Genomic DNA, 72,089 nt, shown 5'->3' on the forward strand with positions numbered 1-72,089 from the left:
TAATGGATTGAATCATCAATGTGCATAAACTAAAAGCATAGCAAAAAGCCATTAATTTGGCCTCAAGCATAGCTTAATCTTGGATTAAGGAAAAGCTTTATGAAAAGCTTCATTTGGATTGAGAATGGGTCATGAGTATGACCATTTCTTGAGTGAGAGAGAGAAATTATAAAAACCATTAGAATTTAATTATAAGGGAAAATTAACTTCTATAGCATTTATTAAATTATGTAACTCTTCACTACTATTCACCAATTAACTTCAATAGCATTTAAAAAAAAACCATACCAATTAAACTTCTCAAGCTTGAGAGGGGTTGCGAAGAGAGAATTATTGAGAAATCATAGAAAAGATCAAAATTCAATATACTTACCTTATGATTTGCTTGATTCTTTATTCACGGTAGAGGCCCCCAACCAATCAATTGGTTTAGTATGTTGATGGAGCCACCAATGGGGATTGAAGAAAGAGAGAAGTGTCAAAAACTAGTGAATTATTAAAGAATTCACAGTTCTTGGCTTTGGTGGAGTAACATAGCATAAGACACTATATATTTTGGCTTAAATGGAGTAGAGTGACAAAGCATAAGACACTATCTAATTTGGCTTAGGTGGAGTAGAGTGACAAAGCATAAGACACTATCTAATTTGGCTTAGGTGGAGTAGAGTGACAAAGCATAAGACACTATCTAATTTGGCTTAGGTGGAGTAGAGTGACAAAGCATAAGACACTATATTTTTTTCAACAAGGGGAGGCTTCTATTTATAGGAAAATTTGAGCTCCTAACCAAACAAACTGATTCTAGAATTTTCCAAGTCAGTTTGGTTGAATTTGGACTAGATTTGGACCTAGTTTGGTTACTTTTTGATTCGGTTTGGTTCCATTTTGATTTGGTTTGGTTCAAGAGAGATGAGAGATAAAAATATCACATTATTTTTGAGTTTAAAACTCATTCAAGCATGTGAAATATGCACCTCCTTTAAAGAATTCCCTTTCCTTACATATGTGTCAAAATTTTATTGCTCATAGTTTTTTACTAATAAACCTTGTACATTTTCAACTCTTCATCTTATGTGAAATATGCACCTCCTTTAAAGAACTCCTCTTCCTTACATATGTGTCATAGTTTTTTTACTAATAAGCCTTGTACATTTTCAACTCTTCATCTTATGTGAAATATGCACCTCCTTTAAAGAACTCCCCTTCCTTACATATGTGTTTATTTACTAATAAACCTTGTACATTTTCAACTCTTCATCTTATGTGAAATATGCACCTCCTTTAAAGAACTCCCCTTCCTTACATATGTGTTTATTTACTAATAAACCTTGTACATTTTCAACTCTTCATCTTATGTGAGCATTTACTCATTTTTGGGTATCTTCTTTTACAAATTGGATTTATCTCCTCCCTACACATGGATTGATGCTATTGGCCCATAGGAACCTTAATTGGACCATAATCTAAAAATTTCTGAAAATCTAGACCCTTAGACTAAGGTTCTTTATACTTATTTCCATTTAATTCCAATTGCACATTGGAAAATTCTTTTTGAATTTCTATTTCAGGGAAACTTATTTTAATAAGATGAGTTAATTTTCTATCCAAAAATATTCATAATCTGAATATTCTCTCTCTAGCATATTTTCTCTCTCTAGGTTAAAACAGCCACAAACAAGATCTCTTATATTTCAGAAAAGGAATTGATTACAGGGGAATATACTAGACATCAAAAAGGGGTTGGGGGAGGAATCTTACATTCTACCCCACTTAAAAAACGCGAGATGTCCTCATCTCGCAACTTGGGATAATTTCGCAAGGTGAACGAATATGAGACTTAGAGGAAAATTTTAATCAAGATTAACCACCAAGAAAAGTCTTAAAGAGAGCAAGATTCAAAATAAGAACAAGATTTAAACTTTATTCATTCTCGGAACTTATACAGTAAAAATAGAAGAACTCTTTACACTTCCATAAGCCCGTCCATCATATGGTCACAAAAGCAGTCCTCACAAGCTGCACAAGTATAGGGTAACTCATCTATGGGAATGATTCTGCTGGTTATTGCCGCACCTATCTCAGTGGTATGAGGTGATCTGACAAAAGGACCTCTGAGAGGCAAGCCAAAAACGGGATAAAGGCATATCTTCTCATGAGGAAGAAAACACGCCAATAAGAAGACCCGCTCAGAAAACCCAAGATGCCTTGATCTCATGACGCAGTAGTATCGAGGACCCAAACCCAAAGCTTCAATAACCATGGCCAAGCGGACATTGTTACGAAAGTGCTGCTGACCCCAGGGTGTTACCCTAGTTATGTTTTGATAGGTCCGCCATTTGGTCTGCGCTACAGAAGTTCCTAGGTGAGGAAAAAGTGAGCGCTCATACTGTTCTATAAAGTCTTTCTTCACAGACTCTCTTGCGTCTTGAAGGTGAGAAATCATCAGGGATAAAACTAATTCCTGTTGCCAAGCCATGAAGGAGATTAAGAAAGAAAGGAGATTGATGGGAGTAAGATTACTGTGAGCGGCAAGTAAAAATTACGACTTATATAAAGGAAGGAGCTAGCGTAACCTAGAAGCCAACGGTAACTTGCCACTGAAGTTTTACCGTCTTTCCATGATTTGAGTTTGACACATTTTTCTATAGAAGGCATTAAGAATTTTGAGATGAGGGAATAAAAGAAACTTGTAGGCTAAGTCACCTACTTTCATTGAATTCAGATATAAGGGTCACAATATCTGGGGGATAACTTCTTATACTCCCCAAGAGATAAAGAACTTCTTTTGGGCCGTACTCGAATGAAAACCAAAACCTTGGTATCCAAAACACCGATTCTCACTTCTGGACTCATTGTTCTAAAGCCTTAAAACAGGTGGGACTCCTGAGAAGTATTCTAGGGAAAGGGTCTTCCTTTTTTAAACAGAAACTTTCTTTTATTTTAGAGAGGGAATAATTATAAGATCAGAAAGGAAGATTCTTACCCCTGTATGCTTCGAATGTTGGGGAGGAATCTTACATTCTACCCCACTTAAAAAGTGCGAGATGTCCTCATCTCGCAAGGTAGGGGATAGCTCTTTTTCTTAAGATCCAATTTTATTCTGGGGTTCCTTATATTCTGGTCAACCCAACAGAACACTGGGATAAATATCCCTTATATAGAACTCATCATTAAATAACAATTCATTCAGATCATGTCATTCATATCTTTAACATGATAATGGTCCATTAGACCCAAAAGTTTCCTTCGGAACATTCCTCCACGGAAATTTCAGTCAAGCAAGTTCTCAATTTGACATCCCTTAACTCGATCTACCGGTCAAGTATTAACAGTAGCAATCTGACAGCACAACCCACTAATCTCATAGTGATTTGCTGAATTCGTTATCATCATTCTAGTTATGAATATTCATCACAGGGACTCGTCCCATTCCCCCTCATTGTAGTTTCATTATATTTCAACTAATTTTTAAAAATCAACATTTTTCAATCAGCATTTTCAATCAGAATCCAAATCAATTCATCCATTCTCAAACAGAATTAAAAATCATATCAATCACATTCGAAATCATCATCTAGATAGCATTAACGCTTATAATTTCAAGTCTTAGATTTACCCGTATATACTGTCAGTAAAGAGCTGCAGTATACTCTCGGTATATACAAGTAGTCACGGCCCTTGGAATTATAAGGTAAATACTATCATGTCTAGGCCTCAAGCAAGTCAGGGATTCTATATAATTGCGGTACTTCCATCTGAAGACCCAATTACCAAATTACGAGTTTCAGTTTGAATATCAAATTGTATGAATTATATCACACAATTATAACCTTTTTGTGTTTCTTGATAAATTTTTGATATATTTGTCTTCTCAGTTGATCTTTATTAACCAAATGCTCTGATACCAACTGTAAGATCCCTGTTCCCACCGAGCAACGGATTGAGGGTACTGGCAGCGGAAGTAGCGCTTCTCGCGCGGGACAGGGGTCCCACACTCGGGGCCTCGCCCACGGATATCCGGATAAGAGACTAATCCGTCGGTTGTTCCAAAACCGAACCCGGAAAAACTTCCTCTACCGGAAAGCACGGGCGATTCCACCAGGATAACTTTTTACTCTAACGTAGTCAAGATCATTTCTGATCGAGATGATCCGATTACATCTATAAGATACTTAGTCAGTTCAAGGAAGAAACTTGCACTTGGATCATTGGGATCAACGCTTTTTTCCCCATTCAAGAGGCACAGCCGTTGATTCCTATCCATAGAACAGTTTCTGTCCGGGATTTTTTTTTTTCTATCGTAAAAACAAAAGTTTGGGTCTCGATTTACGGATCCATCAGTCCAGCCTAACCCCATCCAATCCCATGGGTTAGCCAACCGCCCAACCACTGTAGTGATGGGATCCAATTAAAAATTTGGTTAGGTTTTGTCCCGGGTACCAAGGAAAAGAGTTCCAAGGCCCCCTAGCCGGATGTTCATGCAAAATAAAACTAGTCACACCACTCACACACCCAATATGAAATTGCCTTTTTCAACCAGATTCAACCAGTTTAAAACAATCCTTTAATAAAACCATAGTATCATTGATCACCATCTTCCAATTTATCCAATTGATTCTTAATTTCCCATCATTCCTTCCTCAGAGTATCTATGGCATCATTGGCAACTAGAACGCTCAGGAGCCGTTTCGATAGTTCCTAGCCCATAATACTTGGCAATATAATCACTTAACAAGATGGACTCTCGTTGAAGATCAGCAAGATCAACCAACAGATCCATATAAGGAGCCATGGACTCATCCATTGAAGACCAGCAAGGTCAATCAACCAGATCCATGCTCGATTTCAGAAAACAACTCCAACTCTGTTCCAATATCTTCCTCGACGCACGCGTGGGTATCCTAGGCAACCCAGAGCCCGAGCACCGTATGGTCAGCACCCTCTAGGATCCTTCGCAGGTAACCTAGCGCTTCACGCATAGGCCGCTTCCTTGGCCCCTCATCCACCGTACCGGAAGCTCACCATTTTAATCGCACCGAGGCTGGTCAAGACCTCGGCCGACCTTGCTACGCGAGACGTCCTTCATTGACTCCCCGTCAGCAGTTGCAACTTTACCATCACGACTTTAATCACAAGACGGTCAAAATGCTCCCCCCAGCATTCTTGACATAAAACAATCATTTACAAACAGCATTTACAAACAGTATTTACAAACAGTTTACAACACAATTTCTATTTTAACTTTCATTTTTCCACATTATCCTTCATCAATCTACATTACTTATTCCATATTCCATTTATATGTATACTCATCCCATCACATCATTTCTATCTCATCACTTCAGGTTCCCTCACATCGCATATCGTATATTCACATCCATACATCCACATCTATATGCGTACATTCACATCTACATGCATACATCTACATCTCTATGCATACATCCACATCCACATTCACATTCACCTCCATACATCTACATCTACATGCATACATCCACATCTCCATTCACATCTACATCTATACATCTACATCTACATGCATCCATCCACCTCCACATCCACATCTACATCTATACATCTACATCTAGATGCATACATCCATATCTCCATTCCCATCTACATCTATACATCTACATCTACATGCATCCATCTACCTCCACATCCACATCTACATCTATACATCTACATCTACATGTATACATCCACCTCCACATCCACATCCGTATCTATACATCTACATCTACATGTATACATCCACATCCACATCTATACATCTACATCTACATGCATACATCCACATCTCCATTCACATCTACATCTATACATCTACATCTACATGCATCCATCCACCTCCACATCCACATCTACATCTATACATCTACATCTACATGCAAACATCCACATCTCCATGCATAATAAAATTCTATTAATTAATCTAGGATGATAGTTCCTAGAATATGGTAGGAAGTCCTCTTTTTATGCTTTGAATGAATTTATTTTATGCGTAATTTCTATAAAAATTTTGCCATAGCTCCGCTACTATGACTGATAAATCTCAATTTTTTTTCTAAGGGATAAAGCTCATTATTAAAGAATTAATTAGAATGGTCTCTAATTGGATCATCAATCCATAATGGTCTCTAATTGGATCATTAAGAAAACAATTAGAATGGTCTCTAATTGGGTCATCAATCCATAATGGATTGAATCATCAATGTGCATAAACTAAAAGCATAGCAAAAAGCCATTAATTTGGCCTCAAGCATAGCTTAATCTTGGATTAAGGAAAAGCTTTATGAAAAGCTTCATTTGGATTGAGAATGGGTCATGAGTATGACCATTTCTTGAGTGAGAGAGAGAAATTATAAAAACCATTAGAATTTAATTATAAGGGAAAATTAACTTCTATAGCATTTATTAAATTATGTAACTCTTCACTACTATTCACCAATTAACTTCAATAGCATTTAAAAAAAAACCATACCAATTAAACTTCTCAAGCTTGAGAGGGGTTGCGAAGAGAGAATTATTGAGAAATCATAGAAAAGATCAAAATTCAATATACTTACCTTATGATTTGCTTGATTCTTTATTCACGGTAGAGGCCCCCAACCAATCAATTGGTTTAGTATGTTGATGGAGCCACCAATGGGGATTGAAGAAAGAGAGAAGTGTCAAAAACTAGTGAATTATTAAAGAATTCACAGTTCTTGGCTTTGGTGGAGTAACATAGCATAAGACACTATATATTTTGGCTTAAATGGAGTAGAGTGACAAAGCATAAGACACTATCTAATTTGGCTTAGGTGGAGTAGAGTGACAAAGCATAAGACACTATCTAATTTGGCTTAGGTGGAGTAGAGTGACAAAGCATAAGACACTATCTAATTTGGCTTAGGTGGAGTAGAGTGACAAAGCATAAGACACTATCTAATTTGGCTTAGGTGGAGTAGAGTGACAAAGCATAAGACACTATATTTTTTTCAACAAGGGGAGGCTTCTATTTATAGGAAAATTTGAGCTCCTAACCAAACAAACTGATTCTAGAATTTTCCAAGTCAGTTTGGTTGAATTTGGACCTAGTTTGGTTACTTTTTGATTCGGTTTGGTTCCATTTTGATTTGGTTTGGTTCAAGAGAGATGAGAGATAAAAATATCACATTATTTTTGAGTTTAAAACTCATTCAAGCATGTGAAATATGCACCTCCTTTAAAGAATTCCCTTTCCTTACATATGTGTCAAAATTTTATTGCTCATAGTTTTTTACTAATAAACCTTGTACATTTTCAACTCTTCATCTTATGTGAAATATGCACCTCCTTTAAAGAACTCCTCTTCCTTACATATGTGTCATAGTTTTTTTACTAATAAGCCTTGTACATTTTCAACTCTTCATCTTATGTGAAATATGCACCTCCTTTAAAGAACTCCCCTTCCTTACATATGTGTTTATTTACTAATAAACCTTGTACATTTTCAACTCTTCATCTTATGTGAAATATGCACCTCCTTTAAAGAACTCCCCTTCCTTACATATGTGTTTATTTACTAATAAACCTTGTACATTTTCAACTCTTCATCTTATGTGAGCATTTACTCATTTTTGGGTATCTTCTTTTACAAATTGGATTTATCTCCTCCCTACACATGGATTGATGCTATTGGCCCATAGGAACCTTAATTGGACCATAATCTAAAAATTTCTGAAAATCTAGACCCTTAGACTAAGGTTCTTTATACTTATTTCCATTTAATTCCAATTGCACATTGGAAAATTCTTTTTGAATTTCTATTTCAGGGAAACTTATTTTAATAAGATGAGTTAATTTTCTATCCAAAAATATTCATAATCTGAATATTCTCTCTCTAGCATATTTTCTCTCTCTAGGTTAAAACAGCCACAAACAAGATCTCTTATATTTCAGAAAAGGAATTGATTACAGGGGAATATACTAGACATCAAAAAGGGGTTGGGGGAGGAATCTTACAATTACAATCACTTCTCCATGTGCGTCAAAATTGGGTCCCGATGAAGATAGTGCAAAATCGCCATAACAGAGTTCCGGGTCCGAAATGAGTCCGAATCGCATCTGAACACAACAAGAAAGATCCAGGTTGCTTGTTGCAACACATTTCTCCATGCATGATTGGAATTTCATGCCTCTTCGGTGCCGTTTCCACCATTTACCATGCTCTTGTACTTTTTTCGAGAACCCAGATTCGAAAAGTTAGAAGTTGAGGATCCGGGACCCCATCAGGAACGGACCACACAGACTTGTGCTAGGGAAGTTCCTCTATGTCCACATCACTTCGTGCATGGATTTGGGCATCACAAACAGTTATCCCAGCGCGTCAAAGTTGGGTCCCGAGACGAAGATAGTGGAAAATCACCATAACAGAGTTTCGGATCCAAAATGAGTCCGAAACCCATCTGAACACGGGCACGGTGGAAATTTTTGCCATTTGCCCCCACGCTCGTGCGCATCTTTTTTGAACCCGAATTCGAACAGTTAGAAGTCGAGGATTCGGGACCCCATCAGAGAACGGACCACACGAACTTGTGCTAGGGAAGTTGCTCTATATTCACATAACTCCGTGCATGGATTTGGGCATCGCAATCACTTCTCCTAGCGCGTCAAAGTTAGGTCCCGGCGAAGATAGTGCAAAATTGCCATAACAGATTTTCGGGTCCGAAATGAGTTTGAATCGCATCTGAACACAACTTGAAAGATTCGGGTTGCTTGCCACACATTTGTCCAAGCATGATTCAAATTTCATGCCTCTTCGGTGACATTTGTGCCACTGTCGAAAATTTCTGCCATTTACCACCACGCTCGTGCATCTTTTTCGAGAACCTGGATTCGAACACTCCGTGCATGGATTTGGGCATCGCAATCGCTTCTCAGCAAACATAGTGCAAAATTGCTATAACAGGATTTTGGATCCGAAATGAGTCCGAATCGCATCTGAACACAACAAGAAAGATTCGGGTTGCTTTGCCACACATTTGTCCATGCATGATTCAAATTTCATGCCTCTTCGGTGCCATTTGGGCCATGGTTGGAAATTCCGGCATTTGGCACGCTCGTGCATTTTTTTCGAGAACCCGGATGGCACACTCGTGCATCTTTTTTGAGAACCCGGATTCAGACAGTTAGAAGTTGAGAATCTGGGACCCCATCAGAGAACGGACCACACGGACTTGTGTTAGGGAAGTTGCTCTATGTCCACATCACTCCGTGCATGTATTTGGGCATCGCAATCACTTCTCCGAGCGCGTCAAAGTTGGGTCCCGGCGAAGATAGTGCAAATTCGCCATAACAGAGTTTCGGGTCCGAAATGAGTCCGAATCGCATCTGAACACAAGAAGAAAGTTTCGAGTTGCTTGCCACACATTTTTCCATGCATGATTCGATTTGCATGCCTCTTCGGCTCCATTTGGGCCACTGTTGGAAATTTCGGCCATTTACCACGCTCGTGCATCTTTTTGAAGAACCCGGATTCGGACAGTTAGAAGTTGAGGATCTGGGACCCCATTAGAGAACGGACCACACGGACTTGTGCTAGGGAAGTTGCTCTATGTCCACATCACTCCGTGCATGGATTTGGGCATCGCAATCACTTCTCCTAGCGCGTCAAAATTGGGTCCCGACGTTGATAGTGCAAAATCACCATAACAGAGTTTCGGATCCAAAATGAGTCCGAATCGCATCTCAACACAACAAGAAAGATCCGGGTTGCTCGCCACACATTTGTCCATGCTTGCATGATTTAATTTTCATGCCTCTTCGGCGCCGTTTGGGCCATGGTTGGAAATTTCAGCCATTTACCACGCTCGTGCATCTTTTTTAAGAACCCGGATTCGGACAGTTAGAAGTTGAGGATCCGTGACCCCATCAGAGAACAGACCACTCGGACTTGTGCTAGGGAAGTTTTTCTATGTCCACATCACTCCATGCATGGGTTTGGGCGTTGCAATCACTTCTCCGAGCGTATCAAAGTTGGGTCCCGGCGAAGATAGTGCAAAATCGCCATAACAGAGTTTCGGGTCCGAAATGAGTCCGAATCGCATCTGAACACAACAAGAAAGATACGGGTTGCTTGCCACACATTTCTCCATGCATGATTAGAATTTCATGCCTCTTCAGCGCCGTTTGGGTCACTGTTAGAAATTTCTGCCATTTACCACGCTCGTGCATCTTTTTCGAGAACCCGGATTCGGACAGTTAGAAGTTGAGGATCCGGCACCCCATCAAAGAACGGAGCACAAGCACTTGTGCTAGGGAAGTTTCTCTATATCCACATCATTCCGTGCATGGATTTGGGCATTGCAAACAGTTCTCCCAATGCGTCAAAGTTGGGTCCCGGGGGCGAAGATAGTGCAAAATCACCATAACAGAGTTTCGGATCCGAAATGGAATCGCATCTGAACACAACAAGAAAGATCCTGGTTTCTTGGCACATATTTGTCCATGCATGATTCAGATTTTATGCCTCTTCGGCGTCGTTTGGGCCACTGTTGGAAATTTCTGCCATTTACCATGCTCGTGCATTTTTTTCGAGAACTCGGATTCGGACAGTTAGAAGTTGAGGATTCGGGACCCCATCGGAGAACGGACCACACGGACTTGTGCTAGGGAAGTTGCTCTATGTCCACATCAATTCGTGCATGGATTTCGGCATGACAATCACTTCTCCTAGCGCGTCAAAGTTGGGTCCCGACGAAGATAGTGCAAATTCGCCATAACAGAGTTTCGGGTCGGAAATATATCCGAATCGCATCTGGACACAACAAGAAAGATCCGGGTTGCTTGCCACACATTTTTCCATGCATGATTTGATTTTCATGCCTCTTCAACGCCATTTGGGCCATTGTTCGAAAATTTTCACCATTTACCACGCTCGTGCATCTTTTTAAAGAACCCGGATTCGGACAGTTAGAAGTTCAAGATCCGGGACCCCATCGGAGAACGGACCACACAGACTTGTGCTAGGGAAATTTATTTATGTCCACATCACTCCGTGCATTGATTTGGGCATCGCAATCACTTCTCCCAACGCGTCAAAATTGGGTCCCGACGTTGATAGTGCAAAATCACCATAATAGAGTTTCGGATCCAAAATGAGTTCGAATCGCATCTGAACACAACAAGAAAGATCCGGGTTGCTTGCCACACATTTTTCCATGCATGATTCCATTTTCATGCCTCTTCGACACCGTTCGGGCCACGATTGGAAAGTTCTGCCATTTAGCACGCTCGTGCATCTTTTTCGCGAGAACCCGGATTCGGACAGTTAGAAGTTGAGTATCCGTGACCCCATCAGAGAACGGACCACTCAGACTTGTGCGAGGGAAGCTGCTCTTTGTCCACATCACTCCGTGCATGGATTTGGGCATCGCAATCACTTCTCCCAGCGCGTCAAAGTTGCGTCCTGGGGCGAAGATAGTGCAAAATCGCCATAACAGAGTTTCAGGTCCGAAATGAGTCCAAATCGCATCTGAACACAACAAGAAAGATCCGGGTTGCTTGCCACACATTTGTCTAAGCATGATTCAATTTTCATGCCTCTTCGGTGCCGTTTGGGCCACCGTTGGAAATTTCTCCCATTTAGCATGCTCGTGCATCTTTTTCTAGAACCCGGATTCGGAGAGTTAGAAGTTGAGGATCCGTGACCCCATCAGAGAACGGACCACTCGGACTTGTGCTAGGGAAGCTGCTCTATGTCCACATCACTCCGTGCATGGATTTGGGCATCACAATCACTTCTCCTAGCGTGTCAAAGTTTGGTTTTGGCGAAGATAGTGCAAAATTGCCATAACAGAGTTTCGGATCCGAAATGAGTCCGAAACCCATCTGAACACGGCCACGGTTGGAAATTTCCGCCATTTGCCACGCTCGTGCATCTTTTTTGAGAACCCGGATTCGGACAGTTAGAAGTTGAGGATTCGGGACCCCATCAGAGAACGGTCCACACGGACTTGTGCTAGGGAAGTTGCTCTATGTTCACATAACTCCGTGCATGGATTTGGGCATCGCAATCACTTCTCCTAGATCGTCAAAGTTGGGTCCCGACGAAGATTCCCGGCGAAGATAGTGCAAAATTACCATAACAGAGTTTCGGGTCCGAAATGAGTCCGAATTGCATCTAAACACAAAAAGAAAGATCCGGGTTGCTTTGCCACACAATTTTCATGCCTCTTCGGTGACATTTGTGCCACTGTTGAAAATTTTTGCCATTTACCACCACGCTCGTGCATCTTTTTCGAGAACTCGGATTCGGACAGTTAGAAGTTGAGGATCCGGGACCCCATTAGAGAACGGACCACATGGACTTGTGCTAGGGAAGTTTCTCTATGTCCACATCACTCCGTGCATGGATTTGGGCATCGCAATCTCTTCTCAAAGTGCGAAATCGCCATAACAGGGTTTCGGATCCGAAATGAGTCCGAATCGCATCTGAACACAACAAGAAAGATTCGGGTTGCTTGCCACACATTTGTCCATGCATGATTCGAATTTCATGCCTCTTCGGTGCCATTTGGGGCATGGTTGGAAATTATGCCATTTGGCACGCTCGTGCATCTTTTTCGAGAACCCGGATGGCAGGCTCGTGCATCTTGTTTGAGAACCCCGATTCGGATGGTTAGAAGTTGAGGATCTGGGACCCCATTAGAGAACGGACCACAGGGATTTGTATTAGGGAAGTTGCTCTATGTCCACATCACTCGGTGCATAGATTTGGGCATCGCAATCACTTCTCCGAGCACGTCAAATTTGGGTCCCGGCGTTGATAGTGCAAAATCGCCATAACAGAGTTTCGGGTTCGAAATGAGTCCGAATCGCATCTGAACACAACAAGAAAGATCCGGGTTGCTTGCCGCACATTTGTCCATGCATGATTCGAATTTCATGCCTCTTCGGTGCCGTTTGGGCCATGGTTGGAAATTCCACCATTTGGCACGCTCGTGCATCTTTTTCGAGAACCCGGATGGCAGGCTCGTGCATCTTTTTTCAGAACCCGGATTCGGACAGTTAGAAGTTTAGGATCTGGGACCCCATCAGAGAACGGACCACACGGACTTGTGCTAGGGAAGTTGCTCTATGTCCACATCACTTCGTGCATGGATTTGGGCATCGCAATCACTTCTCCGAGCGCGTCAAGGTTGGGTCTCGGCGAAGATAGTGCAAATTCGCCATAACAGAGTTTCGGGTCTGAAATGAGTCCGAATCGCATCTGAACACAACAAGAACGTTTCGGGTTGCAGCTACACATTTTTCCATGCATGATTCGATTTTCTGCCTCTTCGGCGCCATTTGGGCCACTGTTGGAAATTTCCGCCGTTTACCACGCTCATGCATATTTTTGAAGAACCCGGATTCGGACAGTTAGAAGTTGAGGATCCGGAACCCCATCAGAGAACGGACCACACAGACGTGCTAGGGAAGTTGCTCTATGTCCACATCACTCCGTGCATGGATTTGGGCATCACAAAATCACTTCTCCCAGCACGTCAAAATTGGTTCCCGACGTTGATAGTGCAAAATCACCATAACAGAGTTTCGGATCCAAAATGAGTCCGAATCGCATCTGAACACAACAAGAAAGATCCAGGTTGCTTGCACATTTGTCCATGCATGATTTGATTTTCATGCCTCTTCGGCGCCGTTTGGGCCACGGTTGGAAATTTCTGCTATTTAGCACGCTCGTGCACCTTTTTCGTCGAGAATTCGGATTCGCACAGTTAGAAGTTGAGGATTCGTGACCCCATCACAGAACGGACCACTCGGACTTGTGCTAGGGAAGCTGCTCTATGTCCACATCACTCCGTGCATGGATTTGGGCATCCCAATCAGTTCTCTCAGTGCCTCAAAGTTGGGTCCCGGCGAAGATAGTGCAAAATCGCCATAACAGAGTTTCGGGTCCAAAATGAGTCGGAATCGCATCTGAACATAACAAGAAAGATCCGGGTTGCTTGCCACACATTTCTCCATGCATGATTTGAATTTCATGCCTCTTCGGCGGCATTTGGGCCACTGTTAGAAATTTCTGCCATTTACCACGCTCGTGCATCTTTTTCAAGAACCTAGATTCGGACAGTTAGAAGTTGAGGATCCGGCACCCCATCAGAGAACGGACCACAAGCACTTGAGCTAGGGAAGTTGCTCTATGTCCACATCACTCCGTGCATGGATTTTGGCATTGCAAACAGTTCTCCCAGCACGTCAAAGTTGGGTCCCAGTGAAGATAGTGCAAAATCGCCATAACAGAGTTTCGGACCCGAAATAAGTCGGAATCGCATCTGAACACAACAAGAAAGATCCTCGTTTCTTGGCACATATTTGTTCATGCATGATTCGAATTTCATGCCTCTTCAGCGTCGTTTGGGTCACTGTTGGAAATTTCTACCATTTACCACGCTCGCTCGTGCATCTTTTTTGAGAACCCGGATTCGGATAGTTAGAAGTTGAGGATCCGGGAACCTATCAGAGAACGGACCACACGGACTTGTGCTAGGGAAGTTTCTCTATGTGCACATCACTCTGTGCATGGATTTGGGTATCACAATCGATTCTCCCACCGCATCAAAGTTGGGTCCCGACGTTGATAGTGCAAAATCGCCATAAAAGAGGTTCGGATCCGAAATGAGTCCGAATCGCATCTGAACTCAACAAGAAAGATCCGGGTTGCTTTCCACACATTTGTCCATGCATGATTCGATTTTCATGCCTCTTCGTGCCGTTTGGACCACGGTTGGAAATTTCTGCCATTTGCCACGCTCGTGCATCCTTTTCGAGAACCCGGATTTGGACAGTTAGAAGTTGAGGATCCGGGACCCCATCAGAGAACGGACCACACGGACTTGTGCTAGGGAAGTTGCTCTATGTCCACATAACTCCGTAAATGGATCTGGGCATCGCAATCACTTCTCCTAGCGCATCAAAGTTGGATCTCGGCGAAGATAGTGCAAAATCGCCATAACAGAGTTTCGAGTCCGAAATGAGTCCGAATCGTATCTGAACACAACAAGAAAGATCCGGGTTGCTTGCCACACATTTTCCCATGCATGATTCGATTTTCATGCCTCTTCGGCACCATTTGTGCCACTGTTGGAAATTTCCGCCATTTACCACGCTCGTGCATCTTTTTCGAGGACTGGGATCCGGACAATTAGAAGTTGAGGATCCGGGATCCCATCAGAGAACGGACCACATGGACTTGTGCTAGGGAAGTTGCTCTATGTCCACATCACTCCGGGCATGGGTTTGGGCATTGCAATCACTTCTCAGCAAAGATAGTGCAAAATCGCCATATCAGGGTTTCGAATCCAAAATGAGTCCGAATCGCATCTGAACACAACAAGAAAGATCCGGGTTGCTTGCCACACATTTGTCCATGCATGATTCGAATTTCATGCCTCTTCGGTGCCGTTTGGGCCATGGTTGGAAATTTCGCCATTTGGCACGCTCGTGCATCTTTTTGGAGAACCCGGATGGCAGGCTCGTGCATCTTTTTTGAGAACTCGGATTCGAACAGTTTGAGGATCTGGGACCCCATCAGAGAACGGACCACACGGACTTGTGCTAGGGAAGTTGCTCTATGTCCACATCACTCCGTGCATGGATTTGGGCATCGCAGCGCGTCAAAGTTGGGTCCCTACGAAGATAGTGCAAATTCACCATAACAGAGTTTCGGGTCCGAAATGAGTCCGAATCGCATCTGAACACAACAAGAATGTTTCGGGTTGCTTGCTACACATTTTTCCATGCATGATTCGATTTCCATGCCTCTTCGGCGCCATTTGGGTCACTGTTGGAAATTTTTGCCATTTACCACGCTCGTGCATCTTTTTGAAGAACCCGGATTCGGACAGTTAGAAGTTGAGGATCCGGAACCCATCAGAGAACGGACCACACGGACTTGTGCTAGGGAAGTTGCTCTATGTCCACATCACTCCGTGCATGGATTTGGGCATCACAGTTACTTCTTCCTGCGCGTCAAAATTGGTTCCTTGCGTTGATAGTGCAAAATCACCATAACAGAGTTTCGGATCCAAAATGAGTCCGAATCGCATCCGAATACAACAAGAAAGATCCGGGTTGCTTGCACATTTGTCCATGCATGATTCGATTTTCATGCCTCTTTGGCGCCGTTTGGGCCACGGTTGAAAATTTTTGCTATTTAGCACGCTCGTGCATCTTTTTCGTCGAGAATCCGGATTCGGACAGTTAGAAGTTGAGGATTCGTGACCCCATCAGAGAACGGACCACTCGGACTTGTGCTAGAAAAGCTTCTCTATGTCCACATCACTCCGTGCATGGATTTGGGCATCCCAATCAGTTCTGCCAGTGCGTCAAAGTTGGGTCTCGGCGAAGATAGTGCAAAATCGCCATAATAGAGTTTCGGGTCCAAAATGAGTCCGAATCGCATCTGAACACAACAAGAAAGATCCGGGTTGCTTGCCACACATTTCTCCATGCATGATTCGAATTTCATGCCTCTTCGGCGCCGTTTGGGCCACTGTTAGAAATTTTTGCCATTTACCACGCTCGTGCATCTTTTTCGAGAACCCGGATTCGGACACTTAAAAGTTGAGGATCTAGCACCCCATCAGAGAACGGACCACAAGCACTTGAGCTAGGAAAGTTGCTCTATGTCCACATCACTCCGTGCATGGATTTTGGCATTGCAAAGAGTTCTCCCAGCATGTCAAAGTTGGGTCCCGACGAAGGTAGTGCAAAATCGCCATAACAGAGTTTCGGATCCGAAATAAGTCCGAATCGCATCTGAACACAACAAGAAAGATCCTCGTATCTTGGCACATATTTTTCCATGCATGATTCGAATTTCATGCCTCTTCGGCGCCGTTTGGGTCACTGTTGGAAATTTCTGCCATTTACCACGCTCGCTCGTGCATCTTTTTCGAGAACTCGGATTCGGATAGTTAGAAGTTGAGGATCCGAGAACCCATCAGAGAACGGACCACACGGACTTGTGCTAGGGAAGTTTCTCTATGTGCACATCACTCTGTGCATGGATTTGGGCATCACAATCAATTCTCCCACCGCATCAAAGTTCGGTCGCGACGTTGATAGTGCAAAGTCGCCATAAAAGAGTTTCGGATCCGAAATGAGTTCGAATCGCGTCTGAACACAACAAGAAAGATTCGGGTTGCTTGCCACACATTTGTCCATGCATGATTCGATTTTCATGCCTCTTCCGTGCCGTTTGGACGACGGTTGGAAATTTTTGCCATTTGCCACGCTCGTGCATCTTTTCGAGAACCCGGATTCGGACAGTTAGAAGTTGAGGATCCGGGACCCCATCAGAGAACGGACCACATGGACTTGTGCTAGGGAAGTTGCTCTATGTCCACATAACTTCGTGCATGGATTTGGGCATCGCTATCAATTCTCCTAGCGCATCAAAGTTGGGTCTCGGCGAAGATAGTGCAAAATCGCCATTACAGAGTTTCGAGTCCGAAATGAGTCCGAATCATATCTGAACACAACAAGAAAGTTCCGGGTTGCTTGCCACACATTTTTCCATGCATGATTTGATTTTCATGCCTCTTCGGCACCATTTGTGCCACTGTTGGAAATTTACACCATTTACCACGCTCGTGCATCTTTTTCGAGGACCGGGATTCGGACAGTTAGAAGTTGAGGATCCGGGACCCCATCAGAGAACGGACCACACGGACTTGTGCTAGGGAAGTTGCTCTATGTCCACATCACTCCGTGCATGGATTTGGGCATCGCAATCACTTCTCAGTGCAAAATCGCCATAACAGGGTTTCGGATCCGAAATGAGTCCGAATCGCATCTGAACACAACAAGAAAGATCCAGGTTGCTTGCCATACATTTGTCCATGCATGATTTGAATTTCATGCCTCTTCGGTGCCGTTTAGGCCATGGTTGGAAATTCTGCCATTTGGCACGCTTGTGCATCTTTTTCGAGAACCCGGATGGCACGCTCGTGCATCTTTTTCGAGAACCCGGATTCGGACAGTTAGAAGTTGAGGATCTAGGACCCCATCAGAGAACGGACCACACGGACTTGTGCTAGGGAAGTTGCTCTATGACCACATCACTCTCTGCATAGATTTGGGCATCGCAATCACTTCTCCCTGCGCGTCAAAGTTGGGTCCCGGCGAAGATAGTGCAAATTCGCCATAACAGATTTTTGGGTCCGAAAGGAGTCCGAATTGCATCTGAACACAACAAGAAAGATCCAGGTTGCTTGCCACATATTTGTGGATGCATGATTCAAATTTCATGCCTCTTCGGCACCGTTTAGGCCATTGTTGAAAATTTCTGCCATTTACCACGCTCGTGCATCTTTTTCGAGAACCCGGATTCGGACAGTTAGAAGTTGGGGATCCGAGATCCCATCAAAGAACGGACCACATGGACTTGTACTAGGGAAGTTGCTCTATGTCCACATCACTCGGTGCATAGATTTGGGCATCGCAATCACTTCTCCCAGTGCGTGAAAATTGGGTCCCGGCGTTGATAGTGCAAACTCGCCATAACAGAGTTTCGGGTCCGAAATGAGTGCGAATCGCATCTGAACACAACAAGAAAGTTCCGAGTTGCTTTCCACACATTTTTCCATGCATGATTCGATTTTCATGCCTCTTCGGCGCCATTTGGGCCACTGTTGAAAATTTATGCCATTTACCATGCTCGTGCATCTTTTTGAAGAACCCGGATTTCGGATAGTTAGAAGTTGAGGATCCGGGACCCCATCAGAGAACGGACCATGCAGTCTTATGCTAGGGAAGTTGCTCTATGTCCACATCACTCCGTGCATGGATTTGGGCATCGCAATCACTTCTCCCTGCGCATCAAAATTGGGTCCGGGCGAAGATAGTGCAAAATGACCATAACAGAGTTTTGGATCCAAAATGAGTTCGAATCGCATTTGAACACAACAAGAAAGATCCGGGTTGCTTGCCACACATTTGTCCATGCATGATTCGATTTTCATGCCTGTTCGGCACCGTTTGGGCCAGTGTTGAAAATTTTCACCATTTAGCACGCTCGTGCATCTTTTTGTCTAGAACCCAGATCCAGACAGTTAGAAGTTGAGGATCCATGACCCCAGCAAGCCGCGGTTGGAAATTTTTGCCATTTAGCAGGCTCGTGCATCTTTTTCGAGAACCGAGATTCGGACAGTTAGAAGTTGAGGATCCGGGACCCCCCATCAGAGCGGACCACTCGGACTTGTGCTAGGAAAGTTGCTCTATGTCCACATCACTCCGTGCATGGATTTGGGCATCGCAATCAGTTCTCCGAGCGCATCAATGTTGGGTCCCGGCGAAGATAGTGCTAAATCGCCATAAGGGAGTTTTGGCTCCGAAATGAGTCCGGATCGCATCTGAAGAGAACAAGAAAGATCCGGGTTGCTTGCCACACATTTCTCCATGCATGATTGGATATTCATGCCTCTTCGGTGCCGTTTGGGCCATTGTTGGAAATTTTTGCCAATTACCACGCTCGTGCATTTTCGAGAGCCCGGATTCGGACAGTTGAAGTTGAGAATCCGGGACCCCATCAGAGAACGGACCACACGGACTTGTGCTAGGGAAGTTGCTCTCTTTCCACATCACTTCGTGAATGGATTTGGGCATGCATCTGAACACAACAAGAAAGATCAAGATTGCTTGCCACACATTTGTCCATGCATGATTCGAATTTCATGCCTCTTCGGCGCCGTGGGCTAGTGTTAGAAATTTCTCCCATTTACCATGCTCGTGCATCTTTTTCGAGAACTCGGATTCGGACAGTTAGAAGTTGAGGATCCGGGACCCCATCAGAGAACGGACCACGCACTTGTGCTAGGGAAGTTGCTCTATGTCCACATCACTCCGTGCATGGATTTGGGCATGGCAAACAGTTCTCCCAGCACGTCAAAGATGGGTCCCAGCAAAGATAGTGCAAAATCTCCATAACAGAGTTTCGGGTCCGAAATGAGTCCGAATCACATCTGAACACAACAAGAAAGATACGGGTTGCTTGCCACATATTTCTCCATGCATGATTGGAATTTCATGCCTCTTCGGAGCCGTTTGGGCCACTGTTGGAAATATCCACCATTTACCACGCTTATGCATCTTTTTTGAGGACCCGGATTCAGAGAGTTAGAAGTTGAGGATCCGGGATCCCAACAGAGAACGGACCACACGGACTTATGCTAGGGAAGTTGCTCTATGTCCACATCACTCCGTGCATGGATTTGGGCATCGCAAAAAGTTCTCCCAGCGTGTCAAAGTTGGGTCCCGACGAAGATAGTGCAAAATTGCCATAACAGAGTTTCGGATCCGAAATGAGTCCGAATCGCATCTGAACACAACAAGAAAGATCCGGGTTGCTCGCCACCCATTTTTCCATGCATGATTCGAATTTCATGCCTCTTCGGCGCCATTTGGGCCACGGTTGGAAATTTTTGCCATTTGCCACACTCGTACATCTTTTTCGAGAACCCGGATTTGGACAGTTAGAAGTTGAGGATCCGGGACCCCATCAGAGAACGGACCACACAGACTTGTACTAGGAAAGTTTCTCTACATCCACATCACTCCGTGTATGGATTTGGGCATCGCAATCACTTCTCCGAGCACGTCAAAGTTGGGTCCCGGTGAAGATAGTGCAAAATCGCCATAACAGAGTTTCGGATCCGAAATGAGTCCGAATCGCATCTGAACACAACAAGAAAGATCCGGGTTGCTTATCACACATTTGTCCATGCATGATTCGATTTTCATGCCTCTTCGGCGCCGTTTGGGCCACGGTTGGAAATTTCTGCCATTTTGCACGCTCGTGCATCTTTTTCGAGAACCCCGATTCGGACAGTTAGAAGTTGAGAATCTGGGACCCCATCAGAGAACGGACCACAGGGACTTGTGCTAGTAGGAAAGTTACTCTATGTCCACATCACTCCGTGCATGGATTTGGGAATCGCAACAATCAGTTCTCCCAGCGCGTCAAATGTTGGGTCCCGGCGAAGATAGTGCAAAATCGCCATAATGGAGTTTCGAGTCCGAAATGAGTCCGAATCGCATCTAAACACAACAAGAAAGTTGTGCAGGTTATGCAAAGCCATGTATGGCTTAAAGCAGGCACCCAGAGCATGGTCAAACAAGATCAAGGAGTATCTTGTTACCATTGGATTTCATATATCCAATGCATATTTTTCATTTTATGTGAAAAAGACAGATACAAGGATCATGCTATTAGTCATCTATGTGGATGACTTGATTATCACTGGTGATAGTGATGTTGACATACAGGATGTCACGAGGCTTTTGAAGCAAAAGTTTGAGATGAAGGATTTGGGTGAGCTGCGATATTTTTTGGGCATAGAGGTGGCGAGATCACCTAATGGCATTCTGTTATTCAATATGGCTTGGACATGTTGTCCAAGTATGGTATGACAGGTTATAAGCCTATTTCAGTGCCATTGGAGAGCAGAACACAAAGCTTTAAGCAGATATAGGTGAGATTTTGGAGGAACCCACTACAGACATGCACATAGTGGGTAGCTTGATCTACATGACCATTACTAGGCAAGACTTGAGCTATGTTGTTGGACTTGTGAGTCAGTTATGCAAACCCCTAGGAAGCCACACTTGGATGTGGTAGATGGATTCTCAGGTGCATAAAGTCCACAGTTGATTATGGACTTTTCTATGAGGCTGGTATAGAGATACAACACGTGGGTACACAGATGCTGATTGGGCTAGTAGTGTTGCAGACAGGAGATCTACCAGTGGTTTTATGTTATTATTTGGGAGTGCTGCTATGAGTTGGAGCAATAAGAAGCAGCCAATAATTTCCTTGTTGACTACAGAGGCAGAGTACAGGGGTGCTGCCCGGGTTACTTGTTACACATTTCTCCATGCATGATTGGATATTCATGCCTCTTCGGTGGCGTTTAGGCCACTGTTGAAAATTTTTGCCATTTACCACGGTCGTGTATCTTTTTCGAGAACCCGGATTCGGACAGTTTGAAGTTGAGAATCCGGGACCCCATCAAAGAACGGACGACACGGACTTGTTCTAGGGAAGTTGCTCTATGTCCACATCACTCCGTGCATAGATTTCGGACTCGCAATCACTTCTCCCAGCACGTTAAAGTTGGGTCCTGGCGTTGATAGTGCAAAATCGCCATAACAGAGTTTCGGGTTCGAAATGAGTCCGAATCGCATCATCTGAAGAGAACAAGAAAGATCCGGGTGCTTGCCACACATTTGTCCATGCATGGTTCGAACTTCATGCCTGTTCGGCGTCGTTTGGGCCACTGTTACAAATTTCTGCCATTTACCATGCTCGTGTATCTTTTTTGAGAACCCAGATTCGGACAGTTATAAGTTAAGGATCCGGGACCCATGAGAGAACGGACCACACGCACTTGTGCTAGGGAAGTTGCTCTATGTCCACATCACTCCGTGCATGGATTTGGGCATGGCAAACAGTTCTCCTAGCGCGTCAAAGTTGGGTGCCGGCGAAGATAGTGCAAAATCAGTATTACAGAATTTCGGATCCGAAATGAGTCCGAATCGCATCTGAACACAACAAGAAAGATCCGGGTTTCTTGCCACACATTTGTCCATGCATGATTCGAATTTCATGCCTCTTCGGCGCCGTTGGGGCCACTGTTGAAAATTTCTCCCATTTACCATGCTCGTGCATCTTTTTCGAGAACCCGGATTCGGACAGTTAGAAGTTGAGGATCCGGGACCCCATCAGAGAACGGACCACACGGACTTGTCCTAGGGAAGTTGCTCTATGTCCACATCACTCCGTGCATGGATTTTGTAAGATTCCTCCCCCAACCCCTTTTTGATGTCTAGTATCTTTCCCTGTAATCAACCCTCTTCAGAAATATAAAGACCCTGTTGCTAACTATTTTAGCCTAGAGAGAGAAAAATTATTCTAGAGAGAGAATATTCAGATTTTGAATATTTTTGGATAGAAAAATATCTCCTATAATTCAGATGAGTTCCCCTGAAACAGAAATTCAAAAAGAATTTTCCAATGTGCAATTGGAATTAATTGGAAATAGGTATAAAGAACCTTAGTCTAAGGGTCTAGATTTTCAGAAATCTTTAGACTATGGTCCAATTAAGGTTCCTATGGGCCAATAGCATCAATCCATGTGTAGGGAAGAGATAAATCCAAATTTGTAAAAAGAAGATACCCAAAAATGAGTAAATGCTCACATAAGGTGAAGAGTTGAAAATGTACAAGGTTTATTAGTAAAAAAACTATGAGCAATATTAAAAATATGAGATATTTTGGGTATCCAAAAATGAGTAAATGCTCACATAAGATGAAGAGTTGAAAATGTACAAGGTTTATTAGTAAAAAACTATGAGCAATATTAAAATGATTCCATTATGACACATATGTAAGGAAGGGGAATTCTTTAAAGGAGGTGCATATTTCACATAAGATGAAGAGTTGAAAATGTACAAGGTTTATTAGTAAAAAACTATGAGCAATATTAAAATGATTCCATTATGACACATATGTTAGGAAGGGGAATTCTTTAAAGGAGGTGCATATTTCACATAAGATGAAGAGTTGAAAATGTACAAGGTTTATTAGTAAAAAACTACGAGCAATATTAAAATGATTCCATTATGACACATATGTAAGGAAGGGGAATTCTTTAAAGGAGGTGCATATTTCACATAAGATGAAGAGTTGAAAATGTACAAGGTTTATTAGTAAAAAACTATGAGCAATATTAAAATGATTCCATTATGACACATATGTTAGGAAGGGGAATTCTTTAAAGGAGGTGCATATTTCACATAAGATGAAGAGTTGAAAATGTACAAGGTTTATTAGTAAAAAAACTATGAGCAATATTAAAATGATTCCATTATGACACATATGTAAGGAAGGGGAGTTCTTTAAAGGAGGTGCATATTTCACATATTTGAATGAGTTTTAAACTCATAAAAATTGAGATATTTCATCTCTCCTCTCTCCTCATTCAAGTCTAGTTCCAAAAAGTTAGCTTAACTGACCTAAAAATGGTCAAATATTGACCAAACTGATTTAGAAAATTCTAGAATCAGTTTGTTTGGTTAGGAGCTCAATTTTTCCTATAAATAAAAGCCTCCCCCTTGTTGAAAAATATATAGTGTTTATGCATCGTTACTCTACTCCACCTAAGCCAAGAACTGTGAATTCATTTAATAATTCACTAGTTTTTTGGAGTTTCCCTCTTTCTTCAATCCCCATTAGTGGCTCCATCAACATACTTAACCAATTGATTGGTTGGGGGCCTCTACCGTGAACAAAGAATCAAGCAAGTTGTAAGGTAATTAGTGAATATTCATCTTTCTATAATTTCTCAATGTTTCTCTCTTCTCAACCCCTCTCAAGCTTGAGAAGTTTAATTGGTATGGTTTTTTAAATGCTATTGAAGTTTGAATAGTAGTGAAGAGAATAAACGCTATTGAAGTTAATTTTCATTTATGTTTAAATTCTAATGATTTTTATGTAAATTCTCTCTCTCACTCAAGAAATGGTCATACTCATGACCCATTCTCAATCCAAATCAAGCTTTTCATAAAGCTTTTCCTTAACCCAAGATTAAGCTATGGTTGAGGCCAAATTAATGGCTTTTTTCTATGCTTTTAGTTTATGTATATTGATGATTCAATCCATTATGGATTAATAATCCAATTAGAGATCATTTTAATTATTTCCTTAATGATAAGCATTATCCCTTCGAAAAATTGAGATTTATCAGTCATAGCAGCGGAGCTATGGCAAAATTTTTATAAAAATTATGCATAAAATAATTTCATTCAAAGCATAAAAAGAGGACTTCCTACCATATTCTAGGAATTATCATCCTAGATTAATTGAAAGAAAATCATTATAATCATGAAGAAATTGAATTTTAATATCATGCATAAAGGTAAGTTTTTATATCAAAAGTGTTATTTTTACCATTTTTATTTCATGCATAGAAGTATGCATAATGGATAAATTTTTATATCAAAAGTGTTATTTTTACCATTTTTATTTTCATGCATAGAAGTATGCATAATGGATAAATTTTTATATCAAAAGTGTTATTTTTATCATTTTTAATTTTCATGCATAGAAGTATGCATAAAGGAAAATTTTTATATCAAAAGTGTTATTTTTACCATTTTTATTTTCATGCATAGAAGTATGCATAATGGATAAATTTTTATATCAAAAGTGTTATTTTTATCATTTTTATTTTCATGCATAGAAGTATGCATAAAGGATAAATTTTTATATCAAAAGTGTTATTTTTATCATTTTTATTTTCATGCATAGAAGTATGCATAAAGGATAAATTTTTATATTAAAAGTGTTACTTTTATCATTTTTAATTTTCATGCATAGAAGTATGCATAAAGGAAAATTTTTTATATCAAAAGTGTTACTTTTATCATTTTTAATTTTCATGCATAGAAGTATGCATAAAGGAAAATTTTTATATCAAAAGTGTTATTTTTACCATTTTTATTTCATGCATAGAAGTATGCATAATGGATAAATTTTTATATCAAAAGTGTTATTTTTATCATTTTTATTTTCATGCATAGAAGTATGCATAAAGGATAAATTTTTATATCAAAAGTGTTATTTTTATCATTTTTATTTTCATGCATAGAAGTATGCATAAAGGATAAATTTTTATATCAAAAGTGTTATTTTTATCATTTTTATTTTCATGCATAGAAGTATGCATAAAGGAAAAAATTTTATATCAAAAGTGTTACTTTTATCATTTTTAATTTTCATGCATAGAAGTATGCATAAAGGAAAATTTTTATATCAAAAGTGTTACTTTTATCATATTGGATTTCATGCATAGAGGTATGCAAAAAAGTTGATTATTTTATTATAAAAGTGTGACTTTTATCATAATTGAATTTCATGCATGGAGGTATGCATAAAAGTTAATTATTTTATTGTAAGAGTGTTACTTTTATCATATTGGATTTCATGCATATAAGTATGCATAAAAGATATTCTTTTTATACTAAAAGTGTGATTTTCCTCATAAATGGATTTTATGCTTAACTTAGATGCATAAGAGAAATTCTTTTATTCTAAAAGTGTAATTTCCTACCAAATTGAATTTATGCATAAGAAGATGCATAAAAGATTGATTTTAATTTCGAAAGTGTTAGTCTCCTTAAATGGAATTTATGTATAAATAAATGTGTAGAGAAATCTTATATCAAATATAAGAATTCTCTTTTTAAAAAAAAAAGATATGAAATGTGATAAGATGTGATAAGAGGTGTATGAGATGTGATAAGAATTGATAAGATGCGTATGAAAAGTGATAGGATGTGATAAGAGGTGTCTGAGATGTGATAAGAATTGATAAGATGCGTATGGAAAGTGATAGGATGTGATAAGAGGTGTATGAGATGTAACAAGATGTGATAAGATGTGTATGAGATGTGATAAGATTTGATAAGATGCGTATGGAAAGTGATAGGATGTGATAAGAGGTGTATGAGATGTAAAAAGATGTGATAAGATGTGTATGAGATGTGATAGAATGTGTTAAGATGAGTTAGGATGTGTTAAGATGTATATGGGATGTGTTAGGACGAGAATGGATGTAATATGGTTGTATGAATGTGATGTGGATGTATACATGTAGATGTATATGTATGAATGTGAATGTTGATGTGGATGTGGATGTATGGATGTAGATACGGATGTGTATGTATGTATGTGGATGTGTATGTATGAATGAGGATGTAAAAATGGACGTATGTATATAGATGTGGATGTATGGATGTATGTATGTAGATGTGGATGTATGTATGTAGATGTGGATGTATGGATGTGATTGTGAATGAAGAGGTGGATGTGAATGTATGGATGTAGATACAGATGTGGATGTATGTATGTGAATGTGGATGTATGAATGAGGATGTGAAAATGGATGTATGCATGTGAATGTGGATGTATGAATATGAATGTGGATGTGTGGATGTGGAAATGGAGGTATGGATGTATGAATGTAGATGTGAATGTATGCATGTAGATGCGTATGTATGAATGTGAAATTGGATGTATGATGTGGACGTACGAACATGGATATGTATGTAGAATAATGAATATGAAGATGTATGTGAGATAATGTAGTCTATATGAGTGAATGGATGAGAACGAGTACACACTGAATGGAATGTGGAATAAGTAATGTGGTCCGAGAGTGGATAATATGGAAAGACAAGAGTTCGTTATAGAAACTGTATTTGTGACTGTTTGTAAATGACTGTTTTATGTCAAGAATGCTGGAGAAGCATTTTGACCGTCTTGAGGATTAAGGTCATGAAGACTGAACTGATAAAGTTGCAACTGCTGACGGAGAGTCAATGGAGGACGTCTCGCGTAGCAAGGTCGATCGAGGTCTTGACCAGCCTCGGCTCGATTTAAATGGTGAGCTTCCGGTACGGTGGATGAGGGACCAAGGAAGCGGCCTATGAGTGAAGCGCTAGGTCACCTGCGAAGGATCCTAGAGGGTGCTGACCATACGGTGCTCGGGCTCTAGGTCGCCGAAGATACCCACACGTGCGTCCTGGAAGATATTGGAACAAGAAGAAAGAGTTGTTTTCTGAAACCGGGCATGGATCTGGTTGATTGGCCTTGCTGGTCCTCAACGGATGAGTCCATGGCTCTTTTATATGGATCTGTGGGTTGATCTTGCTGATCTTCCACGGAGATTCCATTCTATTATATGAATATATTGCCGGTTACTATGATGAAGTAAATCCTGGATAGAAATTGTTCTATGGATAGGAATCAACGGCTGTGCCTCTTGATGGGGAAAAAAGCGTTGATCCCAATGATCCAAGTGCAAGTTTCTTCCTTGATTTGACCAAGTACCGTTAAAGGTGCAGTCAGATCAGTTGATCCGTAATGATCTTGACTACGTTAGAGTAAAGAGTTATCCTGGTGGAATCGCCCGTGCTTTCCGGATAAGGGAAGTTTTTCCGGGTTCGGTTTTGGAAAAAATCGACAGATTAGTCTTTTGTCCGGATATCCGTGGACGAGGCCCCGAGTGTGGGACCCTGCCTCGCGCAAGAAGTGCTACTTCCGCTGCTAGTACCCCGAATCCGTTGCGCGGTGGGAACAGGGATCTCACAGTTGGTATCAGAGCGAAATTGAAAGCTAATAAAGATAATTAAATTCTTATTTGAAATTGTAAAAAGAATTCAGAAACAGCATTTTCATAATGTATTTTCATTCCGTAAGCTTCTTTAATGAAGAAATTTTAATCAAAAAAAAAATTGTTTTTATAGATGGAAGTTCCCCATTTATCTGGTATTCCCGACCTCACCCAGTCTCAAGATATGATTGCATTTGCCTTCGAGCATCTCATCTCTTCCGCTTCAACTCGAATAAGCCGAAGAAGACTCGCACGCCATTTCAAGGATTTATATTTTCCTAACCCAGCGGAGAGAATTCAGCATAAGTGGTTTGCAGGGCAATATGTCCACGCCTCTTGCGACCGCCGTGCAATGCTGTGGGAGAACCTCTCATTGGCTATGATTTTGTTAAAGCTGAAAATCGTACGTGGCGTCATTTTATATCATTCAACGCCTCGAAATTTCAGGCTTGCATGCCAAGTCTACAGACTTCTTAGTTGTTTTATTCCTAAATGGAATATAATAGCTCCCTTGTCAGTAAGTGGACGTTTGTATCAGGGCATGGCTATGGCCCAATACCGTCGTCATAGGCGTTTCCCGAGGAGATTTTGAGTTCTGGAACCGAACTGCTCTATGTACATAATGCAACTTTTATATAAATAAAAAAATGTTTTCCGGAGAAAAATTTTCTGTTGTATAAATGATTGTTTACGGCGGACGATCTGCTGATAAAGAAAAATCTATTTATCAGACTTAAGTCATAGATCTCCAATAAGATCAACTGAGGAGCAAATTATGTCAAAAGTTTATCAAGACGCACAAAAAGGTTGTAATTGTTTGATATAATTCATATAAATTGTTAATTCAAATTGGAATTCGTAAATTAGTAATTGGGTCTTCAATTGGAAGTACCACAATTGTATGGAACCCTGACTTGCTTGAGACCTAGACATGATGGTATTTACCTTATAGTTTCGAGTATCATGACTATCCGTATATACCGAGGGTATAACTACAGCTCTTTACCGACAGTATATACGAGTAAATCTAAGACTTGAAATTATAAGCGTTAATGCTATCCAGATGATGATTTTGAATGTGGTTGATATGATTTTTAATTCTGTTTGGGAACTGATGAATTGATTTGGATTCCGATTGAAAAATGATGATCCTTGAAAATGGGTTGAAATGTAATAAGCTGAGCGAAACCACAATGTGGATGATTGGGACGAGTCCCTGTAATGATAAATGATGAAAATGATTCAGCAAATCACTATGAGATTAGTGGATTATGTTGTCAAATTGCTACTGTTAATACTTGAGACGGTAGATCAAGTTAAGGGATGACAAATTGAGAACTTGCTTAACTTAAATTCCGCGGAGGAATGTTCAGAAGGAAATTTTCGGTCTAATGGACCATTATCGTGTTAAAGATATGAATGATATGATCTGAACGAATTGTTATTTAATGATGAATTCTATATAAGGGATATTTATCCCCATATTCTGTTGGGTTGACCGGAATATAAGGAACCCCAGAATAAATTGGATATTAAGCAAAAAAGTTGTCCTCTACTTGCGAGATGAGGACATCTTGCACCTTTTAAGTGGGGTAGAATGTAAGATTCCTCCCCCAACCTTAGAGGTATACAGGAGTAAGAATCTCCCTTTTTGATCTTATAATTATTCTCTCTCTAAAATAAAAGAAAGATTCTGTCTAAAAAAGGAAGAACCTTTTTCCGGAATGCTTCTCAAGAGTCCCACCTGTTTTAAGGATTCAGAACAACGAGTTCAAAAGTGAGAATCGATGTTTTGGATATCAAGGTTTTGGTCTCGAGTACGGCCCAAAAGAAGTTCTTTATCTCTTGGGAAGTATAAGAAGTTATCTCCCAGATATTGTGGACCAAAGAAAGTAGGTGATTTAGCTTACGAACTTCTTTTATCTCCTCATCTCAAAGTTCTGAATACCTTCTATAGAAAAATGTGCCAAACCCAAATCATGGAAAGACGGTAAAACTTCAGTGGCAAGTTACCGTTGGCTTCTAAGTTACGCTAGCTCCTTCCTTTATATAAGTCGTAACTTTTACTTGTCGTTCACAGTAATCTTACTTCCATCGATCTTCTTTCTTTCTTAATCTCCTTCATGGCTTGGCAACAAGAATTAGTTTTATCCATGATGATTTCTCACCTTCAAGACGCAAGGGAGTCTGTGAAGAAAGATTTTATAGAGCAGTATGAGCGCTCACTTTTCCCTCACTTGGGAACTTCTGTAGCGCAGACAAAATGGCGGACCTATCAAGACATAACTAGAGTAACACCCTGGGGTCAGCAGCACTTTCGTAACAATGTCCGCTTGGCCATGGTTATTGAAGCTTTGGGTTTGGGTCCCCGATACTACTGCGTCATGAGATCAAGGCATCCTGGGTTTTCTGAGCGGGTCTTCTTACTGGCGTGTTTTCTTCCTCATGAGAAGATATGTCTTTACCCCGTTTTTGGCTTGCCTCTCAGAGGTCCTTTTGTTAGAACACCTCATACCACTGAGATAGGCGCAGCAATAACCCACAGAATCATTCCCATAGATGAGTTACCTTATACTTGCGCAGCTTGTGAGGACTGCTTTTGTGACCATATGATGGACGGGCTTATGGAAGTGTAAAGAGTTCCTCTATCTTTACTGTATAAGTTCCGAGAATGAATAAAGTTTAAACCTTGTTCGTATTTTGAATCTTGCTCTCTTTAAGACTTATCTTGGTGGTTAATCTTGATTAAAATTTTTCTCTAAGTCTCATATTCGTGAATCTTGCGAAATTATCACAAGTTGCGAGATGAGGACATCTCGCGTTTTTTAAGTGGGGTAGAATGTAAGATTCCTCCCCCAACCCCTTTTTGATGTCTAGTATCTTTCCCTGTAATCAACCCTCTTCAGAAATATAAAGACCCTGTTGTCTAACTATTTTAGCCTAGAGAGAGAAAAATTATTCTAGAGAGAGAATATTCAGATTTTGAATATTTTTGGATAGAAAAATATCTCCTATAATTCAGATGAGTTCCCCTGAAACAGAAATTCAAAAAGAATTTTCCAATGTGCAATTGGAATTAATTGGAAATAAGTATAAAGAACCTTAGTCTAAGGGTCTAGATTTTCAGAAATCTTTAGACTATGGTCCAATTAAGGTTCCTATGGGCCAATAGCATCAATCCATGTGTAAGGAAGAGATAAATCCAAATTTGTAAAAAGAAGATACCCAAAAATGAGTAAATGCTCACATAAGGTGAAGAGTTGAAAATGTACAAGGTTTATTAGTAAAAAAACTATGAGCAATATTAAAAATATGAGATATTTTGGGTATCCAAAAATGAGTAAATGCTCACATAAGATGAAGAGTTGAAAATGTACAAGGTTTATTAGTAAAAAACTATGAGCAATATTAAAATGATTCCATTATGACACATATGTAAGGAAGGGGAATTCTTTAAAGGAGGTGCATATTTCACATAAGATGAAGAGTTAAAAATGTACAAGGTTTATTAGTAAAAAACTATGAGCAATATTAAAATGATTCCATTATGACACATATGTTAGGAAGGGGAATTCTTTAAAGGAGGTGCATATTTCACATAAGATGAAGAGTTGAAAATGTACAAGGTTTATTAGTAAAAAACTATGAGCAATATTAAAATGATTCCATTATGACACATATGTAAGGAAGGGGAATTCTTTAAAGGAGGTGCATATTTCACATAAGATGAAGAGTTGAAAATGTACAAGGTTTATTAGTAAAAAAACTATGAGCAATATTAAAATGATTCCATTATGACACATATGTAAGGAAGGGGAGTTCTTTAAAGGAGGTGCATATTTCACATGCTTGAATGAGTTTTAAACTCATAAAAATTGAGATATTTCATCTCTCCTCTCTCCTCATTCAAGTCTAGTTCCAAAAAGTTAGCTTAACTGACCTAAAAATGGTCAAATATTGACCAAACTGATTTAGAAAATTCTAGAATCAGTTTGTTTGGTTAGGAGCTCAATTTTTCCTATAAATAGAAGCCTCCCCCTTGTTGAAAAATATATAGTGTTTATGCATCGTTACTCTACTCCACCTAAGCCAAGAACTGTGAATTCATTTAATAATTCACTAGTTTTTTGGAGTTTCCCTCTTTCTTCAATCCCCATTAGTGGCTCCATCAACATACTTAACCAATTGATTGGTTGGGGGCCTCTACCGTGAACAAAGAATCAAGCAAGTTGTAAGGTAATTAGTGAATATTGATCTTTCTATAATTTCTCAATGTTTCTCTCTTCTCAACCCCTCTCAAGCTTGAGAAGTTTAATTGGTATGGTTTTTTAAATGCTATTGAAGTTTGAATAGTAGTGAAGAGAATAAACGCTATTGAAGTTAATTTTTATTTATGTTTAAATTCTAATGATTTTTATGTAAATACTCTCTCTCACTCAAGAAATGGTCATACTCATGACCCATTCTCAATCCAAATCAAGCTTTTCATAAAGCTTTTCCTTAACCCAAGATTAAGCTATGGTTGAGGCCAAATTAATGGCTTTTTTCTATGCTTTTAGTTTATGTATATTGATGATTCAATCCATTATGGATTAATAATCCAATTAGAGATCATTTTAATTATTTCCTTAATGATAAGCATTATCCCTTAGAAAAATTGAGATTTATCAGTCATAGCAGCGGAGCTATGGCAAAATTTTTATAAAAATTATGCATAAAATAATTTCATTCAAAGCATAAAAAGAGGACTTCCTACCATATTCTAGGAATTATCATCCTAGATTAATTGAAAGAATTTCATTATAATCATGGAGAAATTGAATTTTAATATCATGCATAAAGGTAAGTTTTTATATCAAAAGTGTTATTTTTACCATTTTTATTTCATGCATAGAAGTATGCATAATGGATAAATTTTTATATCAAAAGTGTTATTTTTACCATTTTAAATTTCATGCATAGAAGTATGCATAATGGATAAATTTTTATATCAAAAGTGTTATTTTTATCATTTTTAATTTTCATGCATAGAAGTATGCATAAAAGAAAATTTTTATATCAAAAGTGTTATTTTTACCATTTTTATTTTCATGCATAGAAGTATGCATAATGGATAAATTTTTATATCAAAAGTGTTATTTTTATCATTTTTATTTTCATGCATAGAAGTATGCATAAAGGATAAATTTTTATATCAAAAGTGTTATTTTTATCATTTTTATTTTCATGCATAGAAGTATGCATAAAGGATAAATTTTTATATTAAAAGTGTTACTTTTATCATTTTTAATTTTCATGCATAGAAGTATGCATAAAGGAAAATTTTTTATATCAAAAGTGTTACTTTTATCATTTTTAATTTTCATGCATAGAAGTATGCATAAAGGAAAATTTTTATATCAAAAGTGTTATTTTTACCATTTTTATTTCATGCATAGAAGTATGCATAATGGATAAATTTTTATATCAAAAGTGTTATTTTTATCATTTTTATTTTCATGCATAGAAGTATGCATAAAGGATAAATTTTTATATCAAAAGTGTTATTTTTATCATTTTTATTTTCATGCATAGAAGTATGCATAAAGGATAAATTTTTATATCAAAAGTGTTATTTTTATCATTTTTATTTTCATGCATAGAAGTATGCATAAAGGAAAAATTTTTATATCAAAAGTGTTACTTTTATCATTTTTAATTTTCATGCATAGAAGTATGCATAAAGGAAAATTTTTATATCAAAAGTGTTACTTTTATCATATTGGATTTCATGCATAGAGGTATGCAAAAAAGTTGATTATTTTATTATAAAAGTGTGACTTTTATCATAATTGAATTTCATGCATAGAGGTATGCATAAAAGTTAATTATTTTATTGTAAGAGTGTTACTTTTATCATATTGGATTTCATGCATATAAGTATGCATAAAAGATATTCTTTTTATACTAAAAGTGTGATTTTCCTCATAAATGGATTTTATGCTTAACTTAGATGCATAAGAGAAATTCTTTTATTCTAAAAGTGTAATTTCCTACCAAATTGGATTTATGCATAAGAAGATGCATAAAAGATTGATTTTAATTTCGAAAGTGTTAGTCTCCTTAAATGAAATTTATGTATAAATAAATGTGTAGAGAAATCTTATATCAAATATAAGAATTCTCTTTTTAAAAAAAAAAAGATATGAAATGTGATAAGATGTGATAAGAGGTGTATGAGATGTGATAAGAATTGATAAGATGCGTATGGAAAGTGATAGGATGTGATAAGAGGTGTATGAGATGTGATAAGAATTGATAAGATGCGTATGGAAAGTGATAGGATGTGATAAGAGGTGTATGAGATGTAACAAGATGTGATAAGATGTGTATGAGATGTGATAAGATTTGATAAGATGCGTATGGAAAGTGATAGGATGTGATAAGAGGTGTATGAGATGTAAAAAGATGTGATAAGATGTGTATGAGATGTGATAGAATGTGTTAAGATGAGTTAGGATGTGTTAAGATGTATATGGGATGTGTTAGGACGAGAATGGATGTAATATGGTTGTATGAATGTGATGTGGATGTATACATGTAGATGTATATGTATGAATGTGAATGTTGATGTGGATGTGGATGTATGGATGTAGATACGGATGTGTATGTATGTATGTGGATGTGTATGTATGAATGAGGATATAAAAATGGACGTATGTATATAGATGTGGATGTATGGATGTATGTATGTAGATGTGGATGTATGTATGTAGATGTGGATGTATGGATGTGATTGTGAATGAAGAGGTGGATGTGAATGTATGGATGTAGATACAGATGTGGATGTATGTATGTGAATGTGGATGTATGAATGAGGATGTGAAAATGGATGTATGCATGTGAATGTGGATGTATGAATATGAATGTGGATGTGTGGATGTGGAAATGGAGGTATGGATGTATGAATGTAGATGTGAATGTATGCATGTAGGTGCGTATGTATGAATGTGAAATTGGATGTATGATGGGGACGTACGAACATGGATATGTATGTAGAATAATGAATATGAAGATGTATGTGAGATAATGTAGTCTATATGAGTGAATGGATGAGAACGAGTACACACTGAATGGAATGTGGAATAAGTAATGTGGTCCGAGAGTGGATAATATGGAAAGACAAGAGTTCGTTATAGAAACTGTATTTGTGACTGTTTGTAAATGACTGTTTTATGTCAAGAATGCTGGAGAAGCATTTTGACGGTTTTGAGGATTAAGGTCATGAAGACTGAACTGATAAAGTTGCAACTGCTGACGGAGAGTCAATGGAGGACGTCTCGCGTAGCAAGGTCGATCGAGGTCTTGACCAGCCTCGGCTCGATTTAAATGGTGAGCTTCCGGTACGGTGGATGAGGGACCAAGGAAGCGGCCTATGAGTGAAGCGCTAGGTCACCTGCGAAGGATCCTAGAGGGTGCTGACCATACGGTGCTCGGGCTCTGGGTCACCGAAGATACCCACACGTGCGTCGTGGAAGATATTGGAACAAGAAGAAAGAGTTGTTTTCTGAAACCGGGCATGGATCTGGTTGATTGGCCTTGCTGGTCCTCAGCGGATGAGTCCATGGCTCTTTTATATGGATCTGTGGGTTGATCTTGCTGATCTTCCACGGAGATTCCATTCTATTATATGAATATATTGCCGGTTACTATGAGCTAGGAACTATGGAAAAGGCCCCTGAGAGAACAGGTGGTGAGCGTTCTGGTTGCCAATGATGCCATAAGTATACCGATGAAAGAATGACTGGAAATAAGGATTCAACTAGAGACTTTGAGGATTGTCATCAGTGACATAATGGTTTTATTAAAGGATTGTTTTAAAGCTAGTTGATGCTAAGAAAAAGGCAATTTCATATTGGGTGTGTAAGTGGTATGACTAGTTTTATGTTTGCATGAACTTCCGGCTAGGGGGCCTTGGAACTCTTTTCCTTGGTACCCGAGACAAAACCTAACCAAATTCCAAATTGGATCCCATCACTACAGTGGTTGGGCGGTTGGCTAACCCATGGGATCCGATGGGGTTAGGCTGGACTGATGGATCCGTAAATCGAGATTTAATTTCTATTATTACGATAGATGAAGTAAATCCCGGATAGAAATTGTTCTATGGATAGGAATCAACGGCTGTGCCTCTTGATGGGGAAAAAAGCGTTGATCCCAATGATCCAAGTGCAAGTTTCTTCCTTGATTTGACCAAGTACCGTTAAAGGTGCAGTCAGATCAGTTGATCCGTAATGATCTTGACTACGTTAGAGTAAAGAGTTATCCTGGTGGAATCGCCCGTGCTTTCCGGATAAGGGAAGTTTTTCCGGGTTTGGTTTTGGAAAAAATCGACAGATTAGTCTTTTGTCCGGATATCCGTGGACGAGGCCCCGAGTGTGGGACCCTGCCTCGCGCAAGAAGTGCTACTTCCGCTGCTAGTACCCCGAATCCGTTGCGCGGTGGGAACAGGGATCTCACAGATTTGGGCATTGCAATCAATTCTCCCAGCGTGTCAAATTTGGGTCTCGACGTTGATAGTGCAAAATCGCCATAACAGAGTTTCGAATCCGAAATGAGTCCGAATCGCATCTGAACACAACAAGAAAGATCTGGGTTGCTTTCCACACATTTGTCCATGTATGATTCAAATTTCATGTCTTTTCGGTGCCATTTGGACCACTGTTGGAAATTTCTGCCATTTGCCATGCTCGTGCATCTTTTTTCAAAACCCGGATTCGGACAGTTAGAAGTTGAGGATCCGGGACCCCATCAAAGAACGAACCACACTAACTTGTGCTAGGGAAGTTGCTCTATGTCCACATCACTCCGTGTATGGATTTGGGCATCGCAATCACTTCTCCCAGCGCGTCAAAGTTGGGTCTCGGCGTTGATAGTGCAAAATCGCCATAACAGAGTTTCGGATCCGAAATGAGTGAATCGCATCTGAACACAACAAGAAAGATCCGGGTTGCTTGCCACACATTTGTCCATGCATGATTCGATTTTCATGCCTCTTCGGTGCCGTTTGGGCCACGGTTGGAAATTTCTGCCATTTGCCACGCTCGTGCATCTTTTTCAAGAACCCGGATTCGGACAGTTAGAAGTTGAGGACTTGGGACCCCATCAGAGAACGGACCACACGGACTTGTGCTAGGGAAGTTTCTCTATGTCCACATCACTCCGTGCATGGATTTGGGCATCGCAATCACTTCTCCCAACGCGTCAAATTTGGGTCCTGGCGTTGATAGTGCAAAATCGCCATAACAGAGTTTTGGATCCGAAATAAGTCCGAATCGCATCTGAACACAACAAGAAAGATCCGGGTTGCTTGCCACACATTTGTCCATGCATGATTCAATTTTCGTGTTTCTTCGGCGCCGTTTGGGCCATGATTGGAAATTTTTGCCATTTAGCATGCTCGTGCATCTTTTTCGAGAACCCGGATTCGGATAGTTAGAAGTTGAGGATCCGGGACCCCCCATCAGAGAACGGACCACTCAGACTTGTGCTAGGAAAGTTGCTCTATGTCCACATCACTCCGTGCATGGATTTGGGTATCGCAATCAGTTCTCCCAGCGCATCAATGTTGGGTCCCAGCGAAGATAGTGCAAAATCGCCATAACGGAGTTTCAGCTCCGAAATGAGTCCGGATCGCATCTGAAGAGAACAAGAAAGATCCGGGTTGCTTGCCACACATTTCTCCATGCATGATTGGATATTCATGCCTCTTTGGGTGCGGTTTGGGCCACTGTTGAAAATTTTCGCCATTTACCACGCTCGTGCATTTTCGAGAGCCCGGATTCGGACAGTTAGAAGTTGAGGATCCGGGACCCCATCAGAGAACGGACCACACGGACTTGTGCTAGGGAAGTTGCTCTATTTCCACATCACTTCGTGAATGGATTTGGGCATGCATCTAAACACAACAAGAAAGATCCAGGTTGCTTGCCATACATTTGTCCAGGCATGATTCGAATTTCATGCCTCTTCGGCGCCGTGGGCCACTGTTAGAAATTTCTCCCATTTACCACGCTCGTGCATCTTTTTCGAGAACCCGGATTCGGACAGTTAGAAGTTGAGGATCCGGAACCCCATCAGAGAACGGACCACACTTGTGCTAGGGGAGTTGCTCTATGTCCATGCATGGATTTGGGCATGGCAAATAGTTCTCCCAGCGCGTCAAAGTTGGGTCCCAGCGAAGATAGTGCAAAATCTCCATAACAGAGTTTCGGGTCCGAAATGAGTCCGTATCACATCTGAACACAACAAGAAAGATTCGGGTTGCTTGCCACATATTTCTCCATGCATGATTGGAATTTCATGCCTCTTAAGTGTCGTTTGGGCCACTGTTGGAAATATCCGCCATTTACCACGCTCGTGCATCTTTTTTGAGGACCCGGATTGAGACAGTTAGAAGTTGAGGATCCGGGATCCCATCAGAGAACGGACCACACGGACTTGTGCTAGGGAAGTTGCTCTATGTCCACATCACTGCGTGCATGGATTTGGGCATCGCAATCAATTCTCCCAGCGCGTCAAATTTGGGTCCCGACGTTGATAGTGCAAAATCGCCATAACAGAGTTTCGGATCCGAAATGAGTCCGAATCGCATCTGAACACAACAAGAAAGATCCGGGTTGCTTTCCACACATTTGTCCATGCATATAGCATGTAGCATGGGAAAATAAACAAACCCTATAACATGTAAAAGCATAAGAGAAGAAACATACAAGAAAGAGATCTCTTACCTTCTGAGGCTTGGTTGTGTTGAAAACCTACAAAATCAAACCAAAATAAGGAAAAAAATGTATTATTAACAAACCCTAATCTTAAAATCCCTAAAACTTACAAACCCTATAAGCATTTAAAAGCATGAAAGGAGAAACACACAAGAGAAAGAGATCTCTCTTGTGAGTCTTGTATATGTGTTGAAAATCTACAAAAATAAACCAAGTCAAGAAAAAAAAAGTATTAAGAAAAATCAAGATCTCTTACCATATGGAGCTTTAATGGAGAGCTCTTAATTAGGGAAAAATAAGAAAAGAAAAACTTAAAAGAAAGAAAAGAGAAAGCAAATACTCAAAAGATAACTTTCATGGAAAGCTTGTTTGCATAGGAGATAAATGAAAGCAATAGACATACCTTTACTGAGCTCGAGGAGGATAGGATAGGAGAGGTAGAAGTGATAGACAAGGCAGAACCCTCCAAAAAAACTCAGAGTATAAGTTTATTGTATTCAAAAGGTTAAACTACGTGACGGCAAAAAAAGTGGGATATTTTTACAATATAGCAGTGTTTATTTGCTGCTACTATTATGCTTCTAAAAGAGCTGTGAAGCAGTAATAGATTACTGTTGAGCATCTTGAAAATCCTTGATACGTTCCTTCCAAAAATGCTGCTAAAAAACACTGGTATGCTCCCGATGTGTTGTGATGCTAGAAAAAGAATTTGTCAACATGATCTTCTCCCTAGTGTTGGATACTCAAAATAACTAAAGTAGAATGTTTTGAGTTTTCTGTTTTCCTTTTTTTTCCTTCAGAATGGATTATGTGTGGTTTCTCTTGTTGTAAGTACCAAATACTCTACAAATTGCTGAGGTGAGAATCATATGTAAATAGAGTGAATTCCATACTTCAATTTGATGTCATAGTTTGATATTCTTGATATCCAACGTTCTTGTTCTTCAAATATGTATCAGTAATCTTCTATTTTCTAGTATTGTGATCATTGGTGAAGTGGATGTAATGTAGTTCGAGGATATATAGAGGCTTTGTGGTGCTCTACCAATTCTTAACATTCTACTTTGGTGCCCCCATTGAGGAGTCTTCTTGGAAATTCAGGTGACTGGGGAAAAGAATTCAAAGATAAGTGTGTACATGATCCATAATGGCTCAGGATTTTCCTAAATTCCTTGGGCTACCAAATGAGGATACATGCTGTTTTATTGAAGATTTGGAATTTATAGCTTTAATGAAAGATAAGAACACTCCAAAAGTTCTGCTAAAAATTTTAGCTTATTGTCTCAAAGGAGAGGTCAAAACATGGCTGCAAATTTTTATTCTGAATCTCCAAAACTCTCACACTTCTCCTTGTGAACCAGAACATAAAGAAGTGAAGGCCTTTTTCTTGTCACAATATGCTAGGGAAAGGGATCCTGACGGGATATTGAGAGAGCTTTGCAATTATCAACAACCATCTAATCAAGAGGTGGATCAATATATGATTTGGTTTCTTGAATTATGAAATAATTGGAGAGCCACTTTGCACCCTGAAGTTCCACCTGAAATGATAAAGAAAGAGATATTTGTGGTGGTGGTGGCTGGACTTAAACCAGATATCAGATTGAAAGTGGAATTGAAGAATCCTCTCCATTTTGATGAAGTTGTTTGGTTTGCTTGAGAAAAAGAATGGAAAATGAAGAGACTTGGTCAATTAAGGTTGTAGGAAGGATCAACATAAAGGCCTATCACCAATGAAGTCATTCCTACTACTAAAGAAAACCCAACTCCTCTTCAATCAAAGGGAAATGATGATTCCTTGAAAGAGCAATTACATGAAATTGTTGAATTGATGAAAAATATAAGTCTTAACATGGTTGGTGGTATAGGTAAAGAACAAGGAAGACGATGAAATGGTGGTAGAGGAATACGTTCTCAATCAAAGCAAAATGGACAAGCTCCACGGCAAAGAGGAAGGGGTCATGGAGTATATCCAATGAATGTACATTGCTATAATTGTGGAGAATGGGGACATTATGTACCTATTGTGATAAACCTCATCGCATGGGAGGAGATATGTTTCCTTTATCTCAGAACTAAAACAACAAAGCTAATGATTTTGAAGTAAAGATCAAAGATGTTTCTAAACCCACTTACAATGGTACTACTACTCTCATGAGAAAGGAAAAGCTAAAGCAATAAGTCTTATTGGTTTACAAGAGGAACCAGAAGTAATGCTGCTCGTAGCAAAAAGAACAAGAGCTTCAATTAATAGAGAGGCTGAACATAGTTCAAAGAGAGGGAAACAAGAGATATAAGAACAGTCAAAGAAGAAAGTGAGGAAACAAAGAAGATGATTCAAGGTACCTAACCAATTTGCCTTTAGGGAAGCAACATGAAGATTATGATCTGATAAAAGATTTGGCTCAATGGAAAGTTGATATTACTATTGGTCAGATAATGGGAATGTGTCCAAAGTTTGAATTTCAAAGTTTCTCACCAAAATTTTTTTTAAAATCAAATGGTATCATGTGACATATCTATGGAAAGAGCTCAGCGAGACGAGTAGATTCTGGATCTCTAATCTTTGACAAATTTTGAGCTCATATGTAGAAGTTATGGTTGCTACTGGCATGCACTGGTTGCTACAAGCATGCGTAGGAAACTCCCTGCATGCATTAGTTGCTATCCGCTTCCATAGGTTACTACGGGCATGCATAGGTTGCTATCGGGTTCCATAGGTTGCTACCGGCATGCATAGGTAGGTAACGACATGCATAGGAAGGTAAAGGCATGCATAGGTAGCTACTGGCATGCATAGGTAGGTACCAACATGCATAGGAAGGTATAGGCATGCATAGGTAGCTACTAGCATGCATGTAGCATGGGAAAATAAACAAACCCTATAACATGTAAAACCATAAGAGAAGAAACATACAAGAAAGAGATCTCTTACCTTCTGAGGCTTGGTTGTGTTGAAAACCTACAAAATCATACCAAAATAAGGAAAAAAATGTATTAATAACAAACCCTAATCTTAAAAGCCCTAAAACTTACAAACCCTATAAGCATTTAAAAGCATGAAAGAAGAAACACACAAGAGAAAGAGATCTCTTTTGTGAGTCTTGTATATGTGTTGAACATCTACAAAATTAAACCAAGTCAAGAAAAAAAAAGTATTAAGAAAAATCAAGATCTCTTACCATATGAAGCTTTAATGGAGAGCTCTTAATTAGGGAAAAAGAAGAAAAGAAAAACTTACAAGAAAGAAAAGAGGAAGCAAATACTCAAAAGATAACTTTCATGGAAAGCTTGTTTGCATAGGAGATAAATGAAAGCAATAGACATACCTTGATTGAGCTTGAGAAGGATAGAATAGGAGAGGTAGAAGTGATAGACAAGGCAGAACCCTCCAAAAAAACTCAGAGTATAAGTTTATTGTATTCAAAAGTTTAAACTACGCGACGGCAAAAAAGTGGGATATTTTTACAGTATAGCAGCGTTTATTTGCTGCTACTATTATGCTTCTAAAAGAGCTGCGAAGCAGTAATAGATTACTGTTGAGCATCTTGAAAATCCTTGATACGTTCCTTCCAAAAATGCTGCTAAACAACACTGGTATGCTCCCGATGTGTGGTGATGCTAGAAAAAGAATTTTGTCAACATGATCTTCTCCCTAGTGTTGGATACTCAAAATAACTAAAGTAGAATGTTTTGAGTTTTCTGTTTTCCTTTTTTTCCCCTCAGAATGGATTATGAGTGGTTTCTCTTGTTGTAAGTACCAAATACTCTTAAAATTACCGAGGTGAGAATCATATGTAAATAGAGTGAATTCCATACTTCAATTTGATGTCATAGTTTGATATTCTTGATATCCAACATTCTTGTTCTTCAAATATGTATCAGTAATCTTCTATTTTCTAGTATTGTGATCATTGGTGAAGTGGATGTAATGTAGTTCGAGGAAATATAGAGGCTTTGTGGTGCTCTACCAATTCTTAACATTCTATTTTGGTGCCCCCATTGAGGAGTCTTCTTGGGAATTCAGGTGACTGGGGAAAAGAACTCAAAGATAAGTGTGTACGTGATCCATAATGGCTCAGGATTTTCCTAAATTCCTTGGGCTACCAAATGAGGATACATGCTGTTTTATTGAAGATTTAGAATTTACAGCTTTAATGAAAGATAAGGACACTCCAAAAGTTCTGCTAAAAATTTTATCTTATTGTCTCAAAGGAGAGTTCAAAACATGGCTGCAAATTTCTATTCTGAATCTCCAAAACTCTCACACTTCTTCTTGTGAACCAAAACATAAAGAAGTGAAGGCCTTTTTCTTGTCACAATATGCTAGGGAAAGGGATCCTGACGGGATATTGAGAGAGCTTTGTAATTATCAACAACCATCTAATCAAGAGGTGGATCAATATATGATTTGGTTTCCTGAATTATGAAATAATTGGAGAGCCGCTTTGCACCCTAAAGTTCCACCTGAAATGATAAAGAAAGAGATATTTGTGGTGGTGGTGGCTGGCAGATATCAGATTGAAAGTGGAATTGAAGAATCCTCTCCATTTTGATGAAGTTGTTTGGTTTGCTTGAGAAAAAGAATGGAAAATGAAGAGACTTGGTCAATTAAGTTTGCAGGAAGGATCAACATAAAGGCCTATCACCAATGAAGTCATTCCTACTACTAAAGAAGACCCAACTCCTCTTCAATCAAAGGAAAATGATGATTCCTTAAAAGAGAAATTACATGAAATTGTTGAATTGATGAAAAATATGAGTCTTAACATGGTTGGTGGTATAGGTAGAGAACAAGGAAGAGGATGAAATGGTGGTAGAGGAATACATTCTCAATCAAAGCAAAATGGACAAGCTACACGGCAAAGAGGAAGGGGTCATGGAGTATATCCAATGAATGTACATTGCTATAATTGTGGAGAATGGGGACATTATAGTACCTATTGTGATAAACCTCATCGCATGGGAGGAGATATGTTTCCTTTATCTCAGAACTTAAACAACAAAGCTAATGATTTTGGAGTAAAGATCAAAGATGTTTCTAAACCCACTAACAATGGTCTTACTACTCTCATGAGAAAGAAAAGGTAAAGCAATAAGTCTTATTGGTTTAGAAAAGGAACCAGAAGTAATGCTGCCCGTAGCAAAAAGAACAAGAGCTTCAATTAATAGAGAGGCTGAACCCAGCTCAAAGAGAGGGAAACAAGAGATATAAGAACAGTCAAAGAAGAGAGGAAACAAAGAAGATGATTCAAGGTACCTAACCAATTTGCCTTTAGGGAAGCAACATGAAGATTATGATCTGATAAAAGATTTGGCTCAATGGAAAGTTGATATTACTATTGGTTAGATAATGGGAATGTGTCCAAAGTTTGAATTTCAAAGTTTCCCGCCAAAATTGAATTTAAAATTGAGTGGTATCATGTGACATATCTATGGAAAGACCTCAGCGAGTAGATTCTAGATCTCTAATCTCCGACAAATTTTGAGCTCATATGTAGAAGTTATGGTTGCTACTGGCATGCACTGGTTACTCCAAGCATGCGTAGGAAACTCCGGGCATGCATTGGTTGCTATTGGCTTCCATAGGTTGCTACCGACATGCATAGGTTGCTATCGGCTTCCATAGTTTGCTACCGGCATGCATAGGTAGGTACCGACATGCATAGGAAGGTATAGGCATACATAGGTAGCTACTGGCATGCATATAGCATGTAGCATGGGAAAATAAGCAAACCCTATAACTGTTGAGATATTCAAGCTCGATGTCAGTGTGAGCCAGCTATGCTATGTGCTGGTAGATTAGGTAGGAACATGTGTGAGACATAAATGACCGCGTGTCCAGCTGGTCATAGTGTGTGAACATTAGCTAGGGTTAGTAGAGTGTGGACACAACTCATTGTGTGTTGTGTGGATTATGGATTAGTGCATTATGCTTTGTGTGAGAGTGGACATGGCTTCCCTCTATGGTTAGGGTTTGGAATATACATTAGGGTTTGCTCCTGTGTGTGTGTCTCCTCCTCCTCTACCGTTCTTTCAACATGGTATCAGAGCCTTGTGCTGTTTATTAGGGTTTATGAGTGAGTGAGTGAAGAGGGAGAAGAAGAAGCTGTGAAAAGAAGCTGTGAAGCTGCCATTGGAGCTGTGAAGCTTGGAGCACACCAAATACTATCAGATCTGAAAGCTAGGCCTACCGGGTAAGGTCTTCTAAACATCCTTGAGCGGATTGCAGGTGAAACAGGCAAAAGCAAAGCATTTTAGAGCAAATCAAAGCAAGGCAAAATTCTGGTTTTTGAAGCTTTCCATTAAAGCTTGAAAGCATTGATGTATGGTGGAAATATGTGTGATTCTGGCAAAGCAAACATGTATCTGACAATGAGAGATGTATTGGCAACTTCTATGCAAGCCCTACTGTGATTTTGGAGCATTTTGGAAGCATTTAAATGTATGGAAATCTCTGGTTTTTGAGCTCACACAAAACAGAGAAAAGCAAGTCAAAAATTGAAGCATTTGGAGCCTATTTTTGGTGAAAATCAAAGCATTGGTGGGTTGCACATATACCTAGGTGTCTTGGGCACTTGTAGCACTCTTCAATTAGCATCAAAAACACTCCCAAACCCTTCTACAGCAGGCGGCGTAGCCATCTACAGAGAAACAGAGCTGTTTTCTGGTTTTTTCACTACGAGGAGGTTGATTTCTCATTGGTTACTTGACATCTTCCACAAATTTCTTAGCAATTGGATGCTTTACATCTTGGAGAAGAGGGCTATGTGATTTGTTTGACCAATAATGCTTAATTGAGCTGGGAATGAGCTGATTAAAACAGGCTGTCCACTGGTTGCAGAGAAACAGAGCATTTTAATCGAGCAATTAATCTTTGGTGTTTTACAATTGGACAAATTCCTCTTACATGGAGTTGATGGACACTATTGCTAAGCCAATGAATGCCTGGTTGCTCAATTTGGTGAAATATTGAAGGAATTAGAGCCAAATCATTACTGGTTTTTCTGGTTTTTTTGGTTTTTCCAAAAACAGAAAAAGGGGTTTTCAAAAATTGATAATTACACATGTCAAATGGAGTTGATACTCAACATTGAGGTTCATTAGGTGTGAATGCAAGTTGCCTATACTTGATTGCACCATTACATTGCGATTTGGAGCCTTGGAAGGCGTGTCAGTTCAGGGTATCCCGCACTGCGTGAGTCAGTTCATCTTGGATCATTACAGGTTGATTTTCTACATCAAATTTGGAGTTTGTTGGCTATCTTGGAGTATCTGGAACATTAATTGGAGTGTGGTTGAGCTGAGGAAGGCTCATTTACAGATTTGACGTGTGCGGAAGGTGTACGCATTGAGCAACATGTCGGATAATCCAGTTCAGATTGTTGGTGAAAAGCTGGATAGGAAGAACTTCCAGGCATGGAAGTACAGGATAAAGAGTTTCTTGAAAGGGAAAGGATTTTGGAATCTCATTACAGGTGCTGAGCCAGAGCCTGAGCTACCTCGGCAACCTACACAGCAGCAGCTTATTGCTCATAAGCAGTGGTCAGAGAGAGCATTCAAAGTGCTGCATTATTTGTCTATATGTATATCTGATGCTATGCTCATACGCATTCAGGATGCTGAGAATCCCAAAGATGCATGGGATACTTTGGTCAAGATGTTTGATACAGATACGAGTGCTCGCAAGTCTCAGTTGCGACAGCAGATACACAATGTGAAAAGGAATAAAAGGAGCATACATGATTATGTGCAAGAAATCAAGAAGTTTGCAGATGCATTGGCCACAATAAATGCCCCCATGCCTGATGATGATTTGGTGGATATTACCTTGCGTGGTCTTGGCAAGGAATACAAATCATTTGATACATCTATATCAGTGAGGAGTACAGGTTTACCCGACTTCGATGAGTTGGTTTCCCTCTTGTTGGTTGAGGAAATCAAGCTCAGTGATTCATTTCTGGATGCATCTACTAGCCATGATGATGGCAGAAATCAGGCATTTTACTCGCAGAGAGGTTTTAGAGGCAGGGGGAGATTCGCATCACGTGGACGTGGTGGTAATGGTCGTGGATGGCAGGATAGGCCTCCACAACAGAATTTTCAGCCTTCTTATGGTGCTCGAGGTGGTCGTGGTTATGCACCTCAAAGAGGTCGTGGTAACCCCCGTGGAAGAGGACGTTGGCAAGGCCAACAAAATTCTATGCAAGATGTGGAATGCCATTATTGTGGCAAATATGGTCATATGGCGAGAGATTGCTTTCGCAAACAGAATGATTTGAGAGGGGGAAGAGCACAACGTGGTGGTCATTATGGTGGAAACTATGCACAACATGGTGGCAACTATGCATCAAGTAGCAATGATGGAACTGCAAATCATTTGTTTGCCATGAAGCATGTTGTGGGTTCTATGACAACAAATGCTGAGAATGATGATACATGGTATATGGACTCAGGAGCATCAAATCATATGACATGTCATGGAGAATGGTTTGAGCACATGAAGCCAATGGATGTCAAAGGCTATGTGGAAACAGGTGATGATACCCAGCATGTCATTAAACATGTTGGAAGTGTACCATTGGTCATGCATAATGGTCAGACAAAGTCTATGTCAGATGTGCTGTATGTACCTTCGATCACTAAAAGCTTGGCCTCAGTTGGTCAAATGGTAGAACAGGGATTACAGGTTAGATTCAACGAGCATGGATGCTTCGTTGAAGACTTCAAACATGGATGTAGAGTGATTGCTAAAGGCAAGAAAGAAGGAGACTGTTTAAGCTGGATGCTGGAATTCCTGAGCTAAAATCAGCCATGTTCTCAAAGAGCAGGAATGTGGTACAGGATATTGATATGTGGCACAAGAGGATTGGCCATGTAAATATACAGAGATTAAAGAACATGCAAACAAGAGGCATTGTCAATGGTTTGCCTAGGTTCAAATATGATGGACATATGCATGTTTGTGAATCCTGTCAGTTTGGGAAGCAGGCAAGATTGAGATTTCCTAGAGAAGGAAATATGAGTAACAGGCCACTTGAGATCGTGCACAGTGATGTATGGGGTCCTGCACAAAACCCATCTATCAAAGGCAGTCTATACTATGTTACATTCATTGATGACTTTAGCAGGATGACATGGATATACTTTCTCAAAGAGAAGAGTGAAGTGTTAGAAAAATTCATGGATTTCAAAGCTTTTGCAGAAAAGCAGTATGGCTGTAAGATTCCTCCCCCACCCCCTTTTTGATGTCTAGTATCTTTCCCTGTAATCAATCCCTCTTCAGAAATATAAAGACCTTGTTTCTATCTGTTTTAGCCTAGAGAGAGAAAAATATTCTAGAGAGAGAATATTCAGATTTTGAATATTTTTGGATAGAAAAATATCTCTTCTAATTCAGATGAGTTCCCCTGAAACAGAAATTCAAAAAGAATTTTCCAATGTACAATTGGAATTAATTGAAAATAGCTATAAAGAACCTTAGCCTAAGGGTCTAGATTTTCAGAAATCTTTAGACTATGGTCCAATTAAGGTTCCTATGGACCAATAGCATCAATCCATGTGTAGGGAGGAGATAAATCCAACTTGTAAAAAGAAAATACCCAAAAATGAGTAAATGCTCACATGAGGTGAAGAGTTGAAAATGTACAAGGTTTATTAGTAAAAAAACTATGAGCAATATTAAAAGTATGACATATGTAAGGAAGAGGAGTTCTTTAAAGGAGGTGCATATTTCACATAAGATGAAGAGTTGAAAATGTACAAGGTTTATTAGTAAAAAATTATGAGCAATATTAAAAGTATGACATATGTAAGGAAGAGGAGTTCTTTAAAGGAGGTGCATATTTCACATAAGATGAAGAGTTGAAAATGTACAAGGTTTATTAATAAAAAATTATGAGCAATATTAAAAGTATGACATATGTAAGGAAGGGGAGTTCTTTAAAGGAGGTGCATATTTCACATAAGATGAAGAGTTGAAAATGTACAAGGTTTATTAGTAAAAAACTATGAGCAATATTAAAAATATGACATATGTAAGGAAGGGGAGTTCTTTAAAGGAGGTGCATATTTCACATGCTTGAATGAGTTTTAAACTCATAAAAATTGAGATATTTCATCTCTCCTCTCTCCTCATTCAAGTCTAGTTCCAAAAAGTTAGCTTAACTGACCTAAAAATGGTCAAATATTGACCAAACTGATTTAGAAAATTCTAGAATCAGTTTGTTTGGTTAGGAGCTCAATTTTTCCTATAAATAGAAGCCTCACCCTTGTTGAAAAATATATAGTGTTTATGCATCGTTACTCTACTCCACCTAAGCCAAGAACTGTGAATTCATTTAATAATTCACTAGTTTTTGGAGCTTCCCTCTTTCTTCAATCCCCATTAGTGGCTCCATCAACATACTTAACCAATTGATTGGTTGGGGGCCTCTACCGTGAACAAAGAATCAAGCAAGTTGTAAGGTAATTAGTGAATATTCATCTTTCTATAATTTCTCAATGTTTCTCTCTTCTCAACCCCTCTCAAGCTTGAGAAGTTTAATTGGTATGGTTTTTTTTTTAAAATGCTATTGAAGTTTGAATAGTAGTGAAGAGTTACATAATTTAATAAATGCTATTGAAGTTAATTTTCATTTATGTTTAAATTCTAATGATTCTTATGTAAATTCTCTCTCTCACTCAAGAAATGGTCATACTCATGACCCATTCTCAATCCAAATCAAGCTTTTCATAAAGCTTTTCCTTAACCCAAGATTAAGCTATGCTTGAGGCCAAATTAATGGCTTTTTCTTATGCTTTTAGTTTATGTATATTGATGATTCAATCCATTATGGATTAAGGATCCAATTAGAGAATCATTTTAATTATTTCCTTAATGATAAGCTTTATCCCTTAGAAAAATTGAGATTTATCAGTCATAGCAGCGGAGCTATGGCAAAATTTTTATAAAAATTATGCATAAAAAATTTTCATTCAAAGCATAAAAAGAGGACTTCCTACCATATTCTAGGAATCATCATCCTAGATTAATTGAAAGAATTTCATTATAATCATGGAGAAATTGAATTTTAATATTATGCATAAAGGATAAATTTTTATATCAAAAGTGTTATTTTTACCATTTTTATTTTCATGCATAGAAGTATGCATAATGGATAAATTTTTATATCAAAAGTGTTACTTTTATCATTTTTACTTTCATGCATAGAAGTATGCATAAAGGATAAATTTTTATATCAAAAGTGTTATTCTTACCATTTTTATTTTCATGCATAGAAGTATGCATAATGGATAAATTTTTATATCAAAAGTGTTACTTTTATCATTTTTATTTCATACATAAAAGTATGCATAAAAGAAAATTTTTATATCAAAAGTGTTACTTTTATCATTTTTAATTTTCATGCATAGAAGTATGCATAAAGGAAAATTTTTATATCAAAAGTGTTACTTTTATCATTTTTAATTTTCATGCATAGAAGTATGCATAAAGGAAAAATTTTTATATCAAAAGTGTTACTTTTATCATATTGGATTTCATGCATATAGGTATGCATAAAAGATATTCTTTTTATACTAAAAGTATGATTTTCCTCATAAATGGATTTTATGCTTAACTTAGATGCATAAGAGAAATTCTTTTATTCTAAAAGTATAATTCCCTACCAAATTGAAATCATGCATAAGAAGATGCATAAAAGATTGATTTTAATTTCGAAAGTGTTAGTCTCCTTAAATGGAATTTATGTATAAATAAATGTGTAGAGAAATCTTATATCAAATAAAAGAATTCTCTTTAAAAAAAAAAAAAGATATGAAATGTGATAAGATGTGATAAGAGGTGTATGAGATGTGATAAGAATTGATAAGATGCGTATGGAAAGTGATAGGATGTGATAAGAGGTGATAAGATGCTTATGAAATAAGTTAGGATGTGGTAAGATGAATTAAGATGTGTATGGGGGGATGAGGTAAGAAGTGTATGTGATAGGATAAGATGTATATGGGTTGTGATAGGGCGAGAATGGATGTGATGTAAAAGATTAGATGTGAAGGTATATGGGGTTATATAAATGGGAATGTGAAAATGGATGTATGTATGTGGATGTGTGGATATGGAGATGGGAGTGTGGATGTCTGAACATGAAAATGGATATATGCATGAAGATGTATATGCATAGATGTAAATGTGGATGTAGATGTGGATGTATAGATGTGAATGGATGTGGATGTATGTGAATGTGAATGTAGATGTGGATGTGGAATGTGGATGTATAGATGTGGATGTATGGGAATGTGGATGTGGATGTATGTGAATGTGAATGTAGATGTGGATGTATAGATGTGAATGTGGAATGTGGATGTGGATGTATGTATGTATGTGGATGTAGATGTGGATGTATGGATGTGAATATATGATATGTGGATGTGGATATGGATGTGTATGTATGAATGTGGATATGGGATGTGGATGTATAAATGAGGATGTGAAAATGGAGATAAGCATGTAGATGTAGATGTATGGATGTGAATGTGGATGTGGATGTGGATGTATGGATGTGGATATGGATGTGAATATATGATATGTGATGTGAAGGAATCTGAAGTGAAGAGATGGAAAAGGAGGTGATTGGATGAGTACATATATACATGGAATGTGGAATAAGTAATGTGGATTAATGAGGGATAATGTGAAAAAATGAGAGTTAATATAGAAACTGTATTTGTAAACTGTTTGTAAATGCTGTTTGTAAATGGCTGTTTTATGTCAAGAATGCTGGGGAAGCATTTTGACCGTCTTGTGATTAAGGTCGTGGAGACCTAACTGATAAAGTTGCAACTGCTGACGGAGAGTCAATGGAGGACGTCTCGCGTAGCAAGGTCGACCGAGGTCTTGACCAGCCTCGGTTCGATTAAAATGGTGAGCTTCCGGTACGGTGGATGAGGGACCAAGGAAGCGGCCTATGAGTGAAGCGCTAGGTCACCTGCGAAGGATCCTAGAGGGTGCTGACCATACGGTGCTCGGGCTCTGGGTCGCCTAGGATACCCACGCGTGCGTCGAGGAAGATATTGGAACAAGGAGTAAGAGTTGTTTTTGTGAAACCGGGCATGGATCTGGTTGATTGACCTTGCTGGTCTTCAATGGATGAGTCCATGGCTCTTTATATGGATCTGTTGGTTGATCTTGCTGATCTTCAACGAGAGTCCATCTTGATTTTTATAAGTGATTACATTGCCGAGTATTATGGGCTAGGAACTATTGAAAAGGCCCCTGTGTGGACAGGTGGTGAGCGTTCTAGTTGCCAATGATGCCATAGATACTCTGATGAAGGAATGATGGGAAATTATGAATCAACCGGATAAATTGGAAGATTGTGATCAATGGTACTATGGTTTCATTAAAGGATTGTTTTAAAGTTAGCTGATGCTAAGAAAAAGGTAATTTCATATTGGGTGTGTAAGTGGTGTGGCTAGTTTTATGTTTGCATGAACTTCCGGCTAGGGGGCCTTGGAACTCTTTTCCTTGGTACCCGGGACAAAACCTAACCAATTCCAAATTGGATCCCATCACTACAGTGGTTGGGCGGTTGGCTAACCCATGGGATCGGATGGGGTTAGACTGGACTGATGGATCCGTAAATCGAGATTTAAATTCTATTATTACGATAGATGAAGTAAATCCCGGATAGTAAATTGTTCTATGGATAGGAATCAACGGCTGTGCCTCTTGATGGGGAAAAAAGCGTTGATCCCAATGATCCAAGTGCAAGTTTCTTCCTTGATCTGACCAAGTATCGTTAGAGGTGCAGTCGGATCGGTTTGATCAGTAATGATCTTGACTACGTTAGAGTAAAGAGTTATCCTGGTGGAATCGCCCATGCTTTCTGGGTAAGGGAAGTTTTTTTCGGGTTCGGTTTTTGAAAAACCGACGGATTAGTCTCTTGTCCGGATATCTGTGGATGAGGCCCCGAGTGTGGGTTCCTGCCCCGCGCATGAAGTGCTACTTCCGCTGCCAGTATCTTGAATCCGTTGCGCGGTGGGAACAGGGATCTCACAATGGCTGTTGGATTAAATGTCTGAGGACAGATGGAGGTGGTGAATACACCTCAAAAGCTTTTGAGCATTTCTTGAGGAAGCATGGAATAAGGAGACAATTGACATGCAGGTATACACCTCAGCAGAATGGTGTGGCTGAGAGAAAGAATAGAGTTATATGTGAAGTGGCAAGGGCAATGCTTCATGAAAAGAGCATGCCAGATTACTATTGGGCAGAAGCATGTGCTACTGCAGTTTATATATTGAACAAAACACCTACAGCAGCCATTCATGGAAGCACGCCAGAGATGCGGCTCACAGGTTACAGGCCAGACATTGGACATCTTAAAGTTTTTGGATGCATAGCTTATGTGCATGTGCCTGATGAAAGAAGAAGGAAGTTGGATCCTAAGGCAGAGAAATGTATATTTGTTGGATATGCACAGGATCGAAAAGCCTACAAGTGTTATAATCCACAAACTAGACAAGTGGTCATCTCACGTGATGTGGTGTTTGATGAGCTTGCTAGTTGGTATAAGGCAAAAGATGAAGGTGTTATTGAGTCACTTGAGGCTGATGTACATGTGAACTTGCCACCACAAGCAAGTTCTAGTTCTACTACTATGTCTGGGCCAGCAGGCAGAAGCTGAAAGCAGCAGTGTACGTCCATGGTCAGGACGTTTGAGGCATGAGAGTGTAAGCACTGGGAGTAGTGCTATGGACAAAGGCAAAAAGAAAGTCGAAGGAATTGGAATCACAGGATATGAGTCATCCAGTTCTGAAAGTTTGGATGAGGAGCTTGGCATACCTGTTTTACGCACACCTGGTGCTAGACAGGACAAATATGTGCCACCACATGCTAGAGTCACAGGTGTACAGAGTGACCCGCATGCATTGCGGAGATCCCAGAGGGTCAGATATCCTGTTGACAGGTTGACATACAGAGATTTCGCTATGCACTATGCATACATGACATCTATGGTGAAGCATGTGGAACCTACATGCTATACAGAGGCTGTTGGAGAGCATGTATGGGAAAACGCAATGGATGTGGAGATGGACGCATTGGTCCATAATGATACATGGGATTTAGTTGCACTACCAAAGGACAAGAATGTTATTGGATGTAAATGGGTTTACAAAGTGAAGTGCAAATCTGATGGTTCTATTGAGAGACATAAAGCTAGATTGGTAGCAAAGGGTTATGCACAGACCCATGGATTGGATTATGATGAGACGTTTAGCCCAGTGGCTAAGATGGGCACAGTGAGAGCAGTCATTGCTATGGCTGCAGCTAATGGCTGGGAAATGCATCAGATGGATGTTAAGAATGCATTTTTGAATGGAGATCTACAAGAGGAAGTATACATGGCACAGCCAGAAGGGTATGTACACCCTAGATATCCCACTCACGTATGCAGGTTGAAAAAGGCATTGTATGGTCTGAAGCAAGCACCACGTCCTTGGAGTGATAAGATGAGCAGATATCTTATCTCACTTGGTTTTCAGATTTCTACAGCAGATTCTTCACTCTATGTGAAGAAGACACAGCATGGGATTGTTTTACTAGTCATCTATGTGGATGACTTGATTATTACAGGTGATCATAGTGCAGATGTGATGCATGTCAAGAAAGCTTTGAGTGGGCAATTCGACATGAAAGATCTTGGTGAGTTGAGATACTTCCTTGGCATTGAAGTGGTGAAAGATCATGCAGGTACTTGGTTAGTACAGCGCCAATATGCCTTGGATATGTTGGCAAAGTATGGCATGACAGGGTGTAAGCCTATGAGTACACCATTGGAGCAAAATGTGAAGTTGCGGGCTGATTATGGCGAGGAATTGGATGATCCTTCTATGTACAGGAAGATGGTTGGTAGTCTCATATATATGACTATCACACGCCCAGATTTGAGTTATGCAGTGGGGCTAGTCAGCCAGTTTATGCAGAGCCCCAGGAAACCACATTTGGATGCAGTGAGACGCATCATGAGATATGTGAAAACCACAGCACATTATGGTTTATTCTATGAGAGTGGTAAAAGCTTGGACATACATGGCTACACAGATGCTGATTGGGCAGGTAGCGCATATGACAGGAGGTCTACTAGTGGATATGCTTTTACATTTGGCAGTGCTGTGGTGAGTTGGAGTAGCAAAAAGCAACCTACAGTTGCTTTATCCAGTACAGAGGCTGAGTACAGAGGTGCAGCCATTGCTACTTGTGAGGCTATATGGTTAAAGAATCTCTTGGCAGATTTATGTGAGCCTCTTGATGGCAAAGTTGTCATACATTGTGACAACATGAGCAGTATGCAGTTGGCAAAGAATCCAGTATTTCATGCGAGGACCAAACACATAGAGGTCCATTATCACTTTGTCAGAGAAAAGGTGCTGGATGGTACAGTTGATCTTCACTATGTGAAGACTGATGAGCAGGTGGCTGATATCTTCACGAAGCCACTTAGCAGGGAGAAGTTTGAGTACTTCCGGACTATGTTGGGAGTACATGGGATGAGCTTGAGGGGGAGTGTTGAGAGTCTTGATATCCCAAGCTCATCTACATCTTCATCGGCAGTACATCATGAGCTTGAGAGGGGCTGTTGAGATATTCAAGCTCGATGTCAGTGTGAGCCAGCTATGCTATGTGCTGGCAGATTAGGTAGGAACATGTGTGAGACATAAATGACCGCGTGTCCAGCTGGTCATAGTGTGTGGACATTAGCTAGGGTTAGTAGAGTGTGGACACAACTCATTGTGTGTTGTGTGGATTATGGATTAGTGCATTATGCTTTGTGTGAGAGTGGACATGGCTTCCCTCTATGGTTAGGGTTTGGAATATACATTAGGGTTTGCTCCTGTGTGTATGTCTCCTCCTCCTCTACCGTTCTTTCAACAATAACATGTAAAAGCATAACAGAAGAAACATACAAGAAAGAGATCTCTTACCTTGTGAGGCTTGGTTGTGTTGAAAACCTACAAAATCAAACCAAAATAAGGAAAAAAATGTATTAATAACAAACCCTAATCTTAAAAGCCCTAGAACTTACAAACCCTATAAGCATTTAAAAGCATGAAAGAAGAAACACACAAGAGAAAGAGATCTCTTTTGTGAGTCTTGTATATGTGTTGAAAATCTACAAAATTAAACCAAGTCAAGAAAAAAAAGTATTAAGAAAAATCAAGATCTCTTACCATATGAAGCTTTAATGGAGAGCTCTTAATTAGGGAAAAAGAAGAAAAGAAAAACTTAAAAGAAAGAAGAGAGAAAGCAAATACTCAAAAGATAACTTTCATGGAAAGCTTGTTTGCATAGGAGATAAATGAAAGCAATAGACATACCTTGATTGAGCTTGAGGAGGATAGGATAGGAGAGGTAGAAGTGATAGACAAGGCAGAACCCTCCAAAAAAACTCAGAGTATAAGTTTATTGTATTCAAAAGGTTAAACTACGCGACGACAAAAAAAGTGGGATATTTCTACAGTATAGCAACGTTTATTTGCTGCTACTATTGTGCTTCTAAAAGAGCTGCGAAGCAGTAATAGATTACTGTTGAGCATCTTGAAAATCCTTGATACGTTCCTTCCAAAAATGCTGCTAAACAACACTGGTATGCTCCCGATGTGTGGTGATGCTAGAAAAAGAATTTTGTCAACATGATCTTCTCCCTAGTGTTGGATACTCAAAATAACTAAAGTAGAATGTTTTGAGTTTTTTGTTTTCCTTTTTTTCCCTCAGAATGGATTATGAGTGGTTTCTCTTGTTGTAAGTACCAAATACTCTACAAATTACTGAGGTGAGAATCATATGTAAATAGAGTGAATTCCATACTTCAATTTGATGTCATAGTTTGATATTCTTGATATCCAACATTCTTGTTCTTCAAATATGTATCAGTAATCTTCTATTTTCTAGTATTGTGATCATTGGTGAAGTGGATGTAATGTAGTTCGAGGATATATAGAGGCTTTGTGGTGCTCTACCAATTCTTAACATTCTATGCCCCCATTGAGGAGTCTTCTTGGGAATTCAGGTGACTGGGGAAAAGAACTCAAAGATAAGTGTGTACGTGATCCATAGTCGCTCAGGATTTTCCTAAACTCCTTGGGCTACCAAATGAGGATACATGCTGTTTTATTGAAGATTTGGAATTTACAGCTTTAATGAAAGATAGGAACACTCCAAAAGTTCTGCTAAAAATTTTATCTTGTTGTCTCCAAGGAGAGGTCAAAACATGGTTGCAAATTTTTATTCTGAATCTCCAAAACTCTCACACTTCTCCTTGTGAACCAGAACATAAAGAAGTGAAGGCCTTTTTCTTGTCACAATATGCTAGGGAAAGGGATCCTGACGGGATATTGAGAGAGCTTTGCAATTATCAACAACCATCTAATCAAGAGGTGGATCAATATATGATTTGGTTTCCTGAATTATGGAATAATTGGAGAGCCGCTTTGCACCCTGAAGTTCCACCTGAAATGATAAAGAAAGAGATATTTGTGGTGGTGGTGGCTAGACTTAAACCAGATATCAGATTTAAAGTGGAATTCAAGAACCCTCTCTATTTTGATGTTGTTCCGTTTGCTTGAGAAAAAGAATGGAAAATGAAGAGACTTGGTCAATTAAGGTTTCAGGAAGGATCAACATAAAGGCCTATCACCAATGAAGTCATTCCTACTACTAAAGAAGACCCAACTCCTCTTCAATCAAAGGGAAATGATGATTCCTTGAAAGAGCAATTACATGAAATTGTTGAATTGATGAAAAATATGAGTCTTAACATGGTTGGTGGTATAGGTAGAGAACAAGGAAGAGGATGAAATGGTGATAGAGGAATACGTTCTCAATCAAAGCAAAATAGACAAGCTACACGGCAAAGAGGAAGGGGTCGTGGAGTATATCCAATGAATGTACATTGCTATAATTGTGGAGAATGGGGACATTATAGTACCTATTGTGATAAACCTCATCGCATGGGAGGAGATATGTTTCCTTTATCTCTGAACTTAAACAACAAAGCTAATGATTTTGCAGTAAAGATCAAAGATGTTTCTAAAGCCACTAACAATGGTACTACTACTCTCATGAGAAAGGAAAAGGTAAAGCAATAAGTCTTATTGGTTTAGAAGAGGAACCAAAAGTAATGCTGCCCGTAGCAAAAAGAACAAGAGCTTCAATTAATAGAGAGGCTGAACCCAGCTCAAAGAGAGGGAAACAAGAGATATAAGAACAGTCAAAGAAGAAAGTGAGGAAACAAAGAAGATGATTCAAGGTACCTAACCAATTTGCCTTTAGGAAAGCAACATGAAGATTATGATCTGATAAAAGATTTGGCTCAATGGAAAGTTGATATTACTTTTGGTCAGATAATGGGAATGTGTCCAAAGCTAAAAAGGGAATGGAAATGAGAACTAAATCCCAATAAAAAAGTTATTCTAGAACCATTAAAGGGAGTAATGTCTGTAGAAGAATTACCAGATATTTGTCCATCTGTTGAAGCTTGGCATGAAGGAATAGGATTGGGAGAAGCTTATATTGATGGAGGAGCTCAAATTTGTGTGATCTCTCAATCTTGTATGGAGAAACTTGGTTTATAGATTACTTCCCAATCTAGTTTTAGGATCATATTAGCAAATCATGCTAAAGTAAAATGTCTAGGGATTGTAACTAACCTTGATGTGGAAGTTTATAATGTACACTGCTGTAAACTCAATTCTAATGTCATGCTAGCAGAATTGGGATCGTATCCTCTCATCTTAGGGAGACCATGGTTGCAGAAAGTGGGTGTCATTCAAAATTGGGGAAAAGGAATAATAACTATAGCTACATACAGGTAGTGGAAAAAGGATGAGTTTCGATATGGTAAATCGTATGGAATTGAACGAGGAAGATGAAAGAAGTACTCAAGAAGAGGAGAGAAAAATTGAAAGTCAAGAAGAAGAAAGTGATGTTTCTGAGATAGAAAATGGACAAGTATCTTTCATCCTTGGAGAAGAAGATCCACAAGAATTTCAACTCATGACTATACATGAAGCAGAAGAGGAAGGAATATTTGAAACAATGGATAATCTAATGCAACCAAAAACTTCCCAACCTCAATTATAGGAACTAATACAGAAGATGTTGAGTGCCAGTCTTACATTAGAAAAAAGGCAAGAGTATCTTGCTATGTTTGCCAGATTTCCCAATATTTTTATCACTCCTATGAAAAGATAAGAGGATTTACAAGTAAACCACTCAAGATTGAGTTAAAAGAAGGTGTGAAACGAGTGTTTCAAAAGTTGAGAAGGCTGGGACAAGAGCAGATTCAAGTATTCAAGGAAGAGGTACGGAAACTTCTAAAATCTGGTTTTATTTATCAAATAGAAAATTCAGATTGGGGTAATGAATTTATGATCAGGCCAAAAAAAGATGGAAGATGGAGGGTATGTATAGATTATAAACCATTGAATGCAGCTACAAAGATGAACCATTACCCTTAACCTTTGCTTGATGACATTTTGGATAAAGTTGTAGGGCATGAGAGATATAGTATTTGTGATGGATATTATGGATACTTCTAGATAGCCATTACACCCAAAGATCAAGAGAAGACAACTTTTATCACACCTTAGGGATATACGAGTGCTACCCGCAATGATATTTTGCTATGGGCCAATGACTGAAATCCCCCACATGCAAATAAAATAAACGATGTTGAAACGCTGCTATGCCCCCAACATGTTGTAGTGATAACTGAATATTAGGAGGTACATGTGAGGATGGCATTGAGAGAGATTGGTGGATTTAACACACGTCAATGTCGGCATATGTAAAGGAGATCATGCCCATGTAAGAGACTTCTCTCCATGCACTTAATCAACAAAAGTAAGAAGGACAAGGAGTTCATGGGTCTGTAGAGGAGATCATCTCTAGATAAATTATAGGATAGACTTAAGTAATGTCGTTGAAAAAAAGCATAAGAGATAGCTTTTAAACTGATCCAATTGTAGATCTAGATCTTTATTTTTAAAACATTCATCGTAAATCATGTTTTTAAAAAAAGATTTAATCCATTGAATGTGCTCAAATGGCATTTTCCCTTCAATTTGAGTGGCTGGATGACTATATTTGGACCTTAGATGTGAGATTTATGGTAATTTTGAAAAGTTGTCCCAAAAAGTACTTTCGCTCATGAAAGTACTTGGACTTGCCTTCTTGCACAAGCTCTCCCAAGTGCTTTCTCTAGGGATTTCTCTACAGAAAGCACTTGGGCTTTCTTTCTTTGACACCAAGTTATCCTAGTTTATGTGCATGGAGGATCTTGCTATCTTAGGGACTCCTTCTTAAGCACTTTCCCTAAGGGGAAAGTAGAGAGGAAAAGGAGGTCATGGTAATGTAATGGAGAACAAAGCCATGCTAGGGACTCTTCCCTAAGTACTTTATAAGAGTAAATAGGGAGGATGTGGAGGTCATGTGTGCTTCCGGAGAAGGCCATGCGAAGAATTTCTATTAAACATCCCCACTAACCCTTATTTCTAGTATGTTGTATAATTTCCTGGATAAATATATGAATTAATGCATGTGGAAAATTATAGCTCGGCATTTTCAACTCGGAGGTTTTAGCTCGGTACATACACATACCCTTGTCACTTGAACTTAATGACAAAATCATTTTTCAGTGAATGTTCAATTCCTTCTAACCATGGGAATGATCAAGAAATGTATATAGCTTAACTTAGGCAAAGTAAAAGTATGTCCATAACCATAACCATAACTTGAAGAAAAGGGAATGGAAATGAGAACTGAATCCCAATAAAAAAGTTGTTCTAGAACCATTTAAAGGGAGTAATGTATGTAGAAAAATTACTAGATATTTGTCTTTTCCTCGATACCCGAGCAAAAACACAACCAAATCTTTATAAAGAAATTCCTCCAATACAGTGGTCAGGTGGTTGGTGTGAGGTGAAAAAAAGAAAGAAAAGCCTGCCTCTACAGCCCTTCCACCTCGCAAACTTGGAATAACACACACAAACGGGGGCACCACCAGCCACCGGCTGGAACAATTCTCGCACTCACCACCCAACCCACGCCAGACAAACAGCATAAAACAGGGGCACCATAAACCAAGACAAACACCCAGCAATTTATATTCCCAGATCAACACATTTCATACAAGCTTCTCCCGACACAGAAGCCTTACTCACACAGCCACAAACACAACACTCAAGCCTGTCAGCCGAGGATACACCACATCCCTGATCACCACATGATCCACTCGCCTGCCTGCTGTACCAATCACATCAGAATGAACCCGGCCACTCTCACTCCAGAAGGCGCCCACACCAGCTAACCCTCGAGTCCTCTCTGACCCATCACTTCTGCATGTGTCGTCACCAGCAGCAGCTACACCATCATCTCTCTCTCAGTCTCTGTGCTGATCCTCTGTCAGCTCGCACAAACCCAGGCAGCTTATCTGCCCTGCTACCGGCCCACCACCAAGCAGCAACACTTCATTGTCTCAGCCTCACTCGGCACCCACTCTCTGTCCTGTCTTCTAGGCGGCCCACACCAGCCAACCCTCTTTTGCAGCTTATCTGCTCCTCACTTCACAGGCTCCCTCTGCCTTCAAAGTCACTGCCCACCTGCCTCTCTGTGTGTGTCCTCCACACTCACCAGTTCTCGTATCCCAGGGCGGCCATCTCTACAGTTTCCAGTCGCCCACCTTGCCCATAGGCTCACCAGCCCGTCCTCTCACACGTCCTCTGCACCTTCAGTCGCCAACTCTCAGCTGCGCACTATGCTCACCAGCCCATAGGCTGTCCTCACCACTACACCCCACGAGTCAGCATCCACAGCTCATCCCACAGCTCTCTCCACAGGGCTGCGCTCCACACGCCTCTCACTTCAGCTGCGCTCCACGAGTCACCAGCTGTCTTCACACGGGAGGGTCTCCAGCACTTCTGCAGTCCATCACTCTAGACCAGCTGCGCTCCACACCTCTCTTTCTGCAGCAGCCTTCGCCTGCAGCATTCGTCGCCCAAGAAGCCCCCCCATCACAAGACGACCTTCACTTGTTTATCTGCAAGAGCTGCCGATTCACCACCGTCGCCAACCTTCGAGAACGTGCGCTGGCAGCCCTTCAGCGCTCCACGCCTTCTTTGCTTTTTTTGGCCATTAAATATTAAATATTTATTTTTTATTTCACCTAAGCCTAATGGAAAGCCACATAATGCTTTCACATGATGTCCAAACAACCTTAGCCATCATCCACTATTATTCCCATGCTTCCCAATCTCCACACACCTCTCTCTCAAGGCAACACCGGCCCCTTCAGTTTTTAATGCCCATGCCTTCCACATTCCAAATACAGCCCACGATCCTTGGGGACACGTACACATGGAGAGCTGCCAAATGGTTGATATCACCTCCATCTGACCTTTCACCAGACAAGCCTGCAACCAGCCCAAAACCAAAAGCATCCACCCAGAACATGTGCACACGCCCTCCAAACCAAACTCTTTACAACTGCCACGCACACGTATGTACACTAGCCAAAAAGACGTCTCAGAAAAACGCCTGACATACTTTGCCACCCCCCCCATCTGCTAGAGCATTCATGCTCAGCAGCATTAGAAAATTCCAGTAGTCATCCACCAGGATCAAAAGGAAACAGCAACTCACCATCCCATTCCCCAGCATCTGTCAAACACCATGGCTGCATCACTGCACACCAAACATCCATCATATACACCACCAAATCATTTCCATACACTTCACCCACAACAAACCTCCCTGTCTTCAAAATCCGTGGCATTTCAGCATCTAGCATCCCATCCATCAACACCTGTGAAAGCCAGGTTCCAGCATTTTGACCCTTCTCCACAGCAAAATCCACATCCTCTTCAATGGGAGTGTCCACCAGCACTTCCAGCTTAACTGGTTCAGGCATCTCTTCACAACCATCCAGCTCAACTGGCTCAGAACCCTTGTCATCCTTGGACTTTGCTTTCAGCATTTCAGCAATCCGCAAAGAAGCCTTTGCCACACTCTCAGCCATATCTGTATCCATCTCTATCTCTGGCTCCTGCTCATCAAGGCTAGCAATTTCCCAAATATCATCCTCAGGCACAATGCTCTCCTCACAACGCTCTTCATCAGCCAAATCTTCATGCATACCTTCTTCAGTGTTGCCAACCCCCCTGATATCATTGTCCAAAGACTCCCCAGCACCTAATGCATCAAACGGAAAAACATCCACACCATCCATCGCAGGTACCATACCATCATCCAGCTGTCCAAGAAAATCCAAGATGATAGGATCTTCCTCCACGCTCTCCACATCCGCATCACAAACCATCTTCACTTCATCAGAAGTCTCTACCCCATCCTCCTCCCTTGTAGAATCTGACAAAGAATCTTCGTCAAGGCATCCTGTATCCGGCTCCTCTTCCTTCTTATCAGCATCTAATCCCAAGGCATCATCCTCTTTACTTCCATGTGTATGCATGTCATCCAGATTCTCCAAACGATCTCCAATAGAACCTTTCAACTCACTGTCATGTACAGCCATGACGTCCAAATCCAAAGAAGAATCCACTGGCAACTCTTCATCTGCACCTTGTTCCTTCACCTGCTTCTCATCCACCTGCACATGCTTTTCAAACTTTGGAAAAAAATCAGAAGGCATATAAAACATTCCCCTCTGTACCTGTATCGGCCTTTGAGGCTCCTGTCTAATCAAGCTTTGCATAGGACTCTTACCCACCTCAACCAAATTCACCTGCTTATCCCTTACAGACACAACACCTTCATACGGATAAATACCCATCTCCATTTGCTTCAAAACCTTGCCTTCCTTTTCCCTAGCAACGCTAACAGCATCATCAAATGACCCGGGATTCTTCAACTCAACCCTGACCCTCAAATGGGGTAGCAAACCATCAATAAACAAGCTCTTCTTCAAAAACATAGGAGGAACTTCCTGCTTCAATGTCATACACCACTTACTCCACAAACATATAAATACCTTCACAAAATCATCCAGTGATTGCCCATGTACCTGCTTCAAGATGCTCAGCTCCTGCCAAAGCACACTAGAATCCTCCACTTGCTGAAAACGCTCCAAAAGGCCTTCTTTCAACGTGTCCAAGGTCAAAACACCAGCATCCTGTGCTTCAAAACCCTTCAGCCAGCTTCGGGCATCTCCCTTCAAGAAAATCCTTATCAACCTCAGAACCTTCTCTTCATCCGTCACATGGTTGCTAATGCATGCCAGCTCCATCTGCTCCAAGAAGTCACACACATCTTCACCCTTCCTGCCATGAAACTCCGGATAGGACCACATCATGACAGCCTGTACCAGTCCCTGAGCTCTCCTCAGCGGAACACACGCCCTTCTAGGCAACGAACAACACCTGAGCCACTCCTCAGTGACACAATGTCTGAGAAATCCTCAGTGGGGGCACCAGAAGGATGTGAGGTGAAAAAAAGAAAGAAAAGCCTGCCTCTACAGCCCTTCCACCTCGCAAACTTGGAATAACACACACAAACGGGGGCACCACCAGCCACCGGCTGGAACAATTCTCGCACTCACCACCCAACCCACGCCAGACAAACAGCATAAAACAGGGGCACCATAAACCAAGACAAACACCCAGCAATTTATATTCCCAGATCAACACATTTCATACAAGCTTCTCCCGACACAGAAGCCTTACTCACACAGCCACAAACACAACACTCAAGCCTGTCAGCCGAGGATACACCACATCCCTGATCACCACATGATCCACTCGCCTGCCTGCTGTACCAATCACATCAGAATGAACCCGGCCACTCTCACTCCAGAAGGCGCCCACACCAGCTAACCCTCGAGTCCTCTCTGACCCATCACTTCTGCATGTGTCGTCACCAGCAGCAGCTACACCATCATCTCTCTCTCAGTCTCTGTGCTGATCCTCTGTCAGCTCGCACAAACCCAGGCAGCTTATCTGCCCTGCTACCGGCCCACCACCAAGCAGCAACACTTCATTGTCTCAGCCTCACTCGGCACCCACTCTCTGTCCTGTCTTCTAGGCGGCCCACACCAGCCAACCCTCTTTTGCAGCTTATCTGCTCCTCACTTCACAGGCTCCCTCTGCCTTCAAAGTCACTGCCCACCTGCCTCTCTGTGTGTGTCCTCCACACTCACCAGTTCTCGTATCCCAGGGCGGCCATCTCTACAGTTTCCAGTCGCCCACCTTGCCCATAGGCTCACCAGCCCGTCCTCTCACACGTCCTCTGCACCTTCAGTCGCCAACTCTCAGCTGCGCACTATGCTCACCAGCCCATAGGCTGTCCTCACCACTACACCCCACGAGTCAGCATCCACAGCTCATCCCACAGCTCTCTCCACAGGGCTGCGCTCCACACGCCTCTCACTTCAGCTGCGCTCCACGAGTCACCAGCTGTCTTCACACGGGAGGGTCTCCAGCACTTCTGCAGTCCATCACTCTAGACCAGCTGCGCTCCACACCTCTCTTTCTGCAGCAGCCTTCGCCTGCAGCATTCGTCGCCCAAGAAGCCCCCCCATCACAAGACGACCTTCACTTGTTTATCTGCAAGAGCTGCCGATTCACCACCGTCGCCAACCTTCGAGAACGTGCGCTGGCAGCCCTTCAGCGCTCCACGCCTTCTTTGCTTTTTTTGGCCATTAAATATTAAATATTTATTTTTTATTTCACCTAAGCCTAATGGAAAGCCACATAATGCTTTCACATGATGTCCAAACAACCTTAGCCATCATCCACTATTATTCCCATGCTTCCCAATCTCCACACACCTCTCTCTCAAGGCAACACCGGCCCCTTCAGTTTTTAATGCCCATGCCTTCCACATTCCAAATACAGCCCACGATCCTTGGGGACACGTACACATGGAGAGCTGCCAAATGGTTGATATCACCTCCATCTGACCTTTCACCAGACAAGCCTGCAACCAGCCCAAAACCAAAAGCATCCACCCAGAACATGTGCACACGCCCTCCAAACCAAACTCTTTACAACTGCCACGCACACGTATGTACACTAGCCAAAAAGACGTCTCAGAAAAACGCCTGACAGTTGGCATGAAGGAATAGGATTGGGAGAAGCTTATATTGCAGGAGCTCAAATTTGTGTGATCACTCAATCTTGTATGGAGAAACTTGGTTTACAGATTGCTTCCCAATCTAGTTTCAGGATCATATTAGCAAATCATGCTAAAATAAAATGAAAGGGCATTGTAACTAATCTTGATGTGGAAGTTTTTAATGTACACTGTAAAATCAATACTCATGTCGTCATGCGAGCAGGACTGGGATCCTATCCTCTCATTTTAGGGAGACCATGGTTGTGGAAAGTGGGTGCCATTCAGAATTGGGGAAAAGGAATGATAACTGTACATATAGGTAGTGGAAAAAGGATGAGTTTCGATATGGTAAATCGTATGGAGTTGAATGAGGAAGATGAAAGAAGTATTGAAGAAGAGGAGACAAAAAGTGAAAGTTAAGAAGAAGAAAGTGATGATTCTGAGATAGAAAATGGGCAGGTATCTTTCATCCTTCGAGAAGAAGATCCACTGGAAGTTCAACTCATGCCTATAAATGAAGCAAAAGAGAAAGGAAGATTTGAAACCATGGAGAATCTAATGCAACCAAAGACTTCCCAACCTCAATTATAGGAACTAATACAAAAGATGTTTAGTGCAAGCCTTACATTAGAAAAAGGCAAGAGTATCTTGCTATGTTTGCCAGATTTCCCAATCTTTTTATCACTTCCTATGAAGAGATAAGAGGATTTACAAGTAAACCACTCAAGATTGAGTTAAAAGAAGGTGTGAAATGAGTGTTTCAAAAGTTAAGAAGATTGGGACAAGAGCAGATTCAAGTACTCAAGGAAGAGGTACATAAACTTATAAAAGCTGGTTTTATTTATCAAATAGAAAATTAAGATTGGAGATGGAAGATGGAGGGTATGTGTAGATTATAAACCATTGAATGCAGCTAAAAGAGGAACCATTACCCTTACCTTTCCTTGATGACATTTTGGATAAAGTTGTAGGGCATGAGAGATATAGTATTTGTGATGGATATTATGGATACTTGCAGATAGCCATTGCACCCAAAGATCAAGAGGAGACAACTTTTATCACACCTTGGGGATGTTTTTTGTAATAGGGTTATGCCTTTTAGTTTCACAAATTCTCCTTCTTGGTAATAGCAAAGATCAGATGAAGTGCTTGCACCATTACTAAATCGCTTTGTTAAAGTTTTTTTGGATGACATCTGCATATTCAGTTCAAGGCATGAACATTGCAATAAATTGGAGCAAGTATTTAACATGTTAGATTCAAGGGGCGGGTAACTGATTCCAAAAAAAATGCTTTATTTGTAAGATTCCTCCCCCAACCCCTTTTTGATGTCTAGTATCTTCCCCTGTAATCAACCCTCTTCAGAAATATAAAGACCCTGTTGTTGCTAACTATTTTAGCCTAGAGAGAGAAAAATTATTCTAGAGAGAGAATATTCAGATTTTGAATATTTTTGGATAGAAAAATATCTCTTATAATTCAGATGAGTTCCCCTGAAACAGAAATTCAAAAAGAATTTTCCAATGTGCAATTGGAATTAATTGGAAATAGGTATAAAGAACCTTAGTCTAAGGGTCTAGATTTTCAGAAATCTTTAGACTATGGTCCAATTAAGGTTCCTATGGGCCAATAGCATCAATCCATGTGTAGGGAAGAGATAAATCCAAATTTGTAAGAAGAAGATACCCAAAAATGAGTAAATGCTCACATAAGGTGAAGAGTTGAAAATGTACAAGGTTTATTAGTAAAAAACTATGAGCAATATTAAAAATATGAGATATTTTGGGTATCCAAAAATGAGTAAATGCTCACATAAGATGAAGAGTTGAAAATGTACAAGGTTTATTAGTAAAAAACTATGAGCAATATTAAAATGATTCCATTATGACACATATGTAAGGAAGGGGAATTCTTTAAAGGAGGTGCATATTTCACATAAGATGAAGAGTTGAAAATGTACAAGGTTTATCAATAAAAAACTATGAGCAATATTAAAATGATTCCATTATGACACATATGTAAGGAAGGGGAATTCTTTAAAGGAGGTGCATATTTCACATAAGATGAAGAGTTGAAAATGTACAAGGTTTATTAGTAAAAAAACTATGAGCAATATTAAAATGATTCCATTATGACACATATGTAAGGAAGGGGAATTCTTTAAAGGAGGTGCATATTTCACATAAGATGAAGAGTTGAAAATGTACAAGGTTTATTAGTAAAAAAAACTATGAGCAATATTAAAATGATTCCATTATGACACATATGTAAGGAAGGGGAGTTCTTTAAAGGAGGTGCATATTTCACATGCTTGAATGAGTTTTAAACTCATAAAAATTGAGATATTTCATCTCTCCTCTCTCCTCATTCAAGTCTAGTTCCAAAAAGTTAGCTTAACTGACCTAAAAATGGTCAAATATTGACCAAACTGATTTAGAAAATTCTAGAATCAGTTTGTTTGGTTAGGAGCTCAATTTTTCCTATAAATAGAAGCCTCCCCCTTGTTGAAAAATAGATAGTGTTTATGCATCGTTACTCTACTCCACCTAAGCCAAGAACTGTGAATTCATTTAATAATTCACTAGTTTTGGAGCTTCCCTCTTTCTTCAATCCCCATTAGTGGCTCCATCAACATACTTAACCAATTGATTGATTGGGGGCCTCTACCGTGAACAAAGAATCAAGCAAGTTGTAAGGTAATTAGTGAATATTGATCTTTCTATAATTTCTCAATGTTTCTCTCTTCTCAACCCCTCTCAAGCTTGAGAAGTTTAATTGGTATGGTTTTTTTAAATGCTATTGAAGTTTGAATAGTAGTGAAGAGTTACATAATTTAATAAATGCTATTGAAGTTAATTTTCATTTATGTTTAAATTCTAGTGATGTAAATTCTCTCTCTCACTCAAGAAATGGTAATACTCATGACCCGTTCTCAATCCAAATCAAGCTTTTCATAAAGCTTTTCCTTAACCCAAGATTAAGCTATGCTTGAGGCCAAATTAATGGCTTTTTTCTATGCTTTTAGTTTATATTGATGATTCAATCCATTATGGATTAATAATCCAATTAGAGATCATTTTAATTATTTCCTTAATGATAAGCATTATCCCTTAGAAAAATTGAGATTTATCAGTCATAGCAGCGGAGCTATGGCAAAATTTTTATAAAAATTATGCATAAAATAATCTCATTCAAAGCATAAAAAGAGGACTTCCTACCATATTCTAGGAATTATCATCCTAGATTAATTGAAAGAATTTCATTACAATCATGGAGAAATTGAATTTTAATATCATGCATAAAGGATAAGTTTTTATATCAAAAGTGTTATTTTTACCATTTTTATTTCATGCATAGAAGTATGCATAATGGATAAATTTTTATATCAAAAGTGTTATTTTTACCATTTTTATTTCATGCATAGAAGTATGCATAATGGATAAATTTTTATATCAAAAGTGTTATTTTTATCATTTTTAATTTTCATGCATAGAAGTATGCATAAAGGAAAATTTTTTATATCAAAAGTGTTACTTTTATCATTTTTAATTTTCATGCATAGAAGTATGCATAAAGGAAAAAATTTTATATCAAAAGTGTTACTTTTATCATTTTTAATTTTCATGCATAGAAGTATGCATAAAAGAAAATTTTTTATATCAAAAGTGTTACTTTTATCATTTTTAATTTTCATGCATAGAAGTATGCATAAAAGAAAATTTTTATATCAAAAGTGTTACTTTTATCATTTTTAATTTTCATGCATAGAAGTATGCATAAAAGAAAAATTTTTATATCAAAAGTGTTACTTTTATCATTTTTAATTTTCATGCATAGAAGTATGCATAAAGGAAAATTTTTTATATCAAAAGTGTTACTTTTATCATTTTTAATTTTCATGCATAGAAGTATGCATAAAGGAAAATTTTTTATATCAAAAGTGTTACTTTTATCATATTGGATTTCATGCATAGAGGTATGCATAAAAGTTGATTATTTTATTATAAAAGTGTGACTTTTATCATAATTGAATTTCATGCATAGAGGTATGCATAAAAGTTGATTATTTTATTGTAAGAGTGTTACTTTTATCATATTGGATTTCATGCATATAGGTATGCATAAAAGATATTCTTTTTATACTAAAAGTGTGATTTTCCTCATAAATGGATTTTATGCTTAACTTAGATGCATAAGAGAAATTCTTTTATTCTAAAAGTGTAATTTCCTACCAAATTGAATTTATGCATAAGAAGATGCATAAAAGATTGATTTTAATTTCGAAAGTGTTAGTCTCCTTAAATGGAATTTATGTATAAATAAATGTGTAGAGAAATCTTATATCAATTCTCTTTTTAAAAAAAAAAGATATGAAATGTGATAAGATGTGATAAGAGGTGTATGAGATGTGATAAGAATTGATAAGATGCGTATGGAAAGTGATAGGATGTGATAAGAGGTGTATGAGATGTGATAAGAATTGATAAGATGCGTATGGAAAGTGATAGGATGTGATAAGAGGTGTATGAGATGTAAAAAGATGTGATAAGATGTGTATGAGATGTGATAAGATTTGATAAGATGCGTATGGAAAGTGATAGGATGTGATAAGAGGTGTATGAGATGTAAAAAGATGTGATAAGATGTGTATGAGATGTGATAGAATGTGTTAAGATGAGTTAGGATGTGTTAAGATGTATATGGGATGTGTTAGGACGAGAATGAATGTAATATGGTTGTATGAATGTGATGTGGATGTATACATGTAGATGTATATGTATGAATGTGAATGTTGATGTGGATGTGGATGTATGGATGTAGATACGGATGTGTATGTATGTATGTGGATGTGTATGTATGAATGAGGATGTGAAAATGGACGTATGTATGTAGATGTGGATGTATGGATGTATGTATGTAGATGTGGATGTATGTATGTAGATGTGGATGTATGGATGTGATTGTGAATGAAGAGGTGGATGTGAATGTATGGATGTAGATACGGATGTGGATGTATGTATGTGAATGTGGATGTATGAATGAGGATGTGAAAATGGATGTTTGCATGTGAATGTGGATGTATGAATATGAATGTGGATGTGTGGATGTGGAAATGGAGGTATGGATGTATGAATGTAGATGTGGATGTATGCATGTAGATGCGTATGTATGAATGTGAAATTGGATGTATGATGTGGACGTACGAACATGGATATGTATGTAGAATAATGAATATGAAGATGTATGTGAGATAATGTAGTCTATATGAGTGAATGGATGAGAACGAGTACACACTGAATGGAATGTGGAATAAGTAATGTGGTCCGAGAGTGGATAATATGGAAAGACAAGAGTTCGTTATAGAAACTGTATTTGTGACTGTTTGTAAATGACTGTTTTATGTCAAGAATGCTGGAGAAGCATTTTGACCGTCTTGAGGATTAAGGTCATTGAAGACTGAACTGATAAAGTTGCAACTGCTGACGGAGAGTCAATGGAGGACGTCTCGCGTAGCAAGGTCGATCGAGGTCTTGACCAGCCTCGGCTCGATTTAAATGGTGAGCTTCCGGTACGGTGGATGAGGGACCAAGGAAGCGGCCTATGAGTGAAGCGCTAGGTCACCTGCGAAGGATCCTAGAGGGTGCTGACCATACGGTGCTCGGGCTCTGGGTCACCGAAGATACCCACACGTGCGTCGTGGAAGATATTGGAACAAGGAGTAAGAGTTGTTTTCTGAAACCGGGCATGGATCTGGTTGATTGACCTTGCTGGTCCTCAACAGATGAGTCCATGGCTCTTTTATATGGATCTGTGGGTTGATCTTGCTGATCTTCCACGGAGATTCCATTCTATTATATGAATATATTGCCGGTTACTATGAGCTAGGAACCATGGAAAAGGCCCCTGAGAGAACAAGTGGTGAGCGTTTTGGTTGCCAATGATGCCATAAGTATACCGATGAAAGAATGACTGGAAATAAGGATTCAACCA

The sequence above is a fragment of the Cibotium barometz genome, chromosome 19 (assembly GCF_041138505.1).
Source record: "Cibotium barometz isolate CiBa-2024 chromosome 19, ASM4113850v1, whole genome shotgun sequence".
Lineage (NCBI taxonomy): Eukaryota > Viridiplantae > Streptophyta > Polypodiopsida > Cyatheales > Cibotiaceae > Cibotium > Cibotium barometz.